Source organism: Amblyomma mixtum, chromosome 8, assembly GCF_055824585.1.
Source record: "Amblyomma mixtum isolate Tamu chromosome 8, ASM5582458v1, whole genome shotgun sequence".
In the NCBI taxonomy this organism is placed as follows: Eukaryota; Metazoa; Arthropoda; class Arachnida; order Ixodida; family Ixodidae; genus Amblyomma; species Amblyomma mixtum.
The window spans coordinates 138,017,259-138,079,426 of record NC_143019.1 but is presented as its reverse complement, the minus strand read 5'-3'; the positions used below and the strand labels follow the sequence as shown (position 1 = coordinate 138,079,426).

At 46.7% G+C, this 62,168-nt stretch overlaps 1 protein-coding gene across 4 annotated transcripts; it reads left to right on the top strand.

Moving 5' to 3' along the window:
- Positions 1–6,834: 6,834 nt before the first annotated feature.
- On the top strand, positions 6,835–39,272 carry LOC149334600 (uncharacterized). Of its 4 annotated transcripts, XM_089556279.1 has the most exons (9): positions 6,836–7,058; positions 7,686–7,934; positions 10,585–10,621; positions 19,328–19,375; positions 19,769–19,813; positions 22,440–22,535; positions 29,346–29,387; positions 29,508–29,549; positions 38,849–39,272. In XM_089556279.1, the coding sequence occupies exons 2-9, from the start codon at positions 7,688–7,690 to the stop codon at positions 38,904–38,906; spliced, it is 615 nt and encodes a 204-aa protein (XP_089412405.1). In that variant the 5' UTR covers positions 6,836–7,058; positions 7,686–7,687; the 3' UTR covers positions 38,907–39,272. The 4 variants fall into 4 exon arrangements, with proteins under 4 accessions (XP_089412406.1, XP_089412405.1, XP_089412407.1 ...); XM_089556280.1 differs by lacking the exon at positions 19,328–19,375 and having other exon boundaries at positions 6,835–7,058; XM_089556283.1 differs by lacking the exon at positions 22,440–22,535 and having other exon boundaries at positions 6,840–7,058.
- Positions 39,273–62,168: the final 22,896 nt, after the last annotated feature.

Sequence of the window (62,168 nt, the reverse complement as noted above, 5' to 3'; positions counted from 1 at the left end):
CTCAGCAGCTATCCTGGAAGTTCATCGTAGAGAAAGCAGGATGGTGGGGAGGCTGGTGGGAATGAATGGTCAAAACATTGAAGGAAATACTGCGGAAAATCCTCGGAAACTAAAGTCTCTCATTCGAGGAGTTAGCCACAGTGCTGGAATGCGTGGAGGCAACAATTATTTCCTGGCCACTGGCAAACGCCTAAACAGACCCAAGAACACCACCGGTCCTGACGCCTCCCCATATCATCACGGGCAAACGGCTGATCGCTATGCCCGAAGCAAGGACAGTGCCCATTCCTTCGGCCACTGCAAGCGACGTAGGTCGAAGATGGGAATACCGGCAAACGATCATGAATTCATGTTGGAAGCGATGGTTGAAGGAATACCTCCTTCAGTTACGGTCAGCCCACTTCACCACTTCAAGCACTACGAGTGGTCATAGCCGTGGACGACTCGGTGATCGTGCACAAAGAAAATGCGCAGAGGCATATGTGACTGCTCGCGTTGCGGAGGACTTTAAGGGGTGAGATCGACATATCCGATCGTGCACCGTCAAGACGCCATCCGGAGTTATCATAAGACGAACGGAAGAGCTCCTCTATCCATTGAAAACGAACGTAAAATGAGTTTGCACTCATTTTGGGCGGAGATGATGTACATAAAAATAAAGAAGAAACAGCAGTTCCCTGGGAAGAAGCGCAAAGCCGTGCTAACGTGAAATAAATCACACTCAGACGGCAGCAGAAACCATGGCCATCTTGAAGATACCCGAACAGCAGCACCCGAGAGACGGCGGACTGGACACCACACGGCGCCCTTAATTGACAGCCACACAGATGAGAGCCGGGCGGGCGACAACAAACAGTGCTTCGGCTCTACACTTCAAGCCCTCGAGCGGCTCTTCTCCCGGACGGCACATGCCGGCCACAGTGCAAGTGTGGGGGACACGGCCACCCAACCATACGCACGTGCAGAGGGTGGGAGAAAAAGCGTATTGTGGATTTTGTGGCCGAAATGCGGCTGCGCGGGACCAGTGAGAAAGGAGGAGTCGTCGGAAGAAGACGAATGTTATCTTACCAGAATACAAGCAAAGATTTTGTTATCGTTATTCAGTTTTTGTCCCCATATGATTTATCCGCTATTATTCGAACCCCAAAGTTTAAAGGTCAACGTTGTAGTATCTTCAAATTCAGAAGCCACTACGCACGTATTGAAGAAATATGTCCTTTTATTTGGCTTGTGTGTAAAAAGACAATTGCTTTTCAACTGGGTTAAAGCACAATCGCATTTTATTACCTGAGAATGACTTTCTTGTTTCGTGGTCTTTTCAGCAAATGATACACACTGTTAAACATAATTTACAACATAATTGGCAAGCCGCATTACTAATACGTTCGAAGTATACCAGTCTTGCCATCTCTTGTCGTTACATTCATTCACATTTTCCAATGTGGCCTATACTTTTAGACACTAATTTATAATAGCTTTGTAAAATGCACACACCTGATTGAAATCCGGTAATTAGACGCTGAAATGCATTTTCACCAACAACAAAATAAAACCAGCTCGTTGCAAGACTGCTGACTTCAACCTGGAAAATGCCTTCGGGAAGCCATCATTATAACAATATGTTAAAATTTATTACTTCAAGTTTGCACATCATTTGACCAGTTGCTTGCTACACTTTGGAATGCAGCGTTAAGCTGTAGTTACCGTTAAACATGAGTAGTACAAAATGAAAAGGGGCGGCGGCGCGAGGGGCACCATGATGCTCAAGTGTTAAATTTTCCCTACTCTGTGCCTTGCATCACTGTTATAAATGCAAAAGTGCAAAACTTAACGACATAGTGTTGTTAATTTAAAATTTTGACTTGCATGAGCCTAAATATCCTAGTTCAAATTGTCAAAATTTTAACATATCTGTTTTCACTCTAGTATTATTAATGGCTGCATGTGAATAAATGACGAGTGCCGGCCAATGAAATAATGCATGAGGAGGGCATTTATTTTTGTAGCTAAGCTGCTTACAATTAAACTCCTTCAGTCCCTTCCTCCAACAACTCTGAAGTGAATGGCATACATTGGCTTGGTGCGCGCCTGCGCTCTCGCTCCGAAGGAAGGAAGGCGCAGTTATTTAAGAGCACGAGTGTTTATTACACAGAGAGCTGCATTACATAGCACTGCACTAATCCCCAGACCTCGGTGCAACCCATAGCCCCACCGCAGCACACGAAAGCGGGCCCGCGGAGCCGCGCGCGCAAAGCAAAGACTACATACACGCGGGACAGCACAGCTAAGGGCGATCGCATTCCGCGCGGCCAACCAAAGGGTTAAATCGCGCGCAACGAAACACGAGGGAGGAGGGGGTATACGCGGAGCCCATCTTGACGACGCAGGTCGCACATCGATGGCTCATCGCGCGTCGTCACCGGCAATGGCCGGCGATGACGGAGAACCAGCCAAATCAGGCCCTCCCGAATCCGGAGTGCGTCGGTGCCGCACAGGCGGGCTACACGACTCCGGAGGTTCGGGCCTGGACTCAAGCATACATACTAGATGCGCACGTTAAAGCACCCGCGTTCTTGGGCCCCCGGCAAAGGCCGGGGCACCCGGGAGCCAAACTCTACGCACCTTTCTGCTGCCCGAGTCGGTGGCGATCTCCCCGCTCATTTCCCGCTCGGGACCTCTCGCCGAAACAACGCCCCCAACTGTCACTCGGTGTGACCCAATGGGGAAGCGAGGTCGAAGCGGGAAGAACGGAAGGGAGGGTGATTTACTGAGGTTCTCGGAAGAGCTTAACTTGCAAGGGAGGACAAGCAGCGCGGCTGCCCCCCTTCCGCTCGCGGACACCCCACGGGGGGTCTCTCTAACGAACGAAACGGCAGAAGCGGGCGCACACTCGGGTAGCCCAAGAAGCTCAATCCCCACATCCCCCTCTTCTTAAATGCCCCCGTCTCTCTGAAAACAGAGCGACGGTCACTCCACACAGCACTGAATTCCTTTCGCTAGCATCAATGAGCTACCAGCCTTTCGCCATTCCTCCAGCCCTTAAACACACCCATACAACAACATTACTGAGAATTCTAATTACAAAACATCACACATGCGACACTACGCAAAAAGTGCACACAAGTATTCGCGCCATAGAAAATTACAAATGCGGTCACTCGAACTCAATGCACTCTGTATACATCTTTACATAAGTTAAAATCTGGCATATATATACGTGCGTCCATGCTGTCACAATGAATCAGAACGCGCACGACAGAGCGCCGGAAAACGTTCGACACAACTAGCCGCCGGAGCCGATATCTCCGACGGAATCGGTCGGTCCTGACGAACGGCAACCGATATGCGCCGGAAGCAGCTCACCCCGGCGTCGTCGCGCCGCGATGGCGGTCCTCTCCAGGCACACGATGCTCTGAAGACGATGTCTCAGCAGTGCTACGATGCGGACATCTCCGCGCAGGTTGCCTCTGAAGCTCCGCTGATTCGGCTTTGGCACATACCGCCGAGCCTGGGGCTCGCGCACACGCACTCAAGGAACCAGAAAGCGGCGACAGGCGTCCCAAAACGGAAACATAAACATGCCAGGTCCATGGCCCTTGTCCACAGCAAGACTCCTGACGGGCAATAATGCCACTGAACAAGAAAAAGTATTCACAAACAAACACAATTTCCACCACCCCAGCGGGCGAGCGCCCGACGACGCTACAATGGTCCAGGGTAAGGAGGAATGCGAGCAACTTAAGCACTCGGAACACACACACATTCCGAAACGTCGCTAACAAGCATACCCCTCAGCGGCTTCTCGGGATACTCTTTTTTTTTTTACTTTCTCTTCCCACATCTGGGCCCCGTTCGACGGATTCATGCCCGCGCACAGATCCTCTCCGACATCTCTAGAAACACTTGGCGAACGAGAGGCGCAAACGGCAGCAGCTATGCAGCCACCCGGCACAGTGGAAAGGAGGAGGGCGCCGGCCCACGCATGGAGGAAAAGAAAGCTTTTCACCCCCACAGCAACAGGCCCTCCCGGCTCTTCCAGGAAAAAAAAGGAACCCCGCACACGACCCTTCGCGCCACAAAGACAAAGAAGGCCGTCTTCCGAAGTGAACGGAAATGCGATTGCTTATCTACAATACTACACTTTACATAAGCGAGACAACAAAACACTTCAAAACGCATATTATACAGACGGGAAGTATTTAGCACGAAAATACACTTTGAAACATTCAGGGCACTGTACAGAAACGAAACATGCATTCTTCAACTCACATATCGGGCTGAAGGCTCATCGAAGTAGCTTGCTCCGGGAACGCCGCGGAACGGCCTCGCTTCGGCGAAGGCCGGTAAAAGTCCGAGTTCAGCTCTCAACCGAAGATGAACGATATCAAGCACGGGACAAAACACAAAAGTGGATGTCGTCTGAGGAGGCACCGAAGAGACAACCGAAAGCGGTCGTATGCTTCGATCGTGCCCGCTTGCCAAAATGTGAAATCAATGGACCTCAGCATCACCTATCTCGCTCACAACAGTAAGCGATCAAGTCGGCAGCGTAACCCGACTTCTCCGTGCGCTACAGAGGACACGAATAAGACGAGAGAAAAACTGCGCGTAGAAAGGAAAAATCCTTTCGCGCCATCTTGGCCCTGTTTCTCGCCGCGGAACAAAGGTTCGCGGGTATCGCTAGGCCTGGACTTGGCGGACCGGCTCTCAACACTTCGAAAGCGAGAACGAGTGCCTTCCCGCGGTAAACCTGCGTTACTGACCATCAACAGCCGTGGGTCGAGACGGAACTTCGTGAATTTAGAAAGAGATGCTGCGACGCTGTTGGGCGGACTCGATATTCCAGCGCGAGCCGTCATGACCCATCAGGGCAAGCCCCGGGGACGCCAGTTCCGTCTGGCTTCGGCCCCTCGGCGCACGCTGCAATACAAGCTAGCGTTCCGGCGCCAGGTCTCTCTCAAGAGACAGAATTCCACGGCCTCATGCGCGCGACGCAATACCAGCGACTTTCCGACGCATTGAATTCACGGTAGTCTCCCTGAGACTACCGTGAATTCTAAACGCGAAAGGGGTCACCGCGTTGGGCCCTGAAAAGCTCTTTGGGCTGGAGATAATCCTAGCTACTCCCGAGGAGTCCGGCCAGTTTTGCCACCCTTACATAGCGTCTTACCAAGCCAGGCCTCTGCTCTGCCACTCCTCGGCGCGGCGCGGGGATGCTCGTATACGCGTAGTCCCCTTCGGCGCCAGCGCGATAGCAACCAGGCAAAAGGCGGCTGACTGAATTGCTTTAGTTCCGAATAAAGGTTCCTTTCTCACGCATCCATCGACCCAAAATTACGAATTCGCACGTTTGCTAACCGATCCTAACTACCCGCAACGGAGGATAGAAAGGCGTCTCATGCGCGTTACCACCTGGCTTACCTAGCCCTGAAGCTTGCAACTGAATGCAGTAACTACAAAGGTAGGAACTGCCCCACGTTGGTGCGCCAATTATGTGGGATCGTCATCACCCGAGTGTGACGGTGTGCTAATTAGGTAGCACTTCGCCCACATATCGCGGGTTCGGGCCGGAGCAAGCTGAGGGCACTGCCAGCGCTTGGTGCGCGCCTGCGCTCTCGCTCCGAAGGAAGGAAGGCGCAGTTATTTAAGAGCACGAGTGTTTATTACACAGAGAGCTGCATTACATAGCACTGCACTAATCCCCAGACCTCGGTGCAACCCATAGCCCCGCCGCAGCACACGAAAGCGGGCCCGCGGAGCCGCGCGCGCAAAGCAAAGACTACATACACGCGGGACAGCACAGCTAAGGGCGATCGCATGCCGCGCGGCCAACCAAAGGGTTAAATCGCGCGCAACGAAACACGAGGGAGGAGGGGGTATACGCGGAGCCCATCTTGACGACGCAGGTCGCACATCGATGGCTCATCGCGCGTCGTCACCGGCAATGGCCGGCGATGACGGAGAACCAGCCAAATCAGGCCCTCCCGAATCCGGAGTGCGTCGGCGCCGCACAGGCGGGCTACACGACTCCGGAGGTTCGGGCCTGGACTCAAGCATACATACTAGATGCGCACGTTAAAGCACCCGCGTTCTTGGGCCCCCGGCAAAGGCCGGGGCACCCGGGAGCCAAACTCTACGCACCTTTCTGCTGCCCGAGTCGGTGGCGATCTCCCTGCTCATTTCCCGCTCGGGACCTCTCGCCGAAACAACGCCCCCAACTGTCACTCGGTGTGACCCAATGGGGAAGCGAGGTCGAAGCGGGAAGAACGGAAGGGAGGGTGATTTACTGAGGTTCTCGGAAGAGCTTAACTTGCAAGGGAGGACAAGCAGCGCGGCTGCCCCCCTTCCGCTCGCGGACACCCCACGGGGGGTCTCTCTAACGAACGAAACGGCAGAAGCGGGCGCACACTCGGGTAGCCCAAGAAGCTCAATCCCCACAGCAGTTGCTAGGAAAGAGTAAGGCTTTATGGCATAGGCACCTCTAAGAAATGTCGGAGTTGTTCGTTCTTCTTTATGCACTGCGGTTTGTGGCACTTCAGAGGAACGCACGAGTGAGCTAATATATTAACAACTCGTTAGACTGAAGGCGTCCGCTTACGTGTGTAATCAGGTACTCTGCGTTTTCTGTGGCTCGAAAGCCAATGCCGCAGAAGTGCTGTGGCTCATATCTCCTCTGATTTCAGTCCTCCGAAACAAGAGAGATAAACGGCCGTCCAGCAGATAAGAGATGCCGCTGGGTTCACTCTAGGACACTTGCATGCATGATGGCAACAGGAACTTCCTGGCCTGTACTCTGCAGAGGAAGCGTACAGAGCAGGGATCTCTTGACGTCACGACGCCAACCGCCAATAAAAGAAACAATCAGTATCGGCGGCCGGCCCAGCTGTCGAGCACGGATCGCGATTTAACTTGGAGGCGCGGCAATTGTGGCCACCAGACGCCCAGCTGCTGCCGCCGTAACACCTGCTCATAAGCAAGCCGTACAGCGTTGGATTTTGTGCGACAAGTCGGTTTAGTACTAAGAGAAAAACACCTGGCCGGCATCACTTCCGAGGAAAGTGAGTGGCTCGCCTTCGTTTCCATGGTATTTAATGGCGTTGATTAAGTTTCTTGCATGGAATTGAGTTGCAGCCTTGCGACTTATTTGGCAGCGCTGATGAAGCTTCTTCTCGCTGGAGGCATGAAGGAGGGGGGGGGGGGGGGGGAGGGCAGAATACGCCTGAGGAGTTTCTGTTGTTCCCGCCACATTAACTACACTGTCTGGCGAGCTGAACGAAGATATTGGGGAAGTTTTGCCTGGCTCTATCTGGTGGTGCTGCTTCAAGCAGCTGTGCATTAAGTTTTACATGCAAGATAATTTGCAACTTTTTGAATCAATATTAAATGACAGTAAATTAGCTTCCCTAAGCAATTGTTGCACGTTTAGAGGCTCTAAAAGAACATGCTTCACGTCATCAAAGATCATAGTGCGCGAGCGATGATTTTTCCGTGTGCATAAAAAGCCAACCGCCGTTGTCACAACAAAGGTTCTGTCGAGTACTAACTACCAGTACATTTTGGAGCATGCAACATAATGAACGTTGACCATCTCAGGCAATCTGTGGACATAGTATTATACAACTCGTACAGTTTTAATGCAGATTGCGTTTCAATCTCGAGATTTACCCTAATTTTCCTTTTTCCAGATATGTCACATGTCCAAGAGGCCGGAATCGCTGATTTGTTTGAGGCGAAGCATAATGACGAGCTAGCCGCAGCCTTGAGAAGAGCCCTTCCTTATGCGTCGAGCTACCGCCTGCACGTGCTCATGAAGAAATTAGATGATCTTGGCGTGCGTTCCGAAGATGAGATGTCGAAGGTGAAAGAAAGTGATTTGGAAGGCACTGTTTCGTCTCACGAAGCAAAAAAGCTTCTAGCCTTTTTCACCGAAAAATGTAAGCTACACTTCGTGCTTTCTGACCCCAGATTTTTCAAATTCGTTTATTTACTTACGAACTTTGGTTTCTGCTGTCACTCAATATCTTACTGGAAAGTAACTGGCTCCCATTATCTACTTATCATAGGCTACAAAGAAGTTGTGGCACTGCATTATTAAATTACCCTCATTTTGTTCTGCTTCAAACAGCGCAAGCGTTTAGGAGTGGTAGAGGAGATATATAGAAAGAGTGCAGTAGATGTCGGTAAGAGTAAAGTAGTGGAGTTATTAAAGCATGAACTGGATGTCTACCCTGCAAGCAATGGTCTTTGTTAAAAAGACTGTATTATTTAGTATTAGCTGGACTTGCTAAATTTTCTGCTTATGCGCCGCGAATATTTGAAGACAGTAGTCTACAAAAAGATATACTTTCCATTTTTTTTCTATAAATTCACAACAACAGACATATCAAACACCTATTTGCTATTTCCGAATATATTATGACGCAATAATAGCATCTTCTTTGGTCAGGAGTTGTTGGAGGCGCAACAGTTTACATTCAGTTCGTTTTTCATTTTCGTCCTTTCATGGGGGCTACCTTTGTGTCAATTTTCCGCCTACTACAAATTATGATTAACTTCTGAGTTTCTGAAGATATTCTGCTGTTACACGTATTACTGCTTAGGTTTATTAGCAGTGGGCGAAATGGCAGGTTAACATAAAGTCATCAAGACTGCGAAAATTAGAATTATCCGTGGTCACAACAAAGAGATGAAAAACCCTCAGCTTTCAATGAATTTCGAAGTAGCGCAGTGCATGCCTTCAGAACGTTTGAATACATATAGGTTCAGACAAGACACACGTGGATGACCAACAACGTTATCGAGCAAGACATTGTTCTTATGAGCCTAAGAAACTTTAGGCTGACTGTTATCGATATTTCCGAATATTTGTCACTATTATCACCATCTATAATAACTTCATGAAGTGTAAGACGTCATGTGCACTGTGCTGAACTAAGCGACAGAAGTGCAGCTCGAACCGCTCAAGTCTGTGAAAATAATTGGGTTTCCAGGATGGTGTGGGTAACAGAACACCTGGCACGGCTAGGTCACAAGTGAAATAGTTATTACATTAGGCGAATGAAAGCTCTTGCGTGCGGAAGTGATGAGATTCATTGTTTGCGTCACTCCAAATGCTACTGATATGAACCTCGTCATCAACTTCCCATGTTGCACCACAGAGGCGGGAACGTAATGGTAAGGGACTGAGTCCCACCTCCTGGAGTTTGTCTCCTTGACTAAATTCAAGGTATTACGAGTGAAGAGGTTGACCAGGACATTCTTGGAAATGTTATGCCTCCATGGGGACGCAGTAATATGGGATTTAAATGTTTCATCAAAATTATAACGGTAAGTACTTTCCTACAGTGATGAAGAGTGTGGTGAACCTTATGGAGCAGCGAAGCGAGGCCACTGAAATAACTTAAAATGAAGTATATTTGTATAAACATCAAACATCATTCTAGGGATCAAAAAGTCAGCAGCGCGAAGCAGAAAATCGAGAAGTTGCTGCGAAAGTGACAAACATGGACAAGACAGTCAAGGACAGCTTCCTAGACTCCATGCTTCGGCGGGGTCAAGAGGTGATTGCCAGAAAAGTTTCCGTGTAAAGTACGGACGCAATAGGTTATTGCGAGAAGACATTCTTCAAACTGTTGCCTCATTCTGTAATAAAAAAAGTCATAATAGCAGATACCTTCACGCAGGGGAGAAAACAAGAATTCGATAAATTTGCTGTGGGAACAAATTACCGCTTAATATGATAATAAACAATGGATAGATGAGTCTGAAGCCAAGTTCTGTGCATGGACAGCGGGGTGATGAAGTGTTCGGGCAATTTAGAATTGTCTAAAACGCCAATAGCGTCTAAATAGGCAAATAAGAACAGCATTGCATGTCGCTGCTGCCTGTAGCAGCCTAACGGACCTAATATAGAGTCCACTGTGAGTGGTACTCCGCAGACGGACTGCATGCATTCATGCCATCATGCGGCGAACTATTGCGTTTCAATCCTTTTCAATGACTGCACTCTTTTCTACCACCCTTCTTCCAACTTTACTCCACTATTCCCTCCCCTATGCAGAGTAGCATGTCAGCGAATGCACACGCCGGCTAAAATCTGTTTCTCATTAAATAGCTCTCTCTCACTCCCTGATAAAGAGCGGTTGATATTGGGTAGAAAGTCTGACATTGTTGTCCCACCAACGTGGTGCGCAAAATTTTTGCGCGGTAAAAAAGTTGAATTCGTAAAAAAGCAATGCCGTATCTTTTTGCTCATTACTGTATATTCAGTATATTTGGTAACCTGTTATAAAATTACCATGAAACGCCATATTCATTCACTCTGACCTCCTAAAAATGAATAATTCGTCCTCCCACTCGTCACATTTGGAATAAAACTCTTTTAAAGCCTCTGCTTGCCGCTTTTACAGGCACATGACAGTGCAATTGCATGCCCCAAAGACTAGCCTTATTTAATGTGCATTGCTCAAGGTTGAATGGTTAACCGCCTTGACCAGTGACGAATGCAGTCACACTGCTTGAAAACGTCTTTATCATTTCCGTTACCACATTAATCAGCAGCGTTTTTCTACCGATGCATTTCAGCCACGACGATGGACGTGGTCATCTCTGAAGGAGCCAGGTAAGGCTCATCGGGTTTTGATGCAAGTGCTTTCTAAACTGACAAAAATATTACTGACATAAAGAAATTATGTATTACCAGCAATTAATAGGCACGTTGAAATAAACTGACATTGCTGACCCTATCGGCACGTTTACTCCTGAACGCTTGCAGAAGCTTGCAGAAAATGGCGTAAATTTGAAATGCGCTAAGCTTTATACTTGTAGCTTAAGAGCATGGACGTATTTAAGTCCTCACTTGCTTATACTGCTTGCTTGATATAATGTGAGCGGTTTTCTAATTCAAAGTTCTTCCTATTTACTTCAGACGCCCACTCTGATGCTAAGAACAGCAGAGGAAGTGCGGAATAGAAGTGCGGAATAGAAGTGCGGAATAAACACTATATGCTGTCAATTGTTCCGTGCAGATATCTATACTACCGCGAAACGCGTTGCGTGACAATTTACTTGCCCCACAATTTAAGAAATAAAAATGTGTATTAGCAGGACAGCTTATACTATGGACCGGTAAGGTTACTCAGCAGTCGGTGTTCAGAACACTGTTTAAGCAGATCACATAAGACGAACTTGCTACTTTTCTAACTTAGGAGGGCATACTTGGAACAGAATTGGTGAGACATTATAAAAAACAGAAACTGCAAAAAGAGAGGGACAGAGGCAGGCGACCACAGAGGGTGGTACTAACAACTCAACATTTATTGAAGGAACACCATGGCTTATATGGATCAGCAGCGCGTGTAATGTTTCTGCCGAAGTTTCTTTGCCGGGGAATTGCACAGCACCGGTGGCCTTCCGCATTTAGCTTGGAAACTTTACTTCCCAGCGACACAGATCGATTGTCGAATGCCTGTGATAGCTGTAATGCACTAGTTTGGAACAAAATAAACTTTGTTGTAATTTCAGTAAGTTTGCTGTTTTTTACGTAAAGCCAGCTTCTATTTAAACCGATCCAGTCTTTTTGCGGAGCTTTTCTATTACGTCATATGTACCGCGGTGCTACAGCAGCAAAATATTCCCGACCATAGCAATGTCTAAGACGAAAACGCGTGATTTTAATGCGTGGCCCTGCGGTGTTAATCGAGATAGGCTAAGCCGTACTCCTAACAAACTTAACGCAAGATTGTGTCCGCCGCAGCGGCGGCTCAGTGGTTACGATGGTCGTGTTTCTTCGGCGGTCGGTGGTGGTTGCATTTATAGGACGCGAAATGCTAGAGACCCTCATAATGAGCGATGTCAGAGCACTTTAAAGAACGCCGGGCGGCGAAAATTAACCGTAGCCCTCGACTACGGAGTCTCTCATAGCCTAAGCCGCTTTAGGGCGTTAAACCACATACAGCCCGCACGTCACGGGCATATTTTATAATAACGTCGTATATCGAGCAGCGCTGCAAATGCAAATTATTCCCGACAATAGCCTCCGCGATGAGCGTGAGTGCTTTCTATGCGTGCCCCAGCACAGTTAATCGATCGAGGCTGTAACATTTTTAAAACATCTAAACAGGAGATAAAAACTTCGACAGCGAGACGACTGCTTATGTGTGGGATTGCGAAAGCTTTGCTGTAACTGTTTGCACTAATACCCACACATACACGGACGCGCGCGCGTATTATACCACCCAGAACACGGCACTACGAACAGTTGCCTCACAATTTTGATACGAAAATTGGTTTCTGAGTAAAGGAAATGGCGCAGTAACTGCCCACATATCGGTGGACACCACAACAGCGCTATAAGAGGCAGAGAGTATGGGAGGTCGTACATTTAAAGGTTGCATATGCCGTCAGTTCGAACCCCTTTTAGCAATCTAGCCTCCAACTTGACTAGCACATGTAAGGTATACAGGGTCTGTTCTGAAAGTAGTAGGACTGCTTTTTTCCTGGGCGAACGGGCGGACGAGAGGTGGTCTGCGCGTGCAGGATCGTTGAAGGGGGATATTGGGAATGCTGGGGAAAATCGGCAGTCGGCTCTCGGCCGTTGAAGAGAGGAGGTCACTTGCACTTTGAACCCCTGTCGAAACGTCTCGTCACGCAGACTCGTCGAGCGTTTACTGGATCAGCGATACGCGATCAAATTTTGAGTAAATCTTGGTAAAACGGGCAAAGAGGCTCACAACATGATTAAGGAGGCCTACGGTGACGCTTCTATGGGTAGATCAGGTGTTTTTTGAGTGGCACGAGCTTTTCTGAGAAGGTAAGAAAAGAGTGGAGGAAGACGACCGCTCCAGGCGCCCTTCGACCAGCAAGACCAACGAAAATGTGTTGCGAGTGAAACATTTACTCAACAGTGATCGTGGAGTGAGTATGAGAATAATTGCTGATGCCTAAGCATTCCTCAAACCCAAGTTGTTGAGATCGTGACAGAAAACTTATCCATGAGGAACGCGTGCGCGAAGTTGGTGCCGGGAGTGTTGTCAGAGGAGGAAAAGGCCAACCGGTAGGATCTTCTTCATCATGTGAATGAGGACCCCGATTTTTTGCCCAGCACATGGCGGCAACGCTGCCTCTGCCCCCTACAGCCTCGACTTGGCCCCGCCAGACTTTTTTCTATTCCCGAGAATAAAATCGACGCTCAAGGGGGAACATCACGGATCGGTAGAGGTTGTTCAACAGGCCGTGACGAGGGAGCTAAACAGCATTCCGGTCCAGGCGTTCCTGGAGGCGTACGAAAACTGTAAAACTCATTGGCAGCAGCATGTAGGTGTGGAAGGGTGACCTTGAAAAATTGTAATCGTTTGTACTATTTTCTCGAATAAATTTTGTTTAAGAAATTGAGTCCAACTACTTTCAGAACAGTCCATGTATATATTCAACCGAGAAATTGCAAGACACCGCCGGCAACAGTGGAGGAGAAACGTTTGCGTCACAATTTTGGTACGAACGTAGTCGGGAAGAGTGGCGCCACATTGAAGTCAGCCAGTGGGAGTATATACAGGGTGTCTCAGCTAACTTAGACGAAGATTTTTAAAAAAAAAAAAAACCTAAGCGCTTTTCAGAACTGATATCACGTGGATGTTGTTAGGGTTCATCTACAGTTACAGTACATTTTTTCGCTCGTCCTATTTAAATAATGAGTCGGGATAAAAATTAACTTTTTAAATATACCTTGAAACCTTCAGGCGTTAATACGAAAGCTGTGGAGCTCCACAAATATTGTCCAACCCAGGCATTTCCAAATAGACAGATTTAGCATGCCCGTTTTTATTCGGGAAAAACGAAAGCCTGCGCGAGTTTAAAAAATACCACGTGACAGCGCGCTCCGTGCCCCCGAATGCGCCGCGATTACAGCGCTCTCCTCCACGTGCTTTGTAAAAAGCGTCACTCGCTTCGCGCCTTTCGAGCTGCCCAAGACAGAGCTTCGCGTTTTGCTTGGTTCCAAGATAAGCGCCAGTGGGTTGGGGTGGCAGTTGAAATAAAACGCGGCTCACGCTTCTGCAGCGATGATTGCGCTCTCACGTTAGCAGAATGCATGCGGACGAACGATGACAATCTCATGAGTTTGAATTTGGGAGCCAGATCCCAACAAACAAAGAATCATATAACAAGCTTGATAACGTCGAGTGAATTACGCTGAAAAACGACGCTGACTGCCTGGATTGTAAAACTGTAAGTGCGGCAAGCATATCACTCGAGTTGTGAGCAGCAGATGGAAGGAGAGGTCCGGGATTTGTGTCCACATTCCTGACCCCCAGTATTAGTTTCAGCAGCATGTGCGAACACTCAAATATAGCTACTGACCCCCGTGGGCCCGGCATCACAGCCAGCGGTTACTGGAGCGCTTGACGTAAAAGCTGCTATAGTTAATTACCTGCGTAACGAAGAAGCGAAGGCAGTTAGGGTGGTCCATTTCTGTGGTGCCACCAAGCCCACTAAGCGCTTAGATGGTTTGGTCGCGCTTTATGTAGTTATAGTTTATATAGTTATTTATGCGGTGGTTGTAGCAGATAGCGATGATGGTGACCAGGACCTATGAAGATACTGCGGTGGAAGCAAAGTACCCGGGGCTGTAGGCAACGGCTTGCACTCTGCAATCAAAGCCTAATCTGGCAGCGGTTGTTCCACGTTTGTATGGGCATGCGCAGAGAGAAGCACACACAGGCAACGGGTTGACTGTCGATGATTTGCAGGCGGTGAGCACTCCGAGAATAGTGAGCATCCGGGGACAGGAAAGTGGGGTGGACTGCGTAACGAAGAAGCGAAGGCAGTTGAGGCGGTCTATTTTTGTAGTGCTGCCCAGCCCACTAGGCTGTCGCATTGAAAATTGACAGCGCTGCTCCTCTACGTAGCCTGTGGGGACTTCGAGCAAGGAATTTGTTAGCATGTAAAGATTGTTTTCATCGAGTAGAGGTCAACTACTTAATTAAATGAATGCGGGTAAGAGCGAGCTCTCTGTAATTATGAAGCGGTGTAATTTATCGAAACGCAGCGTGAAATCTAACTATTGCTGTCTAACCATTGGACATAGAAAACAATGCCACAAAAACCAGGTAACCAAGGCCCATAACGGCTTGCACCGATTAGGCAGCTGGTTTTGAAGAAACTGCCATATTCGCAACAAGGTCTCTCAACTGTGACAAATCGTTTAATGTAGACAAATAATTTTGGGCCTCTTATTTTGGAGCCTCACTTTCGTCAGGGAAAGGTAGAATACCATACATTATGTGAAAGCAGCCTGGTGTTCACTCAGTAAACACGAGCGGAAGGCTAATTTTCCTTGCTAAATTTTCAGCAGTTTTTCTAAACAAATTTTTGTGATTTCATTTTTTATAACATATTGCTTCCTCCCGAAGGCGGCTGTTGCAGGGAAGGGACTATATAAGCGAACAGATCAGTACAGTCTAGTATGTGAATGCAAAACGAAAGAAGAAATAACCTTGCTAGCAAAATGCATAGTGCTAGATGGAAAGGAATGTCCGAAGAAAATCATAGAAGCAGCCATCAAGAGAAAGGCAAAGATTCTAAGTTATGGAAGCGTACTCCCATTCTAAGGTTTTTAAAGCCGTGGAAAACAGCACCTAAAATCTGCAGGTGACAATGCCTTCCGGTTGAAGGTATCGATCAGTGAATTTGGTGCCAGAACAAAAATTTGAATGCGCCATCCCTTACAAAAATGACTCTTGAGCTTCAGTTGATGCCTTGTGGAGCTCCTGTTGAATCAACTGAAAACCAACATGAACGCAACGTATGTTGAGCGACTCAACACCTGCTTAGAACAGTTGCTGCTGGGCTAGTTGGTTTAGGTTCATAATTAAATAGTTTTTAGGCGCAAAAACAGACGAGACACATAGGAAGGTAACAGGACGATGGCGCTTCGTCCTGCTACCTTCCTATGTGTCTCGCCTGTTTTAGCGCCTAAAAAGTATTTAATTATCAACACCTGCTACAAAAAATTTTTGTTGAGCGTCGTCAAGAGATTAACTGTTGAGCAATTTTTGATGTATTTAAGTTGAATCATCTCAAAGCAGCCGTTTCTAAGCCTAACTAAATGAAATCAGTTCGACATGCATCGTGTAAACAGAACCTGATCACATTACACATTAAGAACGCATACAGCACCCGTTAAAACTCTCATAAACCGCTCAAAGTAATTTTCTTGCATAGAAAAAAGTGCTAGTTGTGCAATATGCTCTTTAAGGCATGCCTACTTTAGAGGATTCGAATGTGCGCTCATGAAAAAGGGTGATTAATTAGTGCTTTATTTATGTTGTTTATGATTGAATCAAGGTCGTCAAAGAATAGAACTTTGCAATTGAACTTGATTACTTCTACTACACATAAAATAAATAAATATTAATAGTAATAACTGACATAACTTTGCCGATCGGCAGGCCAGAACCTGCGCAGGTCCAGACACCCCTGAGTAGGACTATATAAGGGCGAAGCCGAGGTTGCACTCATGATCGTAAGATGACGTCAGTTCAGGCTATAGCCTCGTGTGTATGTATCTTTGTTTTTGTAGAGGGACGGATGCCCCTTTTTTTGCTCGAGGGTCAAATAAACTTCTCTTAAGCCTCGTGTGCAATACTGTTCCATGCTCTTTATCTGATGTATGTGTCAGGGTCACAAAAGAAACATGGGTGAATGGTATCTCAGTCGAAATCAAGACGAAGAAATGGGCTTGGGCAGGGCATGTAATGCGTAGGCAAGGTAACTGCTGATTCTTAAGGGTGGATTACAAGAGAAGGCAAGCGTACCAGGGGACGGCAGAAAGTTAGGTGGGCGGATGAGATTAAGAAGCTTGCGGGGATAGCGTGGCCATACTGACAAAAGACAGGGTTAACTGGAGAGACATGGGAGAGGCCTTTGCCGTGCAGATGGGGGTAAGCGGCCTGGTAAGCATGATGATGTACGAACCATTTCTGAGAAAACAGCAAAAAAATGTGAAGAAATTAAAAAAGACACAAAAATTTCACAGTTCTTGTTGGCCGATTTTTAAAAGTTTTTCTTAGTACTTCTTTTGTCCATAATATGTGCGAAGTTTTATTACAGTGGCTTTTATTGCACAATTGCTACAGGATAGTTTATATTACTACTTCTAAAGTGACACCCCACATTAGGTCTTACCTGCCAATACCAACACGATTTCTCAACTTGCACGAATAAATAATAAGAATTTTGTGAACATTTCGAAATGTTGAAAATACAGGTGAATGGAAAAATCAATTGAGAATTTTTTCATCTTCTCGTCTATCTTCGTACACGATACAGTAGTCTGAAAACATACGGCCGGTACGATTTTCTATTCTAATTAAGACTTCAAAGATGAGCTTGCAATCAACGTGAGACTTTCGTAGAGCTGAATATTATGTGCACCTTCATTAAGGATTTTGGTGAAACAGGATGAAATGCTTTTGACGCATGAAAAAAAATGAGAGATTTCCTCCGACAGTCAATATTTATCGTAAGGTTACGTGACATTTCTATTAATTACGCGTAATTTGAAAGGCCTCCGCAGAATTCTTCTGGACTAGTGTTGATGTGATTGCTCTCTTCCATACTAGTTACTGTGTGTTTCGGAATAGCGTGCTCAAAGTTGTTACGAGCTATAAATGTTTTTCAAATGGGGCTGCAACTATGAAGGTTAGCATCATTTCTCGCTGGCATTCGCGCTGGTGTCGCACACCTTCTCGGTCGTGGTGCTGGCATGCGAGCCGCCTCGGCACGTCTGTCGTATGGAGCACCGCACAGATGACGAGGACTTCGCAGATGTGTTGAGGTTTCGTTTCGTGTCACCGTCGTCCTCGTGCCAGTAGCCGCCCTGATCGCCGACAGGACGGGACGACGGCGCGTTCGTGCCTATCGTCGTCGCCGCCACCGCGGCCTATTTACAGGGAGGAGCCGCCGCGGTGGCTCAGTGGTTATGATGCTCGGCTGCTGACCCGAAAGACGTAGGTTGAATCCCGGCCGCGGCGGTTGAATTTCTCTGGAGGAGAAATTCTAGAGGCCCGTGTACTGTGCGATGTCAGTGCACGCTAAAGAACCGCAGGTGGTCGAAATTTCCGGAGCCTTCCACTAAGGCGTCTCTCATAGCCTTAGTCGCTTTGGGACGTAAACCCATAAACCAACCATAAACCATCTTTACAGGGAGGAAGGAAAACGAAGAGTGGCCAGTACGGAAGAAGCAAGAAAGTAACGGGCCCCGTGGCCGTTCACCACTCGTTCTCTCTTTCTTATATAGCGCCGACAAGAACGAGAACACTTCAATCAGCACCCGATAAAATCGAATAAGACCCCCAGCGCGCCTTGCCAAACCGTCGCCAAAGGACCGTGAACCGTGTAGCAGTGGTGAACTGACATTCTGCGCCGACCAATCACGGCAGCGCTCGGTGCAGAGCCGGAGCAGACCTTGTTTTATTGCGTAAGCAATACTGCGCCAGGTTTCGAGACGTCGTGTAGCTCCCGGCGGTGGCCACGGTTGACCTTTAGCCGCAGCGAGGTCAAAGAGATAAAGCGCCGTTGCCATAGCAACCGTTTAAGTGTTTCGGCTTCACTACATAAAAAAGCTTTGTCGAGGCTGGGAATCGAACCAGGGCCTCCGGCATTTGAAGCGGAGACGCTACCACTCCGCCACGAAGGCTCAGGGTGCCAGCATGAATAAAAGCGCACCTAGTAAATGCATGGGTCTCATAAATAAAAAATTAGCTGATGTTTAACTCTGGTTAAACCGGGCAAGTTGCGTAAGCAGCGTCGAGAGCGCGCGACTAGAAGCGCGGCAGTAGCGGCGGCGCAGCGACGGCCCTGCCATCGTAAGCAGCGTCGAAAGCCGTTGCCATAGCAACCGTTTCAGCCGCACTCCACCAGGTGGCAGGACCATCGCTGCTCCGCCACCGCTACCGTACGCCTAGTCGCGCGCTCTCGACGCTGCTTACTCAAGTTGCGGTTTAATCAGAGCTAAACCTCAGCTAATTTTTTTTTGACAGTCAGCCAAGCAGACTACGTCGTGGCTTATTCGAGCTTGGTGCCAATTATTCGTTAACTACTGGAAAGTTTGTGAGGAAATTCGACTCATTTCGAATAATTTTCATCGTACATTTTTTTCATTCATCCAGCAAAACGAATATAAGGATATTAGACCCGCTATTCAAATATTTTAAATATAATCACGGCCCTACTAAAACTAGGAAACCAAATTGAAGTACAAATAATCGATCACAAAAGCGATATCTGGTTATGGCATCAATGTTATTCTGACTGCTTTTTCTTTTTGAAGGAGCTTGATGGACATCGAGGGACAGAGAGACGCAATGCTCCGTACTACGTGAGATGGTCATCCTTATTTTTCGTCAGAGATACTTATATTCCAGCAACTGTCGTGACTGAAAGCGACAACATTAGTTGCTGAAGTTATTGCTAATGCCTATTAAGAACAATCTGGCAATCCATGGACTGAACTAGTATATGAAGTCACCACCTAACAACAAAAAGTGAATCGCAATGAGCGCGAGAGGCACGTTTGGGTTATTTATGCCAGTACTCGAAATCAGAGCTTGCAATGTATTCAATAAATAATTAATAAGTTCCGTAACCTTTTACAGTTGGTTGGTATGTTTCAGTACGTTTCTTTGACAGTGGAAACAAAAACCTGTTATAAAATTACAGTCTGGATTCCTAAATTGATAGCTTTTTTTTCGGATTTCATTGAACATTGCAGTTTCATTGAAGAGGACGACAAAGTTTTCAGAGGACTTCCAGATTTGTAAGTACAGACAGTTATTGGAGGTGTTCTTCTTTTTCCAGCTTGGCTGCAAGTGTTTTCATATTGTTGAAACTCAGAAAATTATAAATGTCTTTCTGGAGAGGGCTAAAGAGTGAACAGGAGGTCGCCTGGATAACTGCTATGTGCTCAAATAGCAGGAACTAGCAGGCATTTATTGCAAAATAAGTTTTGACTGAAGGAACAGAGAAGAAAACCTGTACTGAGCGACTGTAAAGAGTCTCTGAAATAGGAATGACCCATACCAACAGACACTCGAAGAGAAATTTGAAAAGCACAAACTACGACAGTTACTACAGAAAAAAAAAACAAATATATTCGCTTACAAGTGGAAAAGGATAATGAGAGCACTTACTTCAAAAATAGCAAATATATTAAACCTTCAATGTCTTCGAACTCAAGGAATGTTATTCATTACACAGGAAGAAATTATTTAGCTATTCTTGAAAAGCATGCAACAAACAGCACTTCCCTATGATATGAGGTCAGGGTAAGGGTTCGATGCGCAATGAACTTTCTGATTTAGTAAGAGCCCTCAGAAATTCATCTTTCCATTGTTTTTAGAAACTTTCCTGTCATAAACCACTATTGCGCCTCTAGTTTTGTCCTATGTCCAAACCACCGGTGTGCCGCAAGGATCCGTTCTGTCACCGCTGCTTTTTAACATATTGGTTCGAGACATTCCCATTCATCCCAACATTACAGTTTTTGTATACGCAGACGAGATAGAGTTTTTCTCCTCAGAACAGAATATTCATGCTCTTTACCAGTTTTTGCAGGCATACCTAACTGCTCTTGAAGATTGGTTGGACCAAATTAATTTATCACTTAATGTCAGCAAGTGTGGCCTGCTGGTATTTCCTCCAGAAATCCCTTTGCACATCTCGCTAGTCTACCGTTCCACCCCAATTCCGCAGGTGGAGTCGGTTAAATACGTAGGTGTTACTTACGACCCAAGTTTGGACTGGCGCCAGAATATTAAGAATAATGTTATTAAAGGCGAACGTGCTCTAGGCATGCGTCGCAACACCTTACTGTTTCTCTATAAGGCTTATATGAGACCAATTCTGGAATTCGGTTGTGTCTTGTTCTCTGGTAGCGCAAACTATAAACTGCAGCCCTTAGCCTTACTGGAAAGGCGTGCCCTACGCCTATGTCTAGGGCTCCCAAAATCGGCTTCAAATGCTCTCCTTTATCTGGAAGCCCGTAATCCCGATCTATATTCTCGCTTCCAACTACTCACGGTGCGTACTTTCCTCAGGTCCTTTGATCTGGCCCCCGGTGTTAATGCTCCCATTTTTCTATCCCACCCACACCTGTTTTTTCTACCCATTGGCCAAGTTATCAGCTTCCGCAAGTTAGGTTCACGAAGAACCTGTTGGCCCCACTTCAGGTCAATCTGAACTCCTTGCAACGAGTTGCTGACACGCAGGCTGGTCCCGTCTTCTATTACGACCATATCTTTCTGTCCCATGCAAAACACATGCCCGCAAATATCCTAAATGGTCTTCTTGCTAAACACCTACAGCATTTTCCTCATCATACTGTTCTTCCCACTGATGCTTCCGGGAGCTGCGAGAAGGCGACGATTGGGATATATTCACAGGATTTGGCTTGCAGCTATTCCGTTCGTATCCCGGATTACACTCTTGTATTCCTTGCAGATTTTTTGGCTCTTTCTTTGGCTCTTCTTAAAATTCCTACGCATGTATCACGGGTACTTATCCTTGCAGACTGCCTTTTAGTCTTAGTCTCTCTCCAAACTTCTGGCACCTCTCTATTGATGCGTTCCCTTAGGTTTTTTGTTCCGCGCACAGTAAGGGAGGTCCGCTTTGTCTAGGTACCTGGTCATTCGGGAATCTATTTCAACGAGGTGGCTGATTTATTGGCAAGGTCAGCTCGCCCTGCCCCTGTAATATATCCCGTACCTCACCTCATTCTGATGGAGACCTCCCGTTTCCAGCGGGTTCAACGTATATCAGCCAGCTTGGTTGATCCGTTGCTGAATACTGTGGATTTTCAACATTTAAAGTTCCCATGGAATGTCCGATCGTGTAAGTCAAGGCGGTGTGAAGTGTACATGACGCTTTTGCGGTGCAGAATACCCCACCTCAACTTGCACTTAGCAGATGCGGTTTCGCTACGACAAACCTTTGTAACACATGCGGAGAAGTCGAAACAATTGACCATTTTCTCCTCTCTTGCCGGCGGTTCGCATTTCAGAGACAACAGTATTTGGAGCTCCCTCTTTCGAGGTTAGGGCTCCCTTTGTCTCTACCAGTTCTGCTCTCGTTTGGTGCGAGCGCCACGGGATTCTCGTTAAGCACTATTTGCGGCTGCCTTCATGATTACATCATTGCAACTGGTCGCTTACCCTGTTAAATCCATATAAAATTCCCCCGCATATCCAAAAAGTTTATTTTATTTTATTCCTGGTATATCTAATTTGTTTATCTATAGAAGAATTTTTACAATGCATGCATATTTTCTAATTTCAATCATTCCACTTGGTTTCCCCCCCCCCCCCCCCACATATACTTCCTTGGCATTCACCACCGTACTTTGGTCAATGCGCCCGCGTCGGTATGTGCCATTTCATGTGGAGAAGAAGAAAGGAAAAACGTGAGAAGGAACGCCGTGAATATGAGCGGAGGCTGAGAGAGATTAGCGACCAGCGGTCTCCGTTAAGCAGCGTCATCCAAGGGTAAGAATTCGTTGGGCTTTTATTAGTGCGAGAGCATGATGGGCAAACCCCGAGCAAGATCGTGCGATATTTGTGGCTTTGTTTGTGGGTTTGGCGCGAGTGGAATGAATGAAAAAAAGGAAATCAAACAAATATCCTAAACTGGGATTCGAAACTGCGGAGGCGTAAACATATCAGCTTCCCTGGCCACTGGGCAAGAGCGCTATGCTATCGTTCCATTTTTTTTCCTTTATTGCACGGAAGTGCATGGCCCAACGCGCCTCGTGTTAAATTCAACACTCTTTCCCCCTGTGCATTCAACTAATACTGCCAACAAACCAATATTAGGGCTATGTGGCGGCAGTGACAAAGAGATGTGTTGCCTGCGTTGGCGTCGACAAGAATGCGGCACAAACACGGCACTAGAGCAGTACGCGTTCACGTTAACAACATTTCTACAGAACATAGGGGCACACTGGAACATAGGGGGCAAGCGCACATTGGGTAAATTGGCAATGACGATGGAAATGGCGAAGACAGGCATAACTGGATCCCTGGGTAACCCGAGCATTGGTCTGTGGCCTACATTGCGTAAATCGGCTTTGACGATGAAAACGTTATGACGCGCATAACTGGCTGCCCCTGTGTCAGTGGACACCTTAGTCACGCTTGCAGGTACGTGGCAGTGGTGTGCGCCTGCTAAAAACTGTGCTTTCGCACATTATTTTGTGCTCAGAAATGCGAAACCATCAGCAATTCTTTATATTTTTATCGCCCTTATCTCCAAGCCAAACCAAACCAAACCGAGAACATGAGTTCTTTGGTGTTTTGTATTAGGCCGGGTAGTTAGCTGCGAACGTTTATTCAAACGATCAGGTAGTAATTACTCCCTGGCATCCCCCCAAATGCAGCCAAACGGCTGCAAAAGAAATCTATACAGCTTTCTCAGAAACTTCGCAGTTAAAGAGAAATAAGCGATTAACATTTCCTCGCATCTGTTAAATATGCCAGGTCCTCACCAGTAACCCTCTTCGTGTTTTTTTCTTCCTCCAGCACAATATTTCCGTCAAGGTCAATTTTGTGGTACCATACCTCGCAGTGCTCTGCCTGCGCGCTTCACTCGCTATTCATTCCTCTAACGTCATGTTTGCGCAGCTTCATCCATTCAGTTAAGTGTTATCCAGCCCATGATGCGAGGTATTCAAATCCATTGATCTTGTACTCAAGACCTTGCGCCTTTTCTTCGGTATTACGGTCCTTCGGGAGAGAATGTGGTGTCCGATGCTACAAGTTGGCTTGTTCGTTGTTCACATCCCTTTTTTTTTCTGAGAGTGTGAGCTATGGTTCCGCTGAAGCTTTTTACGTAAGGAATGCGCACGAGTTTTTGCCAATGGTGTGTGCTTGGACTAGACGCAGATGGAAGATAGAGGGAACAAGGATCGACAGGACTTTGCCTGACTTAAAGTCAACACAAAAGAAATGACAGGAAAGCTCCACGCGCTTCTTTTCTCGAGGCCCATCGTCGACAAGACCGAGTTACGCTACCAGGCTTTGACGTTTCGGCATTCCAACCGATTTTAAAGCCGACAGAGGATGTACTTCGAGAGTGCACTCCTCCGAAAACTAACCACCCGCTTCGGCGTACACTGCGTCATAACAACTTATCCTCAAGCCAACGGACTTGTCCAGCGTCCCCACAGGAAGCTCAAGGTGGCGCTCACGGCATATGGGGACTCGGCATACTTGGTTGATTTCTGTCCACTATTCCTTTTTAAGTTCCTGTGCTGCTCTCCGGGAAGAATTGCAATGCGCCTCAACTCGATTTCTCAATGGCACAACCTTGCACCTTCAGGCAGAGCTTGTCCAGCCTCTTTTCTGCTAGCAATCCTTGAAGGCACCCTCATTCTTCCAAAGCCTGCAACCCTCTCTCACTGCGGCTGGACGCGTGCAGCCTGGCCTCAAGCCTACAGAAGCACCCTTTATATTCAGCGACATATACACCACGACTCGTGCCTTTCTCCGCACCAATGCCACACGGCGCTCTTTACAGCGGCCATATACGGTGCCGTATCAAGTTCTAGAATGCAGGTCCAAGCACTTCAAAATAGGCGTCCTCGACAAGCCGACAGTCGTGTTAGTCGATAGACTCAAGCCTGCCTGCATCGACCACACCGATTGAGTTAAACAGCGCGTCCCTTATAGCCTGAGTCGCTTTGGAACATAAAATCCCAATAAACCAAACCTGAGTTATACAGCGCACATCGAAACAGGGATGAAGAAAGAAATGCTAGGGCGACCGCTCAGCTCTCGTCCTCGGCTGTCTTCATCGGCCTTGTTTGAATTCACGCTGTATTACTCAGTGGATTACCAACTCGCCCAATCTTCAATACCGACCACACCACCAACCACAGAATTTGCCTTGCCTCGTTTCCTCCGCTCAGCTCCCTGGCCGTCACTACTTCCAGGTCCTCGGCATTCTATGTGTGTTGAGAATACCGGACTCCGTCTCTGCGGGCCGGGCCTCGGTGTCGACGGCTTGTGGCGGAACACGCGCCCTCATGGAACGCCAGATCAGACTAATCAATTCGCGCTACAAGGGACATACACACGGAGACACAAACGGACGAAGCGCATTCGTCCGTTTGTGTTTCCGTGTGTATGTTCCTCGTAGCGCGAATTGATCAGTATGAAGCACCAACCCGCTCTTGCATTGCCAGGTCAGCGTTCGAGAAATGAACCAATTCATGATGGTGTGGCCGTGACCTCAGGCATTCGTGTTCTCGTGTCAGGTGCTTTAACTTGTGGAGTTAAAGCTATAGTGGTTAAAAGAGGCAACACACGTTTTCACGAAGGTGTCGCAACACAAAGAAAGCATATTACATCTATGACCGCGAAATGATGCATGTAGGGAAATTATCTTTATAACGGAAGAGAATAAACCATACAGCAGCACATCAAGGAACAGCTTCGTGCGAGCAATTGCCTTCGAGGTCGAAAACCAAGGAAGAATTTGCTACACTTTCCTGAGCCCTGCCAGGTCGTCCAGTATTGGTCGTATGAGCATTATGAACGCCGCCACACGAATGGACCGCGTCTCGCCGCTGAACCCTTTATCCCGAGCATCCTGATTGCGGCACAATGGTACGTGTTGTTGGTGTTAACTCCGTTTTGGTACACTCCTCGAAGAAAAATATTCTGGGCCTGACTCGTACTTCATTCCACTTGTTCCAAAAGTATTCGAGAAGATGAGGACATACTCCTTTTGTTTCGAAGAATTTGAATACACACTGTTTGAGTTGTTCGAATAACAGAATAAGAAAATGATCAGTTCGCAGGTAAGAGAGCACCATCCCTATGCACCATCTAGCCCAAACAGAAGTTTTGTTAGATCAGTTCGCTATTCGAAATTTGCAATTATTTGCACATCCCAACCGCAAGTCTCTTTCGCGCCTCGTGCGTAGGGCGTCGAGAAAAAGAAAGCTGCCCTGCTCTTCACGTTCAACTGCAAACAGAGTAACCAGTTCTGGGTTGTTAAGTATCACATCAGGCTTTTTACTCGAGGCGTTTCATCTCGCAGAATGAACCATCTACTTATCGCAAGAAAATCTTTGGCTGTTCACTGAAGATAGTAAATAACCGTCTTTTGATGTCCTTCCATAGTTATACTGCCAACTGTGACCGAAATTAACTGAAGACATTGCCTTGCTAATCACTCAGGACATGAACTGCAAAGCATGATGAATGAATTAGACAGGCAGAGCTGAACGGTGCAGAAAACCAAAGTAATACTCAACAGTCTACGAAGAGAACAGCAGTTCGCAATTGATGGCGCGGTGCTGGAAGTAGTAAGAGAACATGACCGTTTAGGAAGGTAGCGGCAGCTGATCCGGATCATGAGAGGGAAACAACTAGAAAAACAAGAATGGGGTGGAGCGTATATGGCAGGTTCTCTCAGGTCATGAATGGCAGTTTACCAATATCCCTGAGGAGAAAAGTATACAACAGCTGTATTTTACAGGTACTCCCCTATGGGGAAGAAACATGGAGGTTAACGAAAACGGTTCAGCTTAAGTTAAGGACAACGCAGCGAGCTATGGAGTCAAAAATGATAGTAACTTTAAGAGATCGGAAGCGGGCAGAGTGGGTGAGAGAGCAAACACGGGTTAATGACATCCAGTTGAAATCAATAGGAAGAAGTGGGCTTGGGCAGGGCATGTAACGCGAAGACAAGATAACCGCTGGTCCTTAAGCGTAACCGAGTGGATTCCAAGAGAAGGCAAGCGTAGCAGGGGGCGGCAGAGTTAGGTGGGCGGAGGAGATTACGAAATTTGCGGGAATACGGTGGCCGCAAATGGCGAAGGGCAGGGTTAATTGGAGAGACAGGGGAGAGGCCTTTGCCCTGCACTGGGCGTAATCAGCTGATGATGATGATTACGTTAATATGCATCGCGTGGCGGCCCAAATCCAGGAGGCGGCATATTTCGTCAATGCTTAGTAGCGTTAGGTAGTCCCGATTTGGGCCGTTTTCATTACGTTGGGTGCAACAGAGACGGCCAGGGGCACTGAAACACCGGCGAATAACGACACCACGTCAAAAGAGACCCGTCCGTCGTCATCTTATATGTTCAGCTCTGAGATATCACTTTCATCATCAGCCTAACCACGCCGACTACAGGACAAAGGTCCCTCCCATATGCCTCTGCAATAAACAACGTCCTTTACCAGCTGCTGCCATCGCAAATGCGCAATCTTCCCAATCTCACCTATCGAAAAGGTAATCTGCTGGCGTCTGCTACGCCTGCCTTCTCTTGGAATCGGGTCCATTACCCTTAACGACCATCGGTTATATAGCTTTCGCATTATAGGACCTGCGCGTGCCCATTTATTCTTAACTGCGACTAACGTGGCATCTGGATGTAAGCCTAACAAAGGCTGCGTGATATGCCCGCAGTATTGCACAGGCGCAGGAGCTTTTTCGATGAGTGTAACCGGTACGCTGCAAGGGTAGAGCATAAGAAGGCTGAGTGAAGATACCGTGCAATTTAGAGATGACGCAGTGGAATGTCCGTTTAGAAAATTTTAGGCACACTGTAGAAGCTTGAAGGCACTGCCGAATGAAGATTTAGAAGAGCCAGATGCAAAGGTACTGCAAGATATCGGTATCGGCTGCACAGCCGCTACAGTATTAAAGAAAGTGGTTATATTGCAATCAGGAATGGTGTCTGGGAGATACAATATATATCCCGTCGTATTCACCGCGTGTTTGCTGGAGACATCCAGAAAATATAACTCGAAAGGTTTGGGGATAAAAGTAGACGGAAGATACCTTAATGTTCTCCGATTTGCTGGTCACATTGCCTTGCCGATTTAGGGGACGAACTGCAAAGCAGGATCTTGGACCTAGACAAGTAAAGTTATATTGTAGGTGTAAAAATTACTATGCATAAAAAATAAAAGAGTAATCAACGGTTTTGTAAGAGAACCGCAGTTTACAATAGGCTGCGAAGCGTTTGAAGTGGTAAGAGAATGCATCTCCTTAGGAAAGCAGCGACCGCTGTCAAGAAGCACAAGAGTTAAATAACTACAAGAATACTTGAAAATGGGGGAGAGATCAGTTGGTAGGTACTCTCAGATGATGAATGGTAGTTTAGCGGTACCGCTTAAGAGGAAATAATATAGCAGCTGTATCCTGTTGGCACTCACCAATAGTGAGCAACGTGGGTGGTAATTGACAACGGAAAAAGCTTGAAATGCAAAATGACAGTAGAAACATTCACAGGAAGAGAGCAGGAGAATAAATGGGCACCTAGAAGATCAGGAAAGCACACTAGGAGGCGACAGAAAGTGAGGCAGAAGGATGAGATTAGAAAGTCTGCAGGATAAGGTGGCCGCAGAGTAAAGGTTTATTGTAGGGAAATGGAAGAGGCATTTGTGCTTCAGCGCACACAGTGAGGGCTATGATGATGATGGAGAGCTTAGACTTACTGCTTGTGTAGACGTTCGATAGGGTATGCGAGGCCAGATTCTTGGCTAGCTTATCATACGATAACTGCTTATCAGAGCATTGGACTCGTAGTTGCGACGGTCCTTGACCACTGCTGATCTGCTTTCGCCAGCAGGGTGGACAAGGACGTTAGCGTCGTCTCGCAGTTCACACGGAGCTTTTGTTTCTTTTCGGAACAGCTTATTGGGGAATTTTAAAGGCGCTGACACCCATAGACTTGAAACGACCTTTTTCTGTACTGTGCGCCTTCGTGTGCTGGATACCATCTGCGACAGCAGCGACGGTTTTTCGAGAGGGGGGGGGGGAGGGAAGACAGGAAGAGAGCAAGAGAATAAATGGGCCCTTATACCAGGAGGCGACAGAAAGGGGGGGGGGGGGTGTTAGAGTACCGGGGTCTGAATGAACCCCTGGCCTCTTATTAAGACCGTTGGCTCGTGGGGGATGACACGAGATAGACGCTTTACGAAGCCCATGCTTTAGTCTCGTAGCTTGTGCTGCCGCGTTGTTAGCGTAGAGAGATTATTTTTTAGGGGGTGATGGTTGTCGGCCTCAGTCGCCACAGCGCTTCGGCCAAAGTCGCCTACTCACGGTAGGAGTTCAGGTATCTCTTTCTCCGGTTGGCGTTGTGCGAAGAACTGGCGCAGCCCTTCATTGCGTAGAAAAGAGTTTCACTCGCGTAATCGCACGGTTAGGAAAATATTCAAGCTGAGGCGACAGTAGAGACTACCGGGATGGCAATGGTCCAGTATTTTCCAGCTCGTTTATTGTAATCTATTTATATTATGTGATAATATATTGTTATCTTTATTTTTTTGTAATCGGAACAGAGTGGCGGGGGTTGTTCGACAGTTTGCACCAGGATACATAAGGTGAGCCACGTAAAGACATCGACATTGTTCGGTGGGTCACTACTTTTGAAGTCTTCTTAATTTATTTGTTTAGGCTATGTGCTAACATGTCTTTATTATTTTTTTCTCAATCCAAAACAGAGCGGCACAGGTTTTGGGGGACGCTGAACCAACGGGCTCAAAGTGAGAAAATTTTTCATTCCTTTTTAACAAAAATAAACGTCGAAAAATCAGCACCCGGGATGGTTACCAGACATAACAATCCAAAATAGGCATAAGCCTTCTCGTCGTTATTTCATAAAAAAAGATGAGAATGAAAGGGAAAAGGTCTAGGATATACTTAATGTGCAACTACGTAAATCATACTTATTGTATAATTCCGTAAATCTTGTAATGGGGTAGCAGGCGGTGTAGAAGGTAATATACAATATGCAAAGCCAAGCACAAATACTTCAATAACCTTCAAGGAAACGGCTGTCTAGAAGATTATCGAATAGCGCATTATATTCTTTTCCTACTCGAGAAAAGCTTCAAAAGCCGGTGAACTTACTCTGAAGTTTTCTATCCTGTAAAATGCATAGCGTGTTGAGTTTGAGGGCATGCTGAAGGAAGTGATGTTATATCGAATAAAAAAATTAGGGAGGGTACTTGCGACTGCTCACAAGCTTTTAATGATAAATCATTGTCTAATCCGGAGCTCTGTTGCAAGGTTCGTTAGAGATTCCTTCCTAATGACTCGCCTACTAAATAGCATACAGTTGTAAGGATAGCATACTCATGGTTCACCTTCATTCGCCAAGAAGAAACGCCGTTTTGTTGCCTTTCACGATTGTGAATGGTTTTCTTTCCAAACCCGTCTCCACCTCTTCGTCTGTCAAACAGGGGAGTCCATTATCACCACACCTGCTTCCACTTGTATGAGCAATCTACAGAGTGTATTTGAGGTTTCCAAATCATAGATCGTGAGATCAAAGTATGCGCTTATGCAGATGATCTGGCGTTTTTCTCCGTAGACAAATCTGGCGTGGATGAAGTTGTTCGCTCAACGAAGCAGTTTGGCAAAGTTTCGGGTTCCCAGATGAGCGATTCCAAGAGTTGTGGTCTGTGGTTTTTATTGTGGGGATATACACAAGTTCAAGTGGCATGGACGTGGGTACCGTCCACTACTTTGACGTACCATTAGCGCGTACAGGCACAGTGAAAACTTTTGAAAATACTTTTTTTCTAGCAACAAAAATTTATTACGTGGTACGGATTATTCACTGCGATAGGATTTCTATTCGTCGCTTTTACAGAGTTTTTGCAATTTTTTTTCGGAGCTCTTCTATGGAACCTATGCCATGCGATTACCTTTTTCGACCTGGCAGCGCGGGTGGGCTATGCTTATTCCATCTTCAAGTGAGGCACAATGTTGCTCGTTTTATGTTTTTCGTGACACTTCTTATCCAATACTTTGAGCGTTTTTGCAAACAGAATTATTTAATGCTTTGCCGACACTCATTGTGTCCTCAAACTTAATTGACCATCCCTGTCCTTGAGAGCTCATGCATGAGGTATAATTTGCTGTGCGTTCTCTGGCAGTCTGTTTTTCATTTGAGTTCGTATTCTCAGTGCCGCCAAAACGCTTGTACAAAGACTTGATTCCGATGCTTTCCTCTACTCTTACTTGCCGCGCGATGCAGGGCAGAATTGCCACCGTGAGCACCCTTTTGGTTGACATCCCTGCCTTCCCTCTTCCTCTTTATCCCCCATTTATGTACTTTGGATTGCTTGGACATGATGTCTTTACGCGGGTGGGAGAAATGTTGTTTTCACATTGCACTGAGACTTTCTTCTGGAAGTTACAAATGGAAACATTGCCCGTGAAAACTTGACTTCAGAAAAAGGACATTTTCTTGTCATCTGTGAACTGAAGCCTGTGTGATGTTCTTCACCCAAACGAACATGGCTTCATCAATTATAAGCTTGCTCGTAATTTTGTTCTGGGATCTGTTGCAACGAACCTTGAAAGAGCGAATTCTTTTTTTCTTCTCACAAAATTCGGTATCTCACAGCAGTCCAATATGGTGATGAACCTCTTAAAATGTTTTTTTTTTTTCTGGACTACACAACTTATGAAAAAGTAGAATGATTGACAGGCAGTGACAATCAGTTGTTTCGCCGAATTTTCATTTCTGCCTAATGATTGTTCAACTGGGAAAAGTGCAGTAACAAACCAATTTTGAACTAGAATTGCACTCTTTCGTGGTGACGTGCTGAGCCGTACCTCCTGTCTAGTGCTCTGCTGCTCTGCCTGTTTCAGGCGTCTTTCATTTCATTTCCTAAAACCTCTGTAAGCATTTCAGGTAAATATAACATATGTTCACTGCAATAACACATTGTCCAAAAAGAAAGCTCTTATGTGGCCTAAGGTTTGCGCTCTTGCCTAGCACTCTGAAGGTGTTCTCGCCTTCTTTCAATTCCCCGAACCTTCGGAAGAGATTTTGTATTCTTGTTTGCTGTAGACGTCACCATCGTATGCTAAACGCTGAGGTCGTCTGAGAGCGTGGTGTCGTGTCTGAGGAATTTCGTGCCATCGACGGCGATGAATGCCGGCTTTTGTTACAATGTGACATATAATGCTTCCTCAATGATTACGTGGTTTCTTACCTGTAAAGTTCACGTACGATCAGCGTAAAATAAATCACCAAGTGAATAATTGCAACGGCAACAAAATAACAGAAAAATGTGAGCTGCTGGAGGAAAAATGGAGGCAGTGTCCAATAAAACGTTCGCATGGCGTACATCCCTCTATCAAAGTGGAAAGTGCGCTAGTATTCAGGCTTCCTCAGCTGCCGCCTTATTGCTGTTTTCGTTTCAATCGTCGTCTTTGACGCTCGTCTTTTGACGCTCGAAGTTCGGTGTTGCATCTTTTGTACTCTGTAGGCCTGACTAAAGAGTAGTTTTAAATAAGCGCCTACTGATTTTACCTCGCTTTGGTATAGTACCACATTAGCATATGTGATGCACCTGGCGCGAAGTGGTCACCTAGTGCACGTTTGGGAACCTTGTCAGAATTCAAGAGAACACCAGTTCACAATTGGTAGCCAGGTGCTTGAAGTGGTAAGGGAATACGTCGACTTTGGACAGGTAGTGACCGCTGATCCGAACCATGAGAGGGAAATAACCAGAAGGATAAGAATGGGTGGAGCGTATATAGTAGGATCTCTCAAAGCATGAATGGCAGTTCACTAATATTCCTCAAGAGAAAGGTATGCAATAGCTATATCTTACCAGTGCAATGAACATGCAGAAAACTAAAGTAATGTTCAACAACCTAGCAAGGGAACAGCAGTTCGCAGTTGGTAGCAAAGTGCTGGAAGTAGTAAGAGAATATGTCTACTTAGGGCAGGTAGTGACCGCAGATCCGGATGATGAGAGGGAAATAACTAGACGAATAAGAATGGGGCGGAGCGCATATGGCAGGTTCTCTCAGATCATGAATGGCAGTTTATCAATATCCCTGAGGAGAGAAGTATACAACAGCTGTATCTTACCCGCGCGCACCTGTTGGGCAGAAACGGATAGGCTAACAAAAAAGGTTTAGCTTAAAGACAACGCAGCGAGCTATGGAAAGAAAAATGATAGGTGTAACGTTAAGAGATCGGAAGAGGGCGGAGTGGGTGAGGAAACAAACGCGGGTTAATGATATCCTAGTTGAAATCAAGAGGAAGAAATGGGCTTGGGCAGGGCATGTAATGCGAAGGCAAGATAACCGCTGGTCCTTAAGGGTAACGGAGTGGATTCCAAGAGAAGGCAAGCGTAGCAGGGGGCGGCAGAAGGTTAGATGGGCGGATCAGATTAAGAAGTTTGCGGGAATACAGTGGCCGCAACTGGCGAAGGACAAGGTTAATTGGAGAGACAAGGGAGAGGCCTTTGCCCTGCAGTGGGTGTAGTCAGGCTGCTGATGATGATGTTGACCAGTGCTCACTGGCGGGCACAAGCGGGTAGGCAGCAAAAAGGATTCAACTTAAAGGCGCACTGAAGAGGAATCTGAACTCGTCTTTTTAAAAAACGACGAGTTCAGATCCTTTCCTTACCGCGGGAACTAGAGCGACACGTTCTGAGCATTCTTAGAAACCTCGAATTATCGTCCTGTGTTGTCGATTGCACTAATATAAATTGCACTAATTTAACGTCCTGTCTCCCGCTTTTTTAAGAACTCGCCGCAGACGGTAGGAGGAGTCAACTAACATGTGGAGTGCCTTGCAGGCAGTCACGTGGCATTTCGCTTTCACTTTTATTTAGTTTTTAGCTTTCCGTGAGTAAATAAATCCAGCCTGAGGCTGCGTAGCCGCAAATTACGCACGCGGAAATAAAAATACGCGTGGGCCCTTTGCTTTCGCCGATCGCTACGCATCAATCCGCCGTTGGCTGAGCCGCAAGCCGCCGCGAGACTGGATGAAAGTTTGGTTCACTCCTCCTAGAGTCTGCGGCGAATTAAAAAATGGCGGGAGCTGGGACGTTTAATCCGATTTAAAATATGGAAAACGGCCGCACAGGCCAATATTTCGAAGTGTCCAAGAATGCTCGAAGCGTGTAGATCGAGTTCCCGTGGTAAAAAGACGAGTTCAGATTCCTCTTTAGTGCATCTTTAAGTTAAGGACAACGCGGCGAGGTATGGAAAGAAAAATGATAGGTATAACGTTAAGAGATCGGAAGAGGGCGGAGTTGACGAGGGTGAAAACGCGGGTTAATGACAGCCTAGTAGAAATCAAGAGGAAGAAATGGGCTTGGGCAGGGCACGTAATGTGAAGGCAAGGTAACCGCAACGTAGTGAATTTGAAGAGAATGCAAGCGTAGCAGAGGGCGGTAGAAAGTTAGGTTAGTGCAGTCCAAGAGAAGGAAAGCATAGCAGGGGGCGGCAGAAAGTTAGGCGGGCGGACGAGATTAAGAAGTTTGCGAGGATACGGTGGCCGCAACTGGCAAACAACAGGGTTAGTTTGAGATACATGGAGGGGCCTTTCCCCACCATTGAACGTAGTCAGACTGACAATGATGATGATGACCTCATCCTGTATAATTTCGGTTACAAGGCGCTTGAGCAATAGAATTTATGTACAGTGCCTTTTTTTTTCATTTAGCGCACCTCAACAAATATAGGCTGAAGATACAGCCTTTGCCAGAAGTAAGCGCGCAGCCTCGACGGCGTCGGTGGCGGGCTCGCTGCCGAGCATCAGCGCTGCGGTCGCCGGCGCCGGCTTCCGAGAGGTACTTAGCCTACTTAAAACTGCGCTTAGGCTTTCCTTCCCCGGTTGATAAAGAGCAACCGGGTGGCAAGTGCGGCGTGCGATTGGGTGGATGCCTTGGCAGCGCTGTGCTCCGGAGGGTGAACGCTGCGCACAGTAAAACTAGTATGTTCGCTCCGTTCAGACAGCCACCATGAATCATACATAAGCGGCTCTCCGAGCTAGAAAGCTATGTGCGTTTAGTTGAAGTTAACCGTAACTGACCCTTGAACAAACGAGCAAACAAGGTCTTTTCTAGACGTTTGCAGTGTGGGCAAAACAAGTTGGGAACCGTACTCTGAAAATTTCCGGCACCATTTTCCGCGGAACCTTCCTTCCGCTTTATGAGGCTCAAGTAGGAAGAAACGAAGAAAACTTTCAGCCCTTTCGAGTGAGCCTATTGCTGCTCTTCGCACTTCTGTCTATGTCTTTTTGTTTCTTAATTGCGGTTCCAGATGGTCAGCTATAACGGACTCCCAAATTGTGATTTCATCGGACCTGACGTTGTGTGCTCGGTTGAATTGTGTCCAGAACGCAGGTGTTAGATATGCGGCATCATTTCGCCGGAAAGGAACGCACTCATAGTTCAAATGAGTCACGTGTGTTTCATGGCTGAGGGCAAAAAAGTCAGTCTCGAAGTTAGCTTTTGCAACAGAAAGATTACCCATAAGCCAATACGAGGACAGATTTACAAGTACGGAAAGCATTCCCTAACCTCGTCTGTGCGTAACCAAGGCACGGAAAAAAATGGCCGGAAATGAAAAAGGTAGCAATACTGTCCTTTTTATTAAAATTTACTGCTTGTCACCCGATTCTGAACGACATTTTTCAGATCGTTTCGCTGCTGCAGCAGGTTTTCCGCTCTGCTCAGGTCATATTGCGCAAAACGCTTCAATAAGATAGTAAGTGCTTAATGGTATGGCACAGCGCCATCGTACCATCTAGTATGAAGCTCAGTAAAGGTAAATGAAGAGTAAAGCATGTCCAAAGTATATATACATTGATGTAGCCTTAAGAGAGAGGAGGAGAGCGAATTGGATCTGGGAAGAAATTATGGTAACGGCATCCAGGCTAAGGTTATGTAGAGAACATGCGCATGAGCAGGACGTATAATGTTGACAGCAGATAACCCGTGGCAGCTTCTGATAAGGTACTGTTTCCGAAACGAAGTTGAACGTGGTACAAGACACCAAGGTCGAGTGGTCGGATGCGGCTGAGAAGTTTACAATAGTCGCCAATTAACAAGGGAAGGTTAACTGGCGACTAGTAGAGCAGGCTTCCGTCCTGCCTTGCACGTAGTTGTATTCATGGTGATGAAGAGGAAAGGCTCTGTAAGTATTAGGTAACAATGTACTCCTGCAAAAAATAAAACAGCTCTATCTGTTGGGTTATACTTCTTTCGGAATTACAGAAAAAATGAAGGAACGAGCCTACAGAACACAAAAAAAACCAATAGCGCTCTTGAGGCTGAGCCACCCGAATCACACTCCGCCGATCCGTCGCACAATCACTACACAGTTTATTTACCGATACCAGATTAGCATTCCCGTGCGTTCGTGCGGCGCCATAGTCATGTTTCTCAAACCACCAGATTTGCGTCATCCCTTCAGCCTACGTCACTTAGAGCAGCGCCGAATCGCACAGGACCTAACAAAATGAATCGTTAAATCACACGGTGTCGGTGACTAAATGACTATTGCTCTCCCTCCCACCTCCACTTGAGGAAATGGTGAATAGTGTGGGATTTTAAAACATTGTTTTGGCGCATAAAAACGCGTACGAGGAGAAATCAAACAACACAGACTCCAGCTGATAATGGAACTGTATTCACAAAAAAACACATCCTTTATTTACCCAGAGACGCACCTCTGGGGACATAATCGGGAAACCAGGTGATAGTTATCCAAGGCTGCAAAAATTAAACAAGCAATAAAATACAGGCATACCTTTACGATTACTCACGTACATTCCTGCACATATCCGTTATTTTTTATCAAACTAACGCGATAAACACATTTGCTCTTAGATAATATAATTAATTTCTCCTGAGCTCAACAGAAGGGGCTCTGGGACATTAATCTTTATCATTAGAGATACAGAGGGCTTTACAGATTTAGCGCCTTTTCTGCATGAGTACTGAACTTCCGCAGTACCCGCGTTTGTTGCAAAAAAATTCGCTGGGGCTTAGCTAAGGTCAACCTTGGATATCTCGAAGCAAAAAGCTGCTGTTATGCTTACGGTTTAGCTTATGGTTAGGCTTTATGATTTAGCCGATGGATATGCTTACGGTATAGCTTTTGGTTATACTTTATGATTTATGAGTAGCGGTAGCAAGATGATCAGCCGCAAACATTGCGATTGTCTCTGCTGCGTCGTTTAGCGAGACGTTCTTCTCTTTGTTCGGGTGTCTAGGACGCTGGTTGAGCTTTCAGCCTTTCATTCCTTCGCTCCTTTTCAGCCAACTCCCATGGGAGCACTTCTGTATCGGTAATATCACTCTCTTCTCCTTCCATGTTGAATGCGCACTCCTATTCTCTGGCAAGCCGTTATGTAGCCGGCCTCCGCGATAAACACCCGTTTGCGGCGAACGTCGAACAATAACGCATAGCGCGCGGCAGCGTGCACCGGTTCTATGGGCAAGCGCGCCTTATATACAACTCATTTGAAATGCGCACTGCGCACGGCTGCGGCGAAAGGTCAAACGGTGGCGAGGAGGAGAAGCAGCGGCGCACATGCGCAGTAGACTGCGCCGTGCGTGATGTCACTCTTGCTCCGACATACGCCGGCTCACACGAATCGCGGTGTTGACTAGCGTAGTGAAGCTTTTCGCTTCAAAAGCCTCGCATACTGGCTCGTAGAAGCAACGGCGACTGTGGTCAGCTAAAATACCTCCGCCACTGTGTGAAGCAACTGTCCCGCGTTGCTGTAGCAAGCGTTCATTGCTAGCATTGCTAGGAAACGCACGCTTGCTAGAGTCGTAGTGCCCTTCCGGCGAAAGGAGTCATACCGCCACTAGAAGGTCAGGGGCAAGTGGGGAGTACGTGCTTTGTTTTCAGCCCATTAAAAGCTGGGCCCCAGGTTCTGCCTAGTAAAGGACATGAAAAAAAGGCCAGCCTACAAATATTAGGAACACTGAAGCCCTCGTTGACTGTTGGATTGGTATTGTGTACCGCATTCGCCCAAACTGGAAGCGCGCTGTAATGTGACATCCATCATCCTTGAACCCTTGATAGAGCATTGCAGGACAGTTGCTTCACTCGGTGGCAAATGTCATCTAGCGGACCACGCTCGCTGTTGCTTGCATGAGTAACAATGCCAGGCTTTTTTGGGACGAACACTTGTGTTCCGCAGGTTCAGTACTCACAAAAGCCAGCAAATCTGTGAAGCCCTCCGTACCTCTAATGATAAAGATGACTACGCCAGTGCCCCTTCTCTTGCCCTCCTGAGAAAGGAATTAGACTGTCTAAGGGAAACGTGTTTATGGCGGCAGCCAGGCATGAAACGATGGAGATGTGCAAGAATGTACATGTGCCTTTATTTGATTGCTTTTCTTTTTTGCCCCCTCGGATAATTGTCAGCTGGCTTCCGCATTATATTTCATTGTTTCATCTGAACGATGGTGCCTCCCTGGGTTTTACATGAAGGCCTGTTTTTTGCAAATAAAATTAACTTGACGTCCGGCGTTCGTGTTGTCTTCTCACGGCTGATCCGTGTTGTCCTGCATCGAAACGATGCTTCGTAACGCACTTCATAAGGAACTAGTCCAATTGTCTACGTTTGGTGGATAGCATTCCTGCTCGCCGCCGCGGTGGCTCAGCGGTTATGGCGCTCAGCTGCTGACCCGAAAGACGCGGGTTCGATCCTGGCCGCAGCGCTCGAATTTCGATGGAGGCGAGATTCTAGAGGTCCGTGTACTCTGCGATGTCAGTGCACGTTAAAGAACCCCAGGTGGTCGAAATTTCCGGAGCCGTTCACTACGGCGTCCCTCATAGCCTGAGTCGCTTTGGGACGTTAAACGCTCATAAACAAAGTATTCCTGCTAAACGGTTCTATTGCCGTGCTGTCTCTTTTGGGAAAATTTCAATCCATTCGTTCGTAGCCAACCAGTGTTGACTGCGGCCATTTCTACCGAGTTCTTGGATCGATGCTAATTTTTATATGAACTCGATGCGCAGTAGCTCTAATCCCAACCATTTGTTTTATCTTTCTGCGCAGGATAATCCCAGGCCAGGGCAAGCCACAAGCTCAAGACCGCCGGATGCATGATAACTGACGCTGTGTGGCCAGCAAGGACGTTTTTTGAAGCCCGAGTCGTCTAATAAAAAACATTAAACAAAAAATAAAGCTTTAGACTTGGATATCACTTTCGTTCGCACTGAGTGAGTTCTAAGGTTATGTCTAAGGCAAATGCAGGGCACCCTGATTAACATCAGGGCGAACTCCCTAAATGTTCTCTGATTTATATCGGCAAGGCAGCGGATTTTGGGACATGGTTAGCACCTCAGAAGCCGCTTTGTGTAAAGTAGGTCTTAAAAACCTTATCTATATACTAACTTCTTTAGTAGTTTTCTCTCAGCAAAATAGTGCAAATTATTGCGGATATCTCGAACATTATAAATAAATTAAAATATTGGCGCTATTGTTTTGTATTCTGTTCTTCATTCAAAATTTCCTTTCTTAAGAGATGGCTACGAGGAACAAGGGGCACAGGAACTCTACAGTCTAAAATGTTATATCCTGTAAAGAACGTGTGTAACGGGACGCACACATTGACTTCCTGAGTCAGCCAAGCTCCAGCCCTGAAAATGCCTCACTGATGCTCTAGAGTCTCGCCCTTCTGCGGGATCTGATCGTTCACAGAGTAATACGTATGATATAAAAAAAAGAACGACGTATCGCTCGCCCAGAGTGAGGGCCAAACCATTTCCTCCGTTTTCTTACTGGCGCCGTGGAATGATTCAGGGTCAATTCCCCCTAGTTGCGTCACGTGGTGCACGAGGAGGAATAAGCCCTGCGCTCCCAGCCTGAAGCACTTGGTCAGACGGAGGAACGTGGGCTACGATGGGCACAGCAAATGGTGTTCCGGCCGTGATTTCAAGCTGTACGCGACTGTTCGCTTCTAATTTTGACAATGAAATCGGCGGCGTTTAAGAGCGTTGGCTCTTGCTACTCATGTTTGTCAGGGACGCGGCCGTTTATAATGAAGGCCAAACTGACCTAAACAGTCACTACGTGACGACATTATGTCACGTTTATTTATTTATTTATTTATTTATTTATTTATTTATCTATTGAAAATGCCTGCAGCACTCATGAGGCATTATTGTAAGGGGGATCATACTACATACAATAAAACATCCAAAGAAGATAATGGGAAACATGTCAGCAAGGATAACACAACATACTTAAAGTCTAAATAAGTTCACAAGTAGTATGAGTGATAACACTTCGGCACAGCGCTGGTAAACGCATGAGAGCTGGAAGAAATACATCAGATTATCAGTTCAACAGCACTTTCGAAATCAGGTGCACAAACTACATAATTCGGAAGCTTATTCCAGTCCAGGATTGCGTTAGGAAAAAACGAATATTTAAATCATTAATGCGGCATTGATAACTTTTAATTTTTTTCGTGTTCTCTAGTCTCTCCGAAATTTGATATGACTGCTTTAAATAAGTGTTTTTTAGTAATACCGGTACAATCATTGTAAAAGCTGTCCAAAAACTTCAGCCTGCAGATTTTTTTTTGGCTTGCCAAAGTCGTCCACCCAATACGGTCGCGAAGTTCGGAGCTTTTTATATAAAAATTATAATTCCCAGTCACAAACCTTGCAGCGCGTTTCTGTACCCTTTCTAACTTGCCAATGAGTGTACCCGTGAAAGGGTCCCATGCTACACATGCGTATTCTAATACTGGCCTGACATTTGTTAAATATAATGTTTCTTTTAGTACGTGGCGAGAGCATTTGAAATTCCGTTGGAAAAAATACAAAGGACGAGAAGCTTTGGCAGTTATCACGTCAACGTGGGCTGTCCGGTCTAGGGATGCTGTGAGTATAACACCAAGATATTTAACCTTATCAATAGTTTGAATAGTGTCATGGTTGAAAAAATACGATCCAAGAATTTTCTTTTTTTTTTTTGTAAATTGCACATTGGAAAACACTTAGATACATTCAGTGCCATGCCCCACTTCAAGCGCCACTCACAAACTCTGTAAAGGTCAGCCCGCACGAAACTGAAGTGTACCTCACGCTACTTGGATTGGTACTAACACTCAACTACTTTGAATTCAATTCTTCTTACTACCTTCAAGTATTTGGAACAAGCATGGGCACTCCCTTCGCACCCACCTACGCGAACATTTTTATGGGGCTACTAGAATCTAAACTTCTAAATTCATTTTAAAAAAAACCACTCATATACCTGCGGTACATAGACAATATTTTCATGATATGGGAGCATGGGGCTGAGACCCTGAAGGCATTCGTCACATATTTCAATTCATTCCACTCCAGCATTAAATTCACCTTCAACTCCTCGAAAACGCAAGTCAATTTCCTTGACACCACTGTCCATTTAGAAAATAGCAAGCTCAAAACCACACTTTACAGGAAGCCTACTGACCGACAACAATACTTAGATTTCACTAGCCATCATCCAAGACACTGCAAACAAGGTATATTCGTAGGACAGGCAACGAGACTAAGAAGAATATGTAGCGACGACGATGACTACCTGAAACACCTCCACTCGCTAAAAAACACACTAATCACCAGAAACCATCCACAGACAACCCTTAATAATGCGTTCCAACGAGCAACCACTTTGAAACGAGATGTAGTTCTTAAAAAACAAACAAAAGCTAACAGTCAACGACCTCCTGCACTTATAACGAAATACTCAAACGTGCTTCCAAACATAAACAATATCCTGCGGAAATACCACCCCATTTTAAGTGGTAACGACCGTCTCTAGAAAATATTTCCCGACGCACCAAGGGTAACGTATAGACGCAACACAAACCTGAGGGACATCCTGGTGCATGCTAGGCTCGGTAAGAAACCACCACCGACAGTAACTTCATGCTCTCGACCTAGATGCAAGACATGCAAACATTTACAAAGGGACACTACGGTTAAAAGTACGGCAAGCGATTTCAGTTTCGATATAAAGACCAGTTTTGACTGCACATCGTCCAATATTATCTACATGCTCCAGTGCTCCTACTGCCAGAAACAATATATCGGAGAAACCGGACAAACAATGAGTGCCAGATTAAACGGGCACCGGGCTGACACAACACGGAATGAACAGAAGGCAGTGTCGACCCATTTTAATCAACGCCATCACAAATTCGACGAACTCAAATTGTTCATTCTTCAGTGAGGCTTCAAATCGACTAGGGACAGAAAATACAGAGAAGCATTAATAATCCACAAATTTAAAACACTGCAACCAACAGGGATTAACATGTCCAGAGGAAACCTGGAATCTCTCAGGTACATTCCAGGGTCAGCATAATTTTAAATTAACAAATGTCTTGCACGTGGTCAGACTATTTCCTAGAACCTCACATAAGTATATTGTCGCTCCTTGCACCCTTCCCACGTCATATCTTCCACCACATTTCCGGCCTTGTCACCCTCTCACTTTGTTCACCTTTTTTTTTCTCTCTTCTTTTTCTCCTAATCCCCTGCTACCAGTTCTCGGAAACCATGACACTCCTGTTACCCCCTCCGCCACCACTTTTTGGCTTTCTCTGAACACGAGCCATTCCCCCCCCCCCCCCTGCCTTGTCCTTCCTTGGAAGTGCCCCCCTTCCTTTCTCCTTCCAGTGCCAGCCTATATTTTTTTTCTTGTTCTCATTTCCCTGTACCACGCTGACTAATGCTTTTATCTGAGTTTTGCAGGTTCACCCAGCGCCTCCCCCCCCCCCCCCGTCGTAGCCCCTTCAAATCCTTTTGTTCATTACACACCCCCCGGATATAAGTTGTTCCACTATTGAAGCCTAAGAAATCATGATTCACCTCCCTCCCCTTCCTGACACGCATCCCCTCCCACACCACTTTCCTTCCCCACCCCCGGGGCCTTCCTCCTCGGAGCGAAGGCCCTATTTAATCCCTGCCGATGATGAACGCTTTGCCCAGACGAAGACAAGTCCCCTGGTCGAAACGTTGGCTCTAGCAACCTGAGGTTTTCCCCTCCCTTGTTCATTTTGTGATCGCCAAGGACCATCTACCGCACCCTCTCTCTACCATGTAATACGCAAAGATCATCAAGACACGTCACAGGGGAATACAAAACGCAATCATCAGCATACATTGTGACAGTGGATCTGAGGCCGACAGGTATATCACTGATGAATATGAGGAACAGTAATGGTCCGAGCACCGAACCCTGTGGCACTCCAGATAAAACATCCACAGGCAAGGATGATGCACCATTGATTACCACGTGCTGCTGGTGTGCGCTTAAATAATATTTTAGCCAACCGAACAGATAGTCAGGAAGACCAAGGCATGATATTTTTTGCAGAACAAAGTGGTGCGGCACAACATCAAAGGCCTTCTTAAAATCTACAAAAATAGCGTCCATCTGAAAACAGTCGTTTATCCTGGATGTAATGTCGTGAATGAACTCAGCTGCGTTGCATATGACAGCCCTGATCGACAGCCATGCTGCGGTGATGTGAAAAAACTGTTGGAGGGCAAAAAGTTGGGCAAGTTGGCAAACATTCATGATAGGTTCCAAAGCGCAACAAGTCGTGTGTGTTCTTTTCCTTTCGTCTCCGTCTTGCCGCACTTTGGAACCCATCATGAAAAACTGTTGTCTTCCACATCGTCCAATATTATCTACATGCTCCAGTGCTCCTTCTGCCATAAACAATATTGTGACGAAGACGAAGCTGGCAGTGGCGCGGGACGGAGCGCCCGCGCTAGGCCAGCGGCCATTAAATCCTCTCATAGCCATCGTTCACCACGTCTCATTCTTCGGCTGGCCGCCACGTAACATTTGGTGTGAGGTGCTGGGGTCCTTTCATCGCCAGCCTGGTCACGGAGCTTCGGCGTCCTGGGCCTGCCGTGGACGTCGGCTGTGAGTACCTGGTCAGCGCCGCACGGTCGTGCCCCAGCCCTCCCGACCTGAACCGACCTCGACGCTCACCCCAGCCCCATCCCCCGCCCAGACCACACGACACGACGACCCAACACCTGACGGATCCAAAACCCGACGGACTCAAGACCCCACCGACCCAAGACCCACCGACCCAAGACCCCACTGACCCAAGACCAAAACATTAAGACACCGCCCGCTGCCCCTGCCGTTCGGTGCGTCCAGAGACCTCGGCCGTCAGCTCCTGGCACCCTACGGCGCGGATGCTTCGTGGTGCGGGACTCATTCTCTCATCTTTCTCATCGTGGCGGCCAGCACTGCACCATCTTCTACATATTGTTCGATCCTTCACTCAAGACCGTCGCCATTTCGCCGTCTGTTCGTCACCGATCGGGACGATCGCTCGGAGGCCCCGGGTAGTGTGACGAAGACGAAGCTGACAGTGGCGCGGGACGGAGCGCCCGCGCTAGGCCAGCGGCCATTAAATCATCTCATAGCCATCGTTCACCACGTCTCATTCTTCGGCTGGCCGCCACGTAACAATATATCGGAGAAACCGGGCAAATAATGAGTGCCAGATTAAACGGGCACCGGGCTGACACAACACGGAATGAACAGAAGGCAGTGTCGACCCATTTTAATCAACGCCATCACAAATTCGACGAACTCAAATTGTTCATTCTTCAGTCAGGCTTCAAATCGACTAGGGACAGAAAATACAGAGAAGCATTCCTAATCCACAAATTTAAAACACTGCAACCAACAGGGATTAACATGTCCAGAGGAAACCTGGAATCTCTCAGGTACATTCCAGGGTTAGCATAATTTTAAATTAACAAAGGTCTTGCACGCGGTCAGACCATTTCCTAGAACCTCGCATAATTATATTATCGCTCTCTGCACTCTTCCCACATATCTTCCACCCCATTGCCGGCCTTCTCACCCTCTCCCTTTGTTCACCCTTTTTTTTCTCATAACCCCCTACTATCCGTTCTCGGAAACCATGACATTCCTGTTACCCCCTCCGCCCCACCTTTTGGCTTTCTCTGAACTCGATCCATCCCCCTCCCCCCCTGCCTTGTGCTTCCTTGGAAATGCCCCTTCTTCCAGTGCCAGCCTATGTTGTTTGCCTTCTTCTCATTTCCCTGTACCACACTGACTACCCATCTTATCTGAGTTTTGCAGGTCCTACAGCGCCTCCCCCCCCCCACCCCCGTCGCAGCCCCTTCAAAGCCTTTTGTTTATTACACACCCCCCGGATATAAGATTTTCCGCTATTGCAGCTTAACGAATCAAGGTTCACCTCCCTCCCCTTCCTGACACGCATCCTCTCTCACACCACTTTCCTTCCCCACCCCCGCGGCCTTCCTCCTCGGAGCGAAGGCCCTATTTAATCCCTGCCAATGATGAACGCTTTGCCCAGACGAAGACAAGTCCCCTTGTCGAAACGTTGGCTCAAGCAACCTGAGGTTTTCCCCTCCCTTGTTCATTTTGTGATGTTGTCTTGAAGGTGTTTTACAAGTCCAGAATAGATTATGTGCTCCAGGGTTTTGCAGCAAACAGATATCGAAGATATGGGGCGGTAATTGGAGACCTGGCTGCGATCACCTTTTTTGTGAACTGGTGTAACATTGGCTATTTTCCAGTCTTTAGGTAGTTTCGCGGTCTGTAGTGACTTGTTGAATAAAGTAACCAAAAAGGGACTGATATGTTCTGCACGGTGGTTTAGAATATAGTTAGGAATGCCGTCAGGACCTGGTGCGGAATGCGCATTTAGGTTTTGTAGCAATGATTTTACACCTTGATCGGTTATAACCATGTCTTGCATTGCATGCAGCTGTTCGTTCTGTTTCGTAATTGCGTCTGTGCGCCAACCTGAGAAGACGGAATGACAACATGCACTGGAACACTCTGCTCGTGCTATGTCGTCTTTCAATAAATTGTCGGCATCCCTGATGGCCGGAATACCAACAACATCCTTTTTGTTGCATTTGATAAAGCACCACACTTCTTTTGGGTTCGTTTTTAGTTTGTCTGCCAATGAGAATATGTACAAGCGCTTTGCTGATTTTAATTCGCTCTTAAGGTTTGCAGTCAGGATTTTGAGTCGCGCGTACACAGATGGGTTTTTTGTTTTACAATACCTTTTATAAACCTGTGCTTTCTGTCTAACTGATGCAAGCATTCTTTTATTGATCCATGGTTTATCCGCTCGTTTATTAGGTGACATCAGCCTTACGGGAATAAACTGATCAACGAGAGACAAAAGCTTATTCTTGAATGTTGTCCACAGTTCGACTACATCAGAGGAAATGGAACTATTTATGAAAACTGCAAAAAAAGAATCAAGTTCCCTAGTTATGGCCTCATAGTTACCTTTTTCATACATATGAAGTTTTCTATGACATTGCTTCAGCACTTCTACTCGTGTGCATACGACTGTTGCGTTACCACTTCATGATCGCTAATTCCAGGTGTGCCTACTACGTTTTGTACTAGATCATTTCCATTAGAAAAGAGCAAATCTAAGGTAACAGCAAATCTATGGCAAGTCTAAGAGCAAATCTACGGCAACAGTGGGCGCGTAGCGCCATAATTGATGCCTATACTTTCAACCCGTTATATACGTGTCAGTGTAGCGGCCATCAAAGTGGAACCCCCCCCCCCCCCCGTCCTCCGAGGACCACCATTTGCATAAAGTCAGGGGCCCACTCGTTAGACGCAGAATGTTCCAAGTTGTGTCAAATGACTTAAAATGTTCCTGAAGATAAAATAGCAAATTGAGATGAAGCACAAAATATGTGTTGGATTATTACCAACGACTTTTGCGACCCCAAACACTTCATTCCGAGTACCTTCAGACGATCATTACGGCTGAACCGTATGTCCCAGGGAGTTCGCGTGGTTTATAATTTATTGGGGTGTAACTCCCGAATGCGACTCAGGCTATGAGTTCAGTAAAAACAGAAAGCTGGGCTAGTTGGTAACGATTGCGCTTTCATGCAGTTTTCGCCTTTCGAATGTGCGAATTATGTGCTTCGGTCACCCTAGAGGTTTAGGTTTTTTGGTCTTAATTGTTGTCTTTTATATATGTTTTTTTCCCTCTGAGTTTAGTCCGTATGTCTATCATACAGCTACGTCACGTTTTTATTTGGATTTTTATCTTGTTGACACGTACTGAATTCCTTCGCGCATGCTCACCGAGTGAGAGGTGTTCCTTCGACCACGCATCAGTTGCTAGTGCGCTCCTGTCCTGTCCATTCTCCTGTGTTTTCCGTGTTCTTCTGTGCGCCGTCTTTGGTTGGATCAGGCTATGAGGGACGCCGTAGTGAAGGGCTCCGGAAATTTCGACCACCTAGGATTCATTAACATGCACGGACATCGCACAGTACAAGGCCTCTAGAATTTCCCTTCCATCGAAATTCCACCGCCGAGGCCGAAATCGAACTCGCGTCTTTCGGGTCAGCAGCCGACTGCCATAGCCACTGAACCACCGCGGCGGTGTCAAACGATTCGCCGTGCTGCAGTGCGCACGTTTATAAAATTTATCAAATTATATAACGAGGAGTTATACCGGATATAGCGAAGGTGGCTGTAAATCGGCGCAATAGTAGTGCAAAATCTAAGTGGTAGATGGAGCTGCTTGTTCCTTAGAAGGAATGTTTCCTGAAGGGAAACATCTCCTGAATCCCCGATTTTGGATTTGGTCTTATACACATTTGCTAAGCACACCGATGTAAACACTTGAAGCTCCCGCAGCTAACGCTCTTAAGTCGAGCACTGAGGCAGTGTTGGCAGAGAATTTTTAATGGGCAAAGTAACGGTTTGCGCGAATACCAATAAATGGAGAGTTAACCTTAAACGAATACGAACGCCATATTTATTGAAATGTTGCATAACCAAGCGGCCGTCATGCTCACAGCAGCAATTAAACAGAACATTTTCCTGCAAGCACTCATGATTCCGCACTTACAGTGTTCTGCTTGTAGGCCACAAACCAAAAACACCCACAAAACATGTTAATTAGTTAAATAAACAACATAAAATATTTGTCTATATGTTGAACAATTTGCCTATTGTCATAACGGATTTGTAGAAACGAAGCCCCAGATTGCTGCAGGGGATCAACGTTTGCACTCGCAGTCTTAGTTTAGCTAATTTTATTTATTTTGAACTGTTGAGTGACCGTGGGCGGGTGTTTCTGTCAGGCGTAGTTTCATCTCTTCTGCAGCAATGCAACATTACTCGCCGCACCACTACTGCCTATCATCCCCAGACGAACGGCTTGACAGAACGTTTCAATTGAACATTAGGTGACATGTTGTCAATGTACATGGCGGCAGACCATTCTAACTGGGACGTCGTCCTCCCCTTCGTCACATATGCCTACAACACCGCTACGCAGAGCAGTACTGGTTTCTCACCATTCTTCCTTCTATACGGCCGTGAACCATCCTCGCCGCTCGACACTATTCTTCCGTACCATCCTGATTCGTCGGAATCCACAACCGTATCTGAAGCCTCCAGACACGCTGAAGAGTGCCGCCAGCTCGCCCGTTCGTTCACGTCTGACGACCAAGGGCGCCAGAAATACCGTTTCGACCACTCCCATGGCACAGACACTTTTCAGCCACAATCCCTTGCATCGTGGTGGAGCAGCGCAAAGGACGGAACACAAGAAACAAGGAAGGACGTACACAGGCGCTGCTCCACCACCAAGCAACAGCACCAACTAGCCCAGCAACTTCCTCTTCTGAGCACAATCCCTTGTTTGGCTCCGTGTGCCTTCTGCTGCACCCGCTCTCTCTACCAAGTTGCTGCCAAACTACCACGGACCCTACCGTGTCCTTGAGCGCCTTGAGGCGGAGTTTTCAGCCAGCTGGAGGAGCTTCAGCTGTGTCCCCGGGTCGGGGCTAAGCATTAGAGCTTCCCAATGATCACAGTCGGAAATGAATTAACTCGCGGGAAGGGCCTGCCGGCAGTTCCAGATCATATGACTTAGATAGGCTTTGCTATCACAATGTTTGCATTTGTCTGAGTAGAGTCCTTCCGAATAGAAGCTATACAATTGGGGATTTCGATAGGTGTTAGTTTGAAGTTTACGCCTGGCTTTTGCCTGTCATTTGGCGAGCGTCTTATCTGCTGGCAGGAATTCCGTGTCTTGCAAGCCTGTAGTGCTGTGGGATTTCTCTTTAAGAAAACAACCGGTCCTTGCCTCAGTATTGGGCGGGCGGGCTGCTCGGATCCTGAGATTGGCAGGACAATAATCAATCATTCCCGAGTTAGGTTATGAGCCGCCTCATTACCAGGAAGGGAGGCATGAACAGGCGTCCAGATTAGGCGAATGCTCCGTGTAGGCTGAGAATTTTGCAGAATCCGTGCTGCTTGTGGGGAGATTCTTCTTAAAACGTGTACTTACGTAGCGTCAATTTTGAGTCGCTGACAATGGTTTCTGCCGAGCATCCCACCATGTACAGAGCAATGGCTGTTTTATCTCCATCACGTGTGTGCTGATTGCGTATAGTGCCCCCAGTTATGAGTGTATCGTGTTCTGTGGTGACTACAGCTACCATCTTGTCAGCCGAGGAATCTGCTGCATCTGCATATACTACGAGGTATCATTCAGAAAAGGCTTGCCCAACGATTTTGTTATCTCTGCACGACGTTCAGCGTCTAAATTTGGGTGCATGCTCCGAGGTATCGGTAGGATGACCAAAAGATGTCGTATATATTTTTGAAGGTCAGCTTTTCGTCCGCCTTATCGTTCGTATATTATACCTAATGTGGAGAGAATGTGTCTGCCAGTTGTTGCGGCCGATAGCCGTTCGTATTGCGAGATGGTGACCGCTTCAATAGTATCACTTAGGGTGTTATGAAAACCGAAGCCTGACACTTTCTTTGTCGCTCTAAGTATGGGTAGTCCTACTGCTTGTTTGACGCATTTTCTGATTATGGCCTCCACTTTCTCTTTTTCAGCTGACTTGAGATGTAGGTAAGGGCGCATGTAATCTATGCGGCTCATCACCAAGGCTTGTACTAAACGGAGAGTATTTCTTTCCCTCAGGCCCCTGCGACGGTTGCCAATGCGGAGAATGAGTCGCATAATTTGCTGCGAGTTTCCGTGAAGCTTTTTTATGGCGTCACCATTGAAGCCGTGTTGCTGTAGCATTAGGTCCAAGATGTTAATTTTTTGTACTTGAGGAATGGCGACACCACCGCGAAAAGTGAGTTGGATGGCCAGAGGGCGTTGCGCAAGGAATCTGGTTTTGCGGAATACAAGAAATCCAGATTTGCCCGGAGAGCACTGCTGCCCTCTGGCGTCTACATAGTTCCCCACAATATCGATGGCACGCTGGACTCTTTCCTCGATTTCGGTATGACTGCCCTCGGTGGTCCACAAGGTGATATCATCCGCATAGAAGCTATGGTAGAGTTGCGGCATCTGCGCTAATTGGTGTGGAAGTTTCAGCATTGCAACGTTGAAGAGAAAGGTTGGGAGGACCGATCTCTACGGGGTGCCTTCTTTGCCGAGGGGGCAACCAGTCATGGTGTAGGGGTGCAGCTCGTTCTCCTCCGGAAACCGGTTGAGGCGGATCTGAACTACGCGTTTCGTGAGCTTACCTACACATGATGTGAGCGAATTTGGCCCTAGGTTCTCAAGGCTGAGGGCCTTGCCTGGTTTGAAATCAGAATGATCTCTGCTGTTTTCCATGTTTGTGGTACTGAGCCCTCAGACCATTATTTATGCATGTATTCAGTTAAGGAGTGTAGAGAATGTTCATCCAGGTTACGGAGGATCTTGTTGTTTACCGCATCTGGGCCAGAGACGGATTTGCAGTTTAGCTTGGGAATTTCTGCCTTAACCTCATCTCCAGGAAAAGCCGCCACGGTAGCTCAGTGGTTGTGGTGCTCGGCTGCTGACCCGAAAGACGTGGGTTCCATGCCGGCAGCTGCGGTAGAATTTCGATGGAGGCACAATTCTAGAGTCCCGAGCACTGTGCAATGTCAGAACGCGTTAAAGAACCCCAGGTGGTCGAAATTTCAGGAGCCCTTTATTACGGCGTCTCTCCATAGCCTGAGTATCTTTGGTACGTTAAACCCCAATAAACCAATCATCTACAGTAATGGAGGAGTCAAGCTGCGTGTTTTCCGGACCGGCATAATCGGGGAAGGCTTCACTAGGATGATTGCCGATATATACATCGTCACAAAGCTCTCCATACATCTTCACTTAACGCCGCTGGGAACAGCAACGCCAACCTCTTACCCAGCATAGCCAAGAGACGCTGCCGCCTAATAAGCGGTGCAGCCTCTTCGAAAGCTTGGGGCGGATGAAGTACAGATATCAATCCAGCTCCTTTCCACGACTGGAACAGAGGAGTAGGTCCGTCTCCAAGTACAGGGCTGCTACACACCAGCCACGAAACCCCGGTTTGAGCCAGGACGCCGTCGGCACCTAAAAGGTGGGCTGGGCAGATAGAGCCTCCCAGAAATATTCAAATATATTCAAATATTCAAATATTCAAATATTTATTCCAACATTACACCATACAGATATAATGTCGAGGATGGCAGGCAAAAAGCCTCCTGGAGGCTTGACCGGTCCTGCATCCTGGTGTACACTTGGCAGAGCGGCGGTGGCAGTCAGCTCATCAAAACACAAGAAGTGAATAAAGAAAGCCCAAAACAAAACATAGAAACATTCACAAATATGTATGAAGGAGAGACATAGGTATTAAAGAAATAATAAAGACAAAAATATATTATATTACATTTTATGCAGTATAGGAACGCATGAAGGCTTTAAAGTTTGACGGGTTCATGCTTAGAATGTCGATACCCATTTTAATTAGAATGGGTATCGACAATCTAACTCCAAGCCCTCTGAGCTAGCAGACCTGGAAGTGCTGGTCGGATAATTACTTCGGCAGGTCGAGGACTTAAAAAAATAAAATGAAAGGGTGAGAGCCTTTCAATGTCTCTTAACACCGCTTTTTCTTCCGCGCTCCTCCCCCTGGTATTGTTTCCACGGGCAGGCAAATAAACTTAGTCCAATGAAACTGAGTGAAAAATGCTCGGACACTAAAAATTAGACGTTTCTTAGGGTACCGGCCTGGTTAGTGGTGCGCTAGGTGTCGAGCTCCCACCGCCGTTATCTGAGAGCCGGAGCCAAGTCGGAGCGCAGCGAAGTGGGAACAAACAACAAAGGCCGCTGCATTTATTCTTTTCTTGTGCCGGCTCCTGTCACTCGCAGTTCATGTACGCCACGTAAAAATGCAATGTCCTCAACGTTTTGCTCAGTAGCAAGGAAACTCAGCACAGCAGACGTGTTTCCCAGCATTGTGAGAAAATAGGCTACATTCCGTTACTTTGATGCGCTGAGTGTAGGGAGAATTAGGACGAACGAAAAAGGACATCAACTGGACGCAGCGCACTTAAAATATCTGACAGCTGCGCCACGTTCTGGCGATGTCATTTTTAGTTCGTCCTCTTTCTGCGGACACGCAGCGCATCAAATTTCCGAAGTACATTTTTCACCAGAGCATTGAAGAGCTATTAATAAAACGCTGTACTGTCGACATTGCATCCAAAAGAATAGAAATTTCTACTGCAACTAGACTGACAACAAAAAGGAGGTTCTCGGGTGAAATCCGCGGACTTGGAAGTCAGCCTTTCTTGACAGCTTTCATGACTGATTTTCATGCCAAGAGAAGATTGCCCTGTACACACAATGACTCCGCTCCTTCACAGACCACGGCGTGGTTGACGCAGTGTGGTCTAGGATCTTGATGCTTTTCCTATCAAATCGTTCAGCGTGTGGAGCAGTGGACAGCCTCGGGGCAGGTGAAGACGCACGAAAGAAAGGTCGCATCTCCTGACCAAACCAATGCAAGCAGCGACAGCGAATGTGGACCCATCTAAGAGCGTCACAATTAACCAGGCGATGCATGAAAAGGCGCTGCGAGACAGTCGCGATTATCGCCATTAGGGGCATCTGTACCTGAGTCGTTGTCGTCAGACGTGGGCTCGCGGCGTTTCTGTATGTTCGAAGAAGCTACAGAGCTCACATCAGCGGGACGAAAGGGTCCAGAGGAAGTGTTTACGCAACTCATGGAAGGAGTCCAAAGGGAAACGCGCTTTCGAACGCCACCTGCGACCAAGGCCACGCACAAGACAGGTCGAAGAGAGGAGAGAATGAAGCTATCGAAATATTCACAACTGGTTACGAAATGCCTGTTTTGATATCTACTTCAACGGACTCAATACTGTGGTTTGGGTTATGTGGTTTAAGGTATCGAAGCGGCTCAGGCGTGAGGTATGCCGTAGTGGAGGACTCCTTACATTTTCAAACACCTGGTGTTCTTTAACGTGCACTGTCGCCCCGCAATACAGGGCCTCTGTCTCTTCGCCCCTATCGAAATGTCGTCTCCACGCCAGGGATCGAACCCATGTCTTCGGGTCAGCAGCCGAACAGCATTACCAGCGGCAATGAATGCAAAATACAGAATAACTGATTCCGCATACACAGGCATTAACCCATTAAAGCTGTTGCGTCATAATCTGAAGCGGAGCGTAAAGGGACACTGAGGACAACGCTATCAATTTTTTTTTGTTAGTAAAGTTGGATAGTTCGGCATTTCGTGGCTTTGTTGCTGCTTGTCCGGCAGCGAAAGGTGCATTTATTGCTAAGAGATTTTGATTCCAAGTCGAAACACCTTTTCCCGCCGCTACGATTCAAACTCCGGACTCTCTGATGACGAAATAGGAGAAGAGTGACGCAAAGCAGCGGAAACGGATACGAGGACTCCGTGATTGCTGGCTTCGAGCGCTGCGCTCCTCCTAGCAACAGCCGAAATGAAAACTGCTGCCGGCCGGACGTTGAAGGCCTCTATCAGCCGCCGTCGCTTCGTTTACGGTTGCACCAACGTTACGATTGATCGCGTTCATGAATCCGACATAGAAGTTCTCGCAAACATTCAGCGATCTCAGCCCCAGACAGTGTGCGTTGCTTTTGAGGGCTGAGGTGGCGGGTTTGGCAAAAACGTCCTGGCGCCGAGGAGTCGGCAGTGTCGCTCTCACCGCCGAGCCACCGCCACGACTGATGTGTAGCGACTGGCATGCGCGTATTGGTACGTTGACAATGCGAACAAGCCGAGCAGTACGTTTGCTAAAATGGAGGCGCGTTGAACATTGGCTATACACAGCTCTTTTTCCTTGTCACAGTTGCGTGCCGTTGCACGAATTTCGTCCGAGGAGCGCTTAGACAGGCGTTTGTAAGTACTCTGCAGCTCCGCTCTTGTAAATCGAGGCTCGTAACGAAACAACGAATATATTTCGTTCGGAAACATAACCCCGCAAGGTCTTTCGCTAGGATCCATCGGAGATCCCAGCGATAGGCGTCTCAGAGTGTCTAACCGTATATTGAACGTCTTTTCTGGCTTGTCTTCTTTTCTTGTAAAACTGTACAGCGCCTGCAAATAATTTTAAACAAAAGAGGACATGGGGGCACTCATGATAAGGTCCCCTCGCGAATACCTCTACATTTTTCCACTTGAGCAAAGCAAACAAAGGAGAGGAGGCGAGTTCGTTGTCGCCCTTCGGCGTTTCCGTTATTTATAGGGCGCCCCAAAAGACGAGCCGCTATTTTTTTAGAGCACTCGGCTACTGAGCAGGAGTGCCCGGGTTCGGCGACCAGGTTTCTATGATTTCGAAATTGTTCCGGAGTGCTCCACTGCTGCACCACCGTCTCTATTTATTCCTTCACTTTCACCTTCTTTCCCTCTCACGTCGCGGTTGAGGTATCCTCAAGGAAGTGAGACGCACCGCGCGTTTCGTTTTTTTTTTTTTAAACGAAACCTATAGGCGGGCTCTCCAGGTCAGCATGCGCAGAAACTTGAAAACCATGGAGGGCTATGTCTAAGAACTTCAGGATTTTAATGTTTTATGCGAAAGTGCTTATAGGCGTCCAAAAAGCACTTTCGTCTGGGCGAGTTGGTTCATAAAAGCAAATATAGGAATAAATTTGCGCTAAGCGATTGACGGAGAAAACGAAAGAGAGGTGAGAACATCATAGAGCGCTAACTTCAAACTAGTTTTTAGTTCTGAGACACCAACTGCTTATATACCAAATGTGAAGTCAAATATTCCTTTAGTAATGCCTGTGATAACTGATTTCCTATTTGGTATTTAAGCAGTTGGTGTCTCAGAAATAAAAAACTAGTTGGAAGTTTGCGCTCTGTCCTGTCCTCACGTCTCTTTCGTTCTCTTCTTAAATCCCTTTGCGCAATTGTATTCCTTTAATTACAGGCGCAATTTGTGACATAGCTGCCCACTAAATACTTCCGACGACCCTCATCGTATCACCAGTCAACTTAGCAAGTGTGTAAATTCGCTCGACATCTGGAGCTCAAAAAGCCGCCGGCAGAACCAGGTATATTTCTTTATTTATTTATTTTCAATGCCTCAAAGCTCCATGGGGGTGGAGTTTTCAGGTCAAATTTTCTCCATTCGCTACCTCTTAGGGAGAGACGCTACTATAAAAAAACTTTTTCTTCAGTTTTCGAGCTAGAACGGTGGAATGCTGCGAGGCTGTTCTTAAATTAGGGCGCCGAACGGCAAGCGCCGCACTCTCCTCAAGTGGCACACATTCGGCCGCTCACTAGTTGTGTTGGTGTGTCGATATGGCACACCTTCGCCTTGTTTATTTATTCAATTTTTTAATCCTGCAATCCCAGGAAGATATTCTCGCAGGGTGGGTATACAGAATCCAAGATGCAAGTATAATATTCAGGAACCAAGACATTGGCCACAAATGATTAATACCCGGAAAAAGCATATGAGCAATAAAGAAAAAAATGTACTAAGTTGGTGCAACATAACAAATGCCCTAGAAAATTAACACGAACCCATGAAATCTTGAGCGAATAAATTGATACTGACCCCAAACAGCATAAAGTCGATAATATTAATAAATTTAGAACAAGGCGGGAGCGCAATACAACAGAAACATAGTAATTAACACACGGGCTTCCGATGAATGATAACAGAGATTGCTGTAAAACTTTGTTGTTGGTAAGATGATTCCACATCGTTACTCTCCTCGGACTTGCACTGCTCTCGTCGCATCGCCCCTTTATTTGGTTGTGATAGTGACTACCTGGTCACAAGTCTGACTTTCACTTCGAAGGATACTAACGCATCTCATTGAGAAGTGCTATTTAGTAACCCTTCCTATTCAGTTGTTCCAGAATCACCAGCTAAGATGACACTTGCCCCGTAAGTCACTAGGTTTGCAGAGAAACGCGAGACTGGCGAGAGCATCACTCGCGAGTTTTATCAGAGTCCGAGCCAAGGCGGTGTGACCCTGCATCAGTCTGATGGTCCAGTGGGGGATATCTTACGCACTCGCTGCCCTGCCGCAGCAACGCTGCCAGCATCGGATCAACACTACACAAAGTATACGTTTTTGACAGTTCGAGAAGGACGTGGACACTGATTCAGTTAGCCGTTGATTATCGGGTATCGGAAACTATAGATGAAACCCCTGAAATGAATGGGAGGCCGGCTTTCACGATTTCAGACCCGGATATAGATTTCTGAAAAGACAATGCTTGCTCACTTGCACTGCGACTCCACTGCAATAAGCATTCTGCTTTCTGTGGTAGCCACGAAGTATGAGAATCCTTTTATCAATCTTGCAGAGTGTAGAATAATTAGACGCACATTTGGAAAGCCGGCGGAGGAGGAATCTCGTCTCCGCGCCCCGTCGACGCTTCTAGAACACTGGGGGAGAATAAATATGACTCATTTACGGCGGAAAGTGCGTAACCTCGGGCTTGCTGGGTGATGCCTTCTCCACTTCGCCCGTGCGCCGGCGGCGCCGCGTTGGAAAGAACTGGAATTTTCTAGAAACCAGTCTCCAAACCTGAGCAATGCCAACTATCAAGAGGCTTTATTGCCCACGAGCGCCCGGCGAGAAGAGTGCTCCTGTGCGGTTAATACTGAGTGCATGCGCGCACCTGCCTTGGTGCGAAGAACGAACAGACGCGGCGCGCGCCTATATATTAAGGACGTTGAGACTGTCAACCAGTCTGTCCCTCCGTTTAAGCTTCTGGGAAGCGCGCCCGCACGACTCCAGGGTTCGATACCACTCCCCCAGCCACCGAACAGCGCGGCAGAGCGCGTCTGTCATCTTGAAGGCCCCGTCGGAGTCCTCCAGTCATCGGAATGTCGCAGTGCCCGGTGAAGGACCTGTGCTCTGTTTGTTTGTGTGTCTCCTGTATTAGTGCACTTTAGGTGCAAAGCTTTTGTTGTATTTTAGTCTCTCTGGTGTGTTACTTTGCACTTGTTGCCTTGTATTGTAAATCACATTTTATGTGCTCGTACGAGTGATTAGCGAATCCTCTGTATCGTCTCTTTGCTGTATTAATTTTGTTTTGTTTGTGAACCTTTAGCACCGACCCATTCTCTGGCTTACAACACGACCACCCTCCTTGTCACTTGGTAGCTGGTTTCTAGCTGAGCATGGATGCCACGCTGGGTCGAGGGCATCTCCTTCGAGACCGTTACTCCCACACGCTGTATACGGGTGTCTGGGTGTGTAAGCAAAATTGCGCGAAGGTGGCAAAGCGACAGCCTCGGGATCAGCTCCTGTCTGCAGGAAATGACTTACGAAGTAAAGGTATCAGGTCCTTATTTTGTGGCGTTGCACATAAGATACATTTGTCATCTTTTTGAACGTTGTTTTAACATTGTCTATGAGGGTGCAAATTTTCAGTGCTGTGCGACAGTTCGCCATTCGTGTACCAGCAATAATGAAATGCTACAGAAGAGTACGCCGGGAATGGCAAGATGCCGGTTCGGCAACTTGCCACAGTGGTTCCCACGCGCTGATGCTCTTTTTTTTTTTGAAGCGCACACTGACATTCTTGCTTACTGGAGAGCAACAAAAGATTGCCTGGCGGTTAAGCATTGCTCAGCTTGAAATATTGAGCGAAAGCACTTTTTTGCAGGTGTACACAACCGCCACGTACCTAAAAGCTCGACTGAGGTGTCCACTGGCCTAGGGTGCCACTTATGCGCGTCTTTAACATTTTCATCGGCAGTGCAAATTTAGCTAATGACCACCGGTGGCCTATGCTACAGTTCCGTGTTTCTGCCACAAAGTTTTCGACGCCAACACATGCAGCGCACATTTCACTGTCACTATGGCCACATAGCTAAAAGCCCGAATATCAGTTTGATAGTGGAAGTGGTTGATGAAGAAGATGATGTGCGATACACAGCGCGAGAACACCGCGAAGAACAAATTATGAAGGCACTTAATGCTTACGTGGAGGAATGCGAAAGCATGTGTTTTGAGGAGAGGAGAGAAAAGGGCGCAGTGGCTCTCAAATCTCGACATATCGGCGGACACCTCAACCGCGCCTGCAACTGAACGTGCATACGTCATCGGTCCGATCCACTATCGCAAGCTAGCCTCCAACTTGACTATAACTGTAACGTATATGGAAAGAGAAAGGCTCCGGAATGCTGCACTACTAACGGTTGCTCAAAATTTTAGTGAATGCTTTCGGGAATACTGCCATCACATTAAGGTCAATCAGTGATGACATAGCTCGGATTTCATCTGCACTTCGATATATGTTGCTCAAACCATCGTCGTCGCTTAGGCGGACACGTTTTTGCGCCGCGCGTCTTTCCATCATTTCTGCTGTCTGCACTTGGCCGCGATATTGACTCCGCTCGGGTCTCCGTCTTCCGTCTTCATAGAAGCTCATGAATTCCTCAAACGAGTTTTCAAGGTAGTCTAATACTCCGACATCGTCAGCAGCAGCAAAATTCGAAACAACTCTTCTACAAGGTATATGACGGATATCAGGAATCATATTGAGGGACACAACCACCATCTTATGGTCAGACAAACCTTCTTCCACATCACAACTCTGCAAAAACTCTTGTAAACCGGATGACCAGAAGACAAGATCCAATATCGAAGATGTGGTTGAACATACTCTTGTGCTCTGGTCAACAACCTGGTACAAATCGTAGCAATATGCGAGTTCAACCAGCTGCTCACCGGTAGCTACATCAACATTGCCAGGAGAAAGAGACAACCAATCAATTTCTGGCAGATTAAAATCACCACGTAACAAGATATTGTCACCATATTGAATTTTGGAGTCCAATAATATTTTCAAAGCAACAAGCACATCAGTAGTTGAGTTTGGAGCTCGGTAGAAAGCCCCCACTAAGACACTGCGAGAATTCAGACTGATTTTGATCCATGCGGTTTATAAATCTCCAAACCCTTCCATGACAGAAAAGGCTATGTTGCTCTTTATCATTATCGCAACGCCATCAGCTCTCCTTTCACGGTCTTTTCTTACTATGGAGTAGCCGGGGGGTGTAACTTCACAGTCTCCGATACCCTTGTGTAGCCAAGTCTCGGTGATTATTATAATATCAGGATCATGTTCAAGACATACACTTTCTATCGCATCTACTTCGTTAATCATACTTCTGGCGTTCACATTTATAATCTTGAAGCAATCAGGTTTATGATCGTTCAGTCACTCATTGCTAGAATCAACCCGGCATTTAAACCGCTCCTTGGCTTCCTCGTCCCAAGCGTAGAGGGTATTATTGACTTTTAACTTATCAAAAATTGACTTTGCTTTCGCACCGTTCTTTCGTTCATTCGCACATGAGTTCGAGAGATTTTTCCTTATTTCAGCAATTCGCTTAGAAAAATCTTCACTTACACTATACGCAGTGCCCTTCAAGTTGAAACAATTACTCAAGATTCTCATCTTGTCCCTAAACTGTGTAAATTTAACAATGATCGGATGGTCACTACCTTCTTTCATCTTTCCAAGTCGGTGAATGCGTTCAATAGAGTCAAACCTTTGTTTAAGTTTCGCTTCAACAATACCCGCATTCACTTTTTTCAACAGGAGCTCTGCGCTCTCTGACACCTCTTCTTTCACACCTCGTATGATTAGATTATTGCGTCGCGAGCGATTCTCTAATTCATCAAGTTTTCGGGAAGCAGTTGCCATTTCTATGTCAGATGTTTCAGCAAATGTCTCTAGTTTAGAAAGCCTGTCTCTAGCCTCATCGAAGTTTATTAGCTTTTCTTCAGTAGTAGACAGCCTGGATTGCACGTCAAGCATGCGTGCCTCTGAAGACGTTTGATTTTCCTGAATTTCCTTCAATAAAATAGAGCTTAATTTCACTGGAAAAGTTAGTATCAGCGCGCAGTGGCGGGCGTTATCTGCCGCACCGCGCCGAGGTATCTTCATTGCACAAGACAAGGCATTATCATGGTTCCGGTCAAGGACCCGGAGTAGTTATCGCATTCTGCCTAGCCGGTTCCCGAACCGAACATGCACATATCTAAGGGGAGCGTGGTAGACACTACGGGTTGTTCAAAATTAGACTTCACTGACTTGTTTTTTAATTCGGTAAGCCGTACGCTATGCCGCTTTCGCTCCTTGGTAATGGGGCCACGCGGACACGAATTGGCGTAATAATTCCGCATAAATTCAGTAATGAGCAAAAACTCATTAACTTTTTATTACCTGATGTAAGCATGCATATTTATATTGAGAACTTGGAAGCATTTGCTTTTCAGGGCTATTCTATTTGTACAATTTTAGTCACACGCCTGTGCCCTGAGATACACACGTCTAAACTTTCATCCCAGTTCGTCTAATTACGCATGCGAGACCGCGGCTCTCGGCGTGAAGCACCTCTCTCGTGTGGCGCAGCTGTTTCGTATGGCACTCTGCCTTGCAAGAGTGTACAGCGAGCGGCGACGCGGATGGCTTTTTGTCCCGATGAATCATTGTTTGGTGAGCGAGAAAGGAGCGCTACTTCTTTAAGCAATTGCTTATACAGATGGTCGAAAAACGCGATGCCGCTCCGCTTTAGATATGGCAGGCAGTCAAACGCAGCTATTCCACTTTGCCTATTTTTTTTTGTTGCTATCGAAGGCCTTGACCTATTGGAATTATTTCAGTGTGCAGCTCACACCGAGGGCAATACACGCCAGAGAGCACTACCTCCAATTATCACCTGAAGTTTCGGGCCGGGTCGTCGGGCACATGCGGAAAACTAACCAGACGGCTTTGCATGCTCTTTGGCTGGTGAAGCATAGTATGACGGACTGGTATTCCGTATTGCACCGGTTTTTTCTAAAGTAAAACAGCATTTGCAAGCGCTCATCAGAGAAAAATAGCATTCCACGTATTTATCCACCTGCAGCTTCACTTCCGCCATTATAGTGGCGGAGGGAAAACAAAAAGCGCGCGAAAAGAGTAGTGGCAGTCCCGGTTTAACGTATAAACATTTCAGAGATAGTATAGCACAAATGTACGTCAGATTCCAAGAGTTACGATGCTTGTAACCGTTAATTTCAATGAGAACTTTTGGAGAAGCTCTCATGATTATAAATATTCGAAATGCCTGCCGTGCACGGCAACACATCACATGAGCCGCTCTAGCATCCAGTTAACTCTGCGGAGTACTTCTCGTTGCATGCTCCGACAGGCAGAAACAATTCGGTTTTTCATATCGTTGATATTGTTCATATCCACGGCGTGCCCTTGATTTTTCACACAGCCCCACAGGAAGAAGTCTGATGGAGAGAGGTCAGGAGATCTGGGAGGCCGAAACATCTCTCCTCCTCGGCGAATCCACTGCCGAGGAAAGTTTCTATTTGACCAATTCTTTGCAGTAGAAGAGAAATGCGGTGGGGCTCCGTCGTACTGAAGCCACAGTTGCCGTAGTTCCCCAAGAGAAAGGCTGGAGGCGAATTCATCGACGACTCCAGCAAGAATGTGGCATGCATACGTTTTTTCCATTTAGGTTGTCTTCGACGACGTATGGCCGAATAAGCCTGTCCACGAGTACGCCACACCAAACCTTTATCCCCCAGCGGATTTGGCGGTTGTGCTGCCGCTGCAAGTGGAGATTTTCTCGGCACCAGTAGTGAGCTTTATGAATGTTCACAGTTTGGTTCCTGCAAAATCTAGCCTCGTCAGTCCACATCACTTTTTCTAGGAAATGCTCATCTTGGTCAAGTTTTATTAAGACTCAGGTACTGGAATGCACTCGTTTCTGAAAATCACGGTCACTTAAATCCTGGTGAAGGCTGACATGGCAAGGATGATAGTTGTGCTTTTTGAGGACATTCAGCAATGTTGTGACACTTTTCCCGCATCACTCAGAAATTTCCCTGGAAGTTGCATTTGGCAGTGCACTCACACAGGCAAGAACATCAATTTCAAAGTCCTCTCTGATAATGTTCTTCTTTGTCTGTCTGTTTGGTAAACTGAGCCTGATTTACAAAAACGTCTGAAAAAACTGTAAAACGTCGTCTTAGATGGAACTTGCCGATTCGGATGGAGAGACGCGT

What these genes read in the sequence shown, in the direction of transcription:
- LOC149334600 (XM_089556279.1), top strand. Translation starts at nt 7,688, where the DNA reads ATGTCACATGTCCAAGAGGCCGGAATCGCTGATTTGTTTGAGGCGAAG. An exon ending in AGCCTTTTTCACCGAAAAAT is followed by an intron (nt 7,935 to 10,584) that starts GTAAGCTACACT and finishes GATGCATTTCAG; the next exon opens with CCACGACGATGGACGTGGTC. An exon ending in GCTGAACCAACGGGCTCAAA is followed by an intron (nt 29,550 to 38,848) that starts GTGAGAAAATTT and finishes CTTTCTGCGCAG; the next exon opens with GATAATCCCAGGCCAGGGCA.